This window comes from Ambystoma mexicanum, chromosome 5p (assembly GCF_040938575.1).
Source record: "Ambystoma mexicanum isolate Mex_15411 chromosome 5p, UKY_AmexF1_1, whole genome shotgun sequence".
NCBI lineage: Eukaryota > Metazoa > Chordata > Amphibia > Caudata > Ambystomatidae > Ambystoma > Ambystoma mexicanum.
This window is the reverse complement of record NC_090930.1, coordinates 499,322,756-499,394,844: the sequence shown is the minus strand read 5'-3', so window position 1 is coordinate 499,394,844 and position 72,089 is coordinate 499,322,756.

Sequence of the window (72,089 nt, the reverse complement as noted above, 5' to 3'; positions counted from 1 at the left end):
AATACGAAATTCAGTTCCCCCCCAGCAAGCTTAGAGGAAACAGGTAGGAGTTTGAAACACAGGCCCAAAATGCTTTTAAATGTGATGGCAATGGATGAGAAAATGTGCCAACTGATTTTAATTCCCTCTAGAGATTCAGGGTGAGTGGGAGATGCGTGTTGGTATTAGTTCAGGCTCACTTTAGCAATGCTCTATGAGTTATTACCAAGTTGCAAACGGATTTTAACAAAAGAAAGAATGGAGCTGCTATTTTGACAAGTGGAGAAATTGAGCCAAAATCGCAAATCGCAGTAAATTTCGCGAGTGCGTGAATCGTGATTGCGGAAAAGGATTAAAGAGTAGTAAGTCGGTGCTAAGCTTGTTGGAAAGCTTAGATTCTAAGCTTTCAGAGGAAAGTTAAATCTCGTTCCTAGCCCAAACGGTTCCAGAGATACGGACGATTAAATAAAGGTAGTTTTTCGGATTTAAAGTAAAACTCAAAATGACAGGTGACAGCTTGCAGCTTCAGAATTGACAGGTGACAGTTGTGCAGCTTTACAAATGACAGATGACACGATTTCTAGGAGGCTGTTCTACTTAGGTTAAAATAGTTTGGATTAGATTATTTTAACTAAGAGATTGATTCTGCACAGTTCTGCTAGGTACTCACAATATAAATTTGAACTAGGCCTCGTCAGGGATCTGGACAACACATCCGGCTGCGGTTCTGTCTGCTTGGCGGGTCAATCAGGCACCGGTTCTGCTCACAGCGATCTGGGTCAGCTCTGCTCTGCTGGTCTAGCCTCTCTGGATTCAGCGGCCTCTGGTTCTGGATACTGCTCTGCTTTCCGGTCCGGATCAAGTGGATTCTGGATGTAACACTGCTTTCTGGGTACTGGCAAGAGTTCTTGGCAAAAGAATTCAGACAGCTCGCCCGGCTGTGGAATAGTTTGCAAATAATTTTGAGGCCTGCTGACAAATACTTTTGCTTGCAGTGGGCCTTCTTGGTTCAAAGTTCTGTAGTCTCTGTTTAGCTTGGAAGTCTACGTGCTGGATCTCTGGATGTGAAGTCGTCGGTCAGCATGCTCCGCAGCAAATGGAATTGAATCTCTCTACCTGTCCCAGCAGTCTCTTTTTATGTGTTTTTAAAATGGGTGTGTGCCTGGGCCTAGCTAAGCCTGCCCCTCTCTACTTGTCATTGGCCCAATTCTCCCCTCTCCCATGATTGGGGGAACTGAGTTGTGAGTCAGAGTGATGAGGTAGATTTTATGGCCAGAGGGCCCTCCCCTGTCATATTTACACACAAATCTATATTTGATCCAAATACATATTTTCCCAAATACACAGTTATTTTTACATCACCTACACACATCATATATCACATGAGGAAGGCACTGTTCCGACTCTGGCGTTTCTAGGAGCTTGGTTAAAGAAATGGCAACTTATTTTCGATTTTAGTGGGTTATGCAACATTGGTTTTTCATTAAAAATTATACACATATACACGGCCTGTCCATACATACTCCAGTAAATTCTCATGTCTCTAGCTTAAACACAGAGTCTGTAGTATCAATAAATAGCTGGGTTTTGCCCCAGAACATCACACAATTGGAGTTTGGGCTTGAATTGTGGGCAAAGTTTTCATTTTAAGGATCCCCAAATTTCACATTTCTGTCATCTGGTTACCAAGATTTATCAGTGTTTCTGTAAAATATATATTTGCTTTCAATTCAAAGTACTGCAGTGTTTGAGTCCGCACCCAAAGTTTGGGGATGACAGTGATCACATGTCTCTCCTGGCTGGCAGATCTTTGTTGACAGGAAACAGTCAAAATCACCATATCCTATTCAAGGGAAAAGGTCTTTTGTGTGGGCTCCAGCAAGCTGAGGTCAACAGACCAGGGGGCCACTTTGCATTTGGTTAGCATGACCATGTGATATCCTGGGCTTTCTGAGGTGAGAAGGTTTCCCAGCCTTTTGGCCTGTTAATCAAATCAGATTGTCTCTGGGAACACTAGGTGGTTAGATTTTCAATCAACCCACAGTCTTTTGAAGTCCCAATTGTCACAAAAGGCTGATTAGCTTCTGAAGTAGCAGTTCTCCTGTCAGAGTTTAGACCGCTAGCGCCGCCTTGAGTCCAAAGCGGGTACTGCATGCATTTTTTTTTTGGATCAGTCTTGAATTAATGCATTTCAAACAAGAGATTTTACAAGGAAGTATATTATCCAGGTTCAGCACATGGCACTGGTGTGGTTCTGCAGTAAAATAATTTTGTGCCCATAATTTAGCCATATTTGACCTGAAGAAAATGAATTCCCAATAGTTATGGGTTGCTTTTGGCAATCAGCATTGCCCCTTTTGCAATGGTTTCAGGCTACTGTGTGTAGCCCAATGGTGGTTTTAGGCAGTGCCCTTCTGTGCCCACAACATAGGCAAAAATGGGTGGCAGCCTATTCCTCATGCATTTCCCTGTGCATTTTCTGGGAAGTTCTGGCCATCATGATGTTTTCAATGCCAGTAAGGCACAGTTTTTGTGGTAGGGCTCGGATGCATGGGTAAAAACATCCCACAAGCCACTGGCTGATCCAGAGCACGGCAAGTGTGTTGCTGATACAGCTCACAGTAAGCAACACGAAACACTGGATGAATCTTGGGTGTGGCTTATATAGCCAGCCACACCCAAACACTAGAGAGCTCATGAGTTATCATGCACTTCCTGTTTGGCAACAGGAAGTGGTAACCAGGAAGTTACTACAAACACTAGGAAGGAATGAAAGGAGGGATTTGTTATGGCTTCTTTGTGTGCCCATGCCAGGCAGGCCAAGCCTCCACCCAGCTTGCCCCAACTACCTGCCTGATACCCATGACAAGCAGCTTCCACTGCAGGCCCTCGAACCCTTGGGAGGGGGACAGCAGCTTCCACTGCACGTCCCCGACCCCGGCCACCTCTGCCACCTTTCCCTCTTGCGGCCTTTCCACTCATGTTCCAGGTGTGCTTGAACAATGGAAGGCACACCAAGCAATTGTCTTGGCCAATTCGAGTGAGGGGGCAGTGTACATGATGGAAAATGTACTTCTGTGGTGCAGCAATGCTCAAAAGTACCCCTAGTGACAGAAATACGGGACACGTAATGCACAGGCACCCCAAAAGAATACATAAAATGCGTAGGCGAGACCTCAATAGCTCCGTAAAAAGAAAAAGCATTATGTGATACGCAGTGGCAACCAAGCAACACAAAAATGTGTACACAAAGCACTGAAAGCTACTGTAAAGGTAAGAATGAAGGAGCACAAAACACAGGGCACCCTGAGTATGTAAAATGCATATGCGACTCACTGTTAGCCTCGGAAAAAAATAAAATAGACGCATGTATGCGCGGAGGCAAATCCCTCACCAAAATAAGGAGTTCGAACAGTCCCAGAAGTAAATGAATTGCGTGGGACCCCAAAAATCGCAGTAATCCACTTGCCCGTCTACCCACAATTGCACGTACAGTCGGATTTCTTTTAAGCATATTTCTATATCCCTGATCCTGGTGTGCTGAACGCCAGAGCACAATGCATGTCACATAAATTATGAGCTGAGAGCCTTTCCTCTGATTTTATGTGTCAGCGCTAATTTCAAACACGCAAAATAACCGGCACTCTGTGTCTGGTTGCCCATGCATTAGACACGGAAGACCCGCGCTGCTGCCTAAGAGCTTTTAAACCTGCCTCCTACTGCCCTGAGCTGCCTCCTACCGAGCCATCTGCTGCTGACTGCCCAGTGTGCGTGCCTTGTGCCCACCTGCACTGCATTTTAAGCGCCTGCTGTCCAGCCATTGCCAATGCTTCTGTCCTTGGCCCTGTGACTGCCTCAGCTGATTCACCAGACTCTCAGCATGCCATACCATCACCACCGCTCCATAGCCCTTTTCCAGGACCACCTTGCCCACCCACACCTGCCTCGGGGGTTGCCATGTCACAACCATCATATTATGACAAGTGTGGCAAACCCAGGGCAGTGAGGCAGAGGGCTGTCAATTTCACTGCCAGGGAAGTTGACATCCTGGTGGAGAAGGTCGTGGAGAATTATGATGCCCTTTCAACCCATCGATGCAAGTCAGCAAGGAAGGACATCAGCGGATTTGGGAAGGGATAAGGGATGCCATCAACACTGAGGTGGTGGCATCCCGGACTTTTAAGAACATGCACAAGCGCTGGGAGGACCTGAAGTCCAGGACCCACAGCAAGGCCTTGCGCTTCATTGATGCAGGTGCATCCATGGAGGTAGGTGAACCGGATGCACAGGTGCCTGCTGAACATCACCAACATGCGGGTCCTGGAGAAGTTTTACCTGGCACTGCACACCCAGGTCTGCGAGTTGCGCCAACATCTGGAGTCGACTGGTGAGTATCCATGTCTTGTGATGCTCACAGTGCATGTGGATGTTGCTGTATGTGGTCAGTTAGCCTCTTACGAATGCAGCAAGTATGCATCTGAGACGGATGTCTGTGTGCATGGCCTAGACAGTGCTCTCCATGTGTGCATTGTACAATGTGTGATTTGAATGAGATATCAGTTGCATTGTGTATTGTAATGCTGCCTTTCAGACTGTGCATGTGTTTTGTTTCTTTTGTCTGAGATGTGCCAGCGTGACAAGTGTGACAGTTGAGGTAGTGTTGGCCACGTCATGTCCATGCATGGTGTTCATCTGTAAGTGGCAAAGATGGGAGTATGTGACTGGCCATCATTCATGGCTGGATGCAACACGTGCATTTCGATGTCTGATGTAGTCATGTTGCGGGATTACAGTTAACGGGACTCTGATGTGATTGCTCATCACAATGCTGTGGACTCTCTGTTAATGTGTGTGCATGACATGTGTAGGAGCACATGATGCAAGTGTGTGTAGCATATGCAATTGATTGCTCATGAGAGTGGCACATAGCCTGATGTGAATGTCTGGAGTGATGGACATGCATGTATGCGCATGTATGTGGATTGCATGTCCATGTGTCTGGTGGTGTAGGATGATGGTGGTTCCCTTGACTAGAGAACTACATGTGAATGTTTGTATTGCCACTCACACATTGGTGCAGTACACTGATGTTTGTGCTCTGTGTCTCCTTTTCCACAGTTGCATTGGAAAAAGAGGGCAGAAGAAGTGCTGTGGAGCATGGCAGAAGGGATGCCTCCACCAGGCATAGGCGCAAGGCCCATCCACGCACCCATGACAGCACATCGCCGGTAAGCGAGGTGGCTGGGGCTGCGCCGGGACCATTGGATAAAGCTGCTGGGGGTACGTCCAAGAGGATGAAGGTGGTAGTGGACTCCTCAGCAGCGGGGGGACAGGTGATGCAACACAGGGGCCATCCATTGCGGAAGACGCCCTGTAGTCATCCAGGTTGGCGGGGGTAGAGGGGGAGGAGATGGCCATAGAACCAAAGCTCATAGGGTCAGGTGGGGGTGTTGAGGATGGCGTGACTACTGCAGTCCTGTCGCTGAGTCATGAGGCAGTGCAGGCCACCGTCGAGGTACCTGCGAAAATCTTGGCCCTGGGCCAGCAGATGCAGCTGTATGCGGCAGCCGGGATACCTCCACGCAGGCCCATCCCCTGGTGTCGGATGTCTATACACAGACTGACACACAAATGCCATTGGCTGTTGCCATTCAGGACTACATGACAGCCCTTCAGGCCGGGGTGGTGAGGCATACAGGTGTCATACGTGATGATGTGCAGGGTGCACTTAGACTGCTTTCACGTAATCACAATGAGGAATGCCGTCTCCTCAGCTGGCTTGCAACAATCCTGGTCCAGTTTGTGCCCGGTGGGCTGTTTAGTAATGCTAACCCCTCCTCGTCTTCCTCCTCTGTGTGCCAGTCATCCTCTGATCCTCTGGGGTGCTTTCCAGCCCAGATACCACCAGGGCCCCCTGTGCACCAGTCCTACCCAGATTGCCCAGTCTGGTGGAGCCAACATCCCTGCCAAAGACCAATCAGCTGAGGTGGTCACCGTGCCTAGCCAGACACCGACAGGGTCACCGGCAATGGAGGGACAGCAGGCACCCAGTAGCAGTGCGTGGGCCGTACGCTCCTGGGTAGCGTCATTAGCCCGCAGGACATACACACGAAGCAGGCAGCGGACGCTGTGGCAGCAGCAGGCTCTAAGGATGAATCTACCTTTCTCAGGGCGATCCATCACAAGGGGGCAGGTGCACAGTGTGAGGCAGGAGGCAAACGACATGGAGCTCAGATAGAGGATATTTTTCCTGTTCAGGTGCTAGGGGCAGTGAATAGGGGCATAGAGGCAGCGGGCTCGGGAGACAAGGGTGATGATGGCAAGGGCAGAAGTAGCACTGCATCGGGCAAGGAGGTGGGCTGCCATCCTGGAGGCAACTTGCAGGGAGGCGGAGGGGATTGAGAGACATATGCTGGAGGCCATGAAAGCCCTCCATGAAACAACAGATGCCCACCTGGGGGAAGAGGACGAAGCGCTGGACGATCTCCTGGTGGAGAGACTGAGCAACATTGGTGTTGAGGAGATGGACTAGCTCGCTGCTTGTGTATATAGTTATTTAGTTGTAGGTTTCCTTTTATTTTTTTGATTTTCACCAGACTTTTCAGATATTCCTTCCCGTTTTTTACTGTATGTAGTTATTTAGGCATAAGGATTATGTTTTGTTATGAATTTTACATGGACACCCTGTATTTTGTATTTGTAAATGTATGATGTACATATTTATTGATAATATATCTTTTTGTTTGTTCAATTACTTGCTTCTTGCGGTTCATTTGGGTGACGGCCTGTTTGCTGGTTCTATTTTCAGTCTGTGCTTCTCTTCATTGGAATTCATGTGTCTGATTGCATACATGCTTGTGTATTGTTGTTGCTGGAATGGTTGGCGATGGCAGGATGCACATGTGGCCGACAGGTTGTGGTGTGTCAACTAGATGGATGGGTGTGCACTGTCTAATTGTATTTCCTTTGGCCTGTGCTGCATCACTCTGTGTTTGGCTTCACGGTGGTTGGGGTTTAGGGAGGAGGACTGACTGTGGGAGTGTTCCATGGTCACCGTCATAGCACATGACTTTGGTATTGATGTGTCACACACATGTTGTGCATACCTCATCAGAAGCATGTTGTATCACACAATGCCTCCTCTAAGGTGTTGGTCAACCTCTACCACTGGAATACAGTAGTGGTACATTTTTGATATTCCACAGTGGCTGCACAATTTATCAGTCTATGTGAGTCATGCACTCTCTGACTGCCCTATCCATCACCCATGCATGGACCGGTCATGTGACAGTTCCCTAACAGGTTTTTTGGCCACCCAGCCCACTCATGCTGAGGCTGTGACATGCATGCCCATTGTGTGTGGATGTAGCACACATTGTTGGTATGTTTGCTTCTGTCGTGGGCACACATTCGGTCCCTGTGCTTTGATGCCATGGCACTGTGGCATGACCAGCAGGAACCCGTTTTAGCACTCACTTGTTACATGTGTTTGTTGGGGGAAGATTAAGGCCAGGAAGGGTGTGTGTGCAGATTCTCCACTCACGGATGTAGCTCCGGTGAATGCATTTCCTTTTATTTGTAGGATACATGTTGATGATGATAATCATGCTGCAGTCACACCATGGAGGTTCAGGTGAGCAACAGACGATCATTGCAGTAGTGATGTGTCACACTGTCAGGGTACTGCATGAGGGGGATGTCACAGGTGAGGGGTGCTAGGGGTGGTGTCCAGTCAGGAGTGGGCTGCCTGCAGGGGGTGTCACAGGTGAGGAGGGATGGTGGGTGGTGTCCCTTCTGGAGGGGGCTACCTGGGGGGTGTGTCACAGGTGAGGGGTGTTGGGGGGTGGCGTCCTTTCTGGAGGGGGCTGCCTGTGGGTGGTGTCCCTTCTGGAGGGGGCTGCCTGCGTGAGGTGTCACAGGTGAGGGGTGCTGGGTGGTGGTGTCCCTTCTGGAGAGGGCTGCCTGTGGGTGGTGACACAGGTGGGGGATGGTGGGGATGTGGTGTTCCTTCTGGAGGGGGCTGCCTGTGGGGGGTGTCACCAGTGAGGGGTTCTGGGCGTGGTGTCCCTTCTGGAGGGGGCTGCCTGTGGCTGGTGTCACAGGTGAGGGGTGCTGGCGGGTGGTGTCCCTTCTGGAGGGGGCTTCCTGTGGGGGGGTCACAGGTGAGGGATGCTGGGGGGTGATGTCCCTTCTGGAAGGGGCTGCCTGTGGGGGGTGTCACAGGTGAGGGGTGCTGGGGGTGGTGTCCCTTCTGGAAGGGGCTGCCTGTGGGGGGTGTCACAGGTGAAGGGTGCTTGGGAGGTGATGTCCCTTCTGGAGGGGGTTGCCTGTGGGGGGTGTCACAGGTGAGGGGTGCTGGGCGTTGATGTCCCTTCTGGAGGGGGTTGCCTGTTGGTGGTGTCCTTTCTGGAGGGGGCTGCCTGTGGGTGGTGCCACAGGTGAGGGGTTGTCATGGGTATCAGGCAGGTAGTTGGGGCAAGCTGGGTGGAGGCTTGGCAGGCCTGGCATAGGCACACAAAGAACCCATAACAAATCCCTCCTTTCAATCCTTCCTAGTGTTTGTAGTAACTTCCTGGTTACCACTTCCTGTTCCCAAACAGGAAGTGCATGATAACTCATGAGCTCTCTAGTGTTTTTGGGTGTGTCTGGCTATATAAGCCACACCCAAGATTCTTCCAGTGCTTCGTGTTGCTTACTTTGAGCTGTATAAGCAACACACTTGCCGTGCTCTGGATCAGCCAGCATCTGCTTACCTGCTCCGGATCATCCTGTTTCTGCTCACCTGCTCCGGACCATCCTGCTTCTGCTTACCTGCTCTGGATCATCCTACTTCTTCTTAACCGCTCCAGATCATTCAGCTTCAGCTTACTTGGTTCTGACTCCACGCCGCTGCTATCTCCAGTCAAGAGGGGACTTCTACACCGGCACCTGTAAGAACAAAGAAGAACAGCATTAACGCGCAAACATCAGTAACGCTGCGCATACTCACTGAATCTTCCCGTGAGGCTGGAATCCAGGTAGTTGCACGAGTGCACAAACACCTGTGAGAAAGAAGAGACATTATTCATTGCGCTCGCTCCAATAACGCGGACACTTATTTCACTGAGCTCTCTCTCTCTACGCGGTGCATACTTACCAAAAGATTCCGTGAAAACTTACCTAACCACCAAGTCTCCATTGGCGCTGAACCCGGACTCGAGGCACTAATACCACATAATTTCTCCTGCAAGGGAAAGGGAGAGACATTACTAGGCACACTCGAATTGAAGGTGCTGCTCAAACCTACCAGCAGCTAGCTTCTACACGCAGCGCTACTCACCCATAAAAATACCGGCAAACAAAGACAATACGGACAATGTTGGACACTCAACATTCTCCGCACAACGTTCACTTGTGGGAAGGACTTTCTAGCCAGTGAAGAAACTCGCGCCTTGAACTCTCGGCCTCACTGTGAAGGCATAAAACAGCGTTTGGCATCTGAACTCAGCCTACAGACATTGACACCAATCACATGGAGTGCCCACCCTACTATAGATCAAGGTAAGCCCATAGGGGGACATCACAGCACACAGTAAAGAGAAGGGAAGGGCCCAGGGGAATCGGGTGAATTCAGGTCTGAGTGTACACCTTGTATTTGACAGGTATTTCTCTGGGTGAAACAGGGGAAGTGAAGACTCTGGGTCAAGGGAGGCTCGTCCATCGCTCCTGCAAAGACAAAGGTGAGTGTGACAGACCATGAAGCCATCCTCAAAACCTCTGCCTGAGAGATGGAAACCTCTGAGGTAGACCAGCTTTCCCTATTATTAGGTGAACTACGGGCCGAGGTGCATGCAGCCCGCTCAGAGACAAATGCCTTAAGGCGCAAAATGGTAGTCAACAGGGACAAAACAGACGATTTGGCAAGACAGCTTCTACAGACCCAATATGGTCTAGCACCCCTACCAGGTGGAGTTCCACAGGGGCAGCCTACCGTGGCACCTGTAGCCACACCCATTTAGATATTGCTTCTACGCAACATCCCTTTAGCACCCCCGGAACGCTTCTCTGAGGATCCCAAGACATTTGGAGCGTTCATGAATCAATGCCGGATACATTTCATATGCAAACCAGACACCTTTCTGAACAACCAAGCTAAAGTAGCTTTTGCCCTCTCCTATTTAGGAGGGCATGCGAGGGACTGGTCTGTCCCGTTAGTGCTTAGGGACGACCCTTTACTGAGAAATTACCCAGGTTTTCAGCGTGAACTGGAAAAACTATTTGCCCATCGGACTCGAGGTCAGGCCCTGGATGATGAGCTACTCTCTCTGCAACAGGGTGGTCAGGATCTTATCTCATATGTCGCCACATTCAATCGCTTAATAGCCGAATCAGGTTGGCCAGAGGAGAAACAAATAATATTATTTTATCGAGGACTGAGAGGAGAATTAAAAGATGGGCGGAGTCGGGGCAGAGTCTGAGGAGCTGCTGGAGCGGAAAGTCTGTTTACTCTGTCCACTTCCTGTTGTGGGTGTGTCTGCCTACACCTAATCTACAAAGACTCATTCCCCCCACGGAGCGGGCGCGGAGTCGGGGCAGAGTCTGAGGAGCTGCTGGAGCGGAAAGTCTGTTTACTCTGTCCACTTCCTGTTGTGGGTGTGTCTGCCTACACCTAATCTACAAAGACTCATTCCCCCCGCGGAGCGGGCGCGGAGTCGGGGCAGAGTCTGAGGAGTCCGAGGATCGGAGGAGTGGAGGCGTGCGGCCCCCTGGTTTGACATCTGTCCTGTGGCCACATCTTTACACGACAATGCGCGAAACCCGCGCTCAATGCAAGCTGGTTTCTCCAGCAAGGATCACATCTGGCGACCCACATCGCGACAAACATCGAGATCCTGTCTCTGTCGCATGCGTAACTGCTTTGCATGCTCCATCTTCCGTCGCTCAAAGTTTAAACAACTGCACTAGTGTGGCTTGTGCGGCATCAGCCTCACCACCATCAGCCTCACCACCCCCACCACCCTTTACTTCATCCTCACCGGCAGGCGAATCACCTACCCCTCAGGTGAGTGCCTCCCGACGTAAATACTGTGATATACACAAGAACTGTTTTGGCAACTGCAACGAGGCGTTTTCAAGCTCTCTTACCTGTGTCCCTTTGTCTGCACCCGCTGCTTGGCCGAGTGTTGGGGAGACTGGCGGGTCAGGCAGGCCCGCCGTGTGCGCTTGTGTTGTAGGCGGCGGCGGCGTGGGCTGTGGCGGCGCCCTCGCTGCTTTGGACGTTCTTGTCCTCACTGGCCGCCCCGGGTCGTCTGGGGCTGGGGAAATCTCGCTGTGTGGCGGCGATTCTGCTGGGCGGGCCGAGGGGTGGAGACCGCTTGCCGCGCAGCAGTCCTGCGCGTGTGGAGCCCTCTGTGAGCCGGGCGGTCGTTGCGACGTGGGCGCTGTGTTTAACACAAGCGGTTCACAGCCACGCCTTGCCAAATCCTCAAGACTCTCAGGACACATCAGCACAGCTATTAATGGACACACAACTACAAACCCGGAGTCACCCCGATTCAGATTTTATAGTGCCTTGGCCTCACCGGGTAATCCTGACACTTCATCAGCGCGCAGCCAGAAAGAGGCATGTCCCTATGAAGATCCAGCTGTACTCTCCAGTAGTCCTACGTGTGGTATTAAGGTGCCCGTGTGCCATGCACCACGACAAAGTGAAGAGAGGGGTGCTGACCCACGTTTGGACGGTGGCCTGGGTGGCGCTTCGCCCCATCTGATACTGAACTCTTCTATTCACAAACTCACATCAGGGTCTGAGAGAAGAAATTCACTTGAGGTGGCCAATAAATTGTTACTTGACCTCACTTGTCTCAACAAAGAAAGAGCTGTTAAAAACATACCAAATGAAGATTCGGCTCTGCACGCTCATGTAAACGACCATTCTGGCTCAGACGTTTGCCTTTCTACAACGCAGCCCCCAGTGATCACCTTAAGGTCAAGCTCCCTATACAAACGCAGGATGATCGATGGGAGCATATCTCCCAGACTGAGCTGTTCTCAGAATAAAAAACAAAAAATGAGCACTATAGAGCCCAGCAACCACATGGGTACGCAGCCACCTCCTAATTTCCAAGGCAAGCCACTGAAGCTACCTCTTGTATAACGGATTCCTCTTCTGATCAAGCTTCAACGGACTCGTCCATAATGGAACGCCCTTACCCTAAGATCCGACGCCCGACACACCGTGGTAGGAGAGTGCCTCCACTCGACCCTAAAAACCCAGAAGTTCCAAGAACAGTTCAGTATACCAAAGATCTACAAGCAATTATTATCTCATCCATGGCCATTTCCACTGCACCTTTTATCAAAATGTATGAGAACCTTAACGACAACATAAAAGAGCTGTCCTCGGTGGTGATCGCCATAAACAACAAACTGGAGACCATTGAAAACAAAAACTTCCACTGTAAGGAAGTTCTTCAAGAGTTACACAAAAAAACAGATTGGGCGCTCGAAACACTGTCAGAACATGCTAAAAACGGAAATCTAGACAAAAAACTTCTAGCTGAGGTAGCTAAAGAAGCGCTGGGCATCTTTGAACAACAAAAAAAGGAACATGTCCATCAAGGGGCAGTTACCCCCAATGTTACATCCCAGGCATCACGGCCACATGTCATACTAGCTTCTTCCACCGGTCCTGGGAGGTGCGCTTCAACTAATCCACCAGAGAACGATTTCAGCAGCAGTAACATCATTGCTGCTTTTAACACAGCAAGTGAACCTGCCCTTGTGCAAAAAGATCCAGCATCAAGTAACACGGGAACCCTAGAGCCCATTGTTCCCTACCTTGCTACTACAAACCTGATTGACCTTACTTTGACACCTGGGTCTAAGGAGAAAGTTAGAAGATCCTCCACACAACCGTATGGTGTCACCATGTTGGTTTACGAATGTCAGCTTAGCATTCCGTTTGAAGCCGTATTAAAAGAGAGTCAGGCTGTTACGAACTTGGCACTACAAAATCCCCAACTGGCATCAACTTCAAAGTCGATCCCTAATCAAGAACCGCCCTGTCCCCATTCACAATTGAGATCCCCACCTGCGAGGACGAATCCTTCACCTACCATATATGACATCTTCAAGGAGACTATTGCTGCACAAAAGATCCCTTCAGCAAAACAGCAAATAAAAGGTGGCTTACCCAGAAAATCTAAAAATCAACCTGCAAGGAAAGCGAGAAGAGGTATCGACTAACATCAAAACAGTCAATGTAACTGTCAACGGCTCTATCACTAAGGATACCATCCTTGAAAAAAAGCTGGATGAAAGCACAGCAAAATCTGTACCATCAGAAACCAAGGAGACATTAAACTGTATTATCGACGGTTCCGACGACCTAATGAACCTTTCTGTGTATGATGATGATGAACTCATCGTCCGAGACTTGTCAGTGGCACCTCTGCCGGGCGGATCCAAGTCTTGCTCTGTTGTGCCAGCCCAGACTGTTTTAGATGTGCCTGACAATCCAACACAGGAAGACGATAAGAGCCCCCTTATTTCACCCTTGAAGTCCAGTCTACTATTGTGAACTTGCCTAAGGGAGTTTTCTAGAATCTGTCAACTGATCAAACCACCGTCGCTGTCGAACATAGACAATGGTTTGCAGACTCCCCGTTTCGTGACTTTGGATGATAAAAGACGGATGCTTGCTGCCAAGACCCGTATAAAGAACCCTCCATCAGGTCCGCAGGTCGTGATTGAATCATCGCCTGTGCCCACTGAGTGGCAAGCTCCAAAACGTGTGATACAGGCTGCAACTATCGGTGCCCACACGAAGAGCAAAACTGGGAATAAACCACTGTTAATTACAGATAAAACCAAAAACCAAAAACCAAACAGAGCGGGTGAACCGCTCAAATAAACAGCCTAAAAAAATAACAGCAAAGGAGAGAACACAACAAATATCGACGCGGCAAGCAGCTCATCGTCTGATATTGGAATGCATAGAATCTTCTGACGATCTGATATTAAATCGACACAACGTGCTTCGGCTGTGTCAGCTGATTCCCAGTCTACGTGCGATAACTTCTGAAGACCTCAAAATAGTGGAATTTTTGAACGAAATGAAAACTGACGCTGTGATTCTACACTTAGACTCTAAGATCATAGCTGAAGCACTACTGGATGCTGGACCAGTGTTGATGTCCCTAGGATTTGACATAACTACAGCCGAAGGAGGATCCCGGCTTGTCTACCCTAAAGAGAGGTCACGTAGCAGATCGACGAACGCAGTGAACCAAAGACTTTCTGAAGATCACGAGAACAGCACAGATATAGATCCAAAGGAAAGTCATGCGTCCAGCCCTCCCAGAAACTGGGACTTAGCGGACTTTCCCAATGGGGGTGATCTGATAAGAATAACAGTCAACGGAATGGTAAGTCCATCTACTACACGAGACATCGTGAGGACTCCTGTCACCACAACAGACAAATGCGACGATTGGTCCTGGTTGGCCAAAACTTTAAACACAGAATCGATGAAATAATGCCAGGAACCGGGAAGTACCTATATATGTACTATAGGCTCATGGAACACTACAGGCTTCATGCACCTGTTTGAAACAACATGGGCCTCAAATCTAGACATTCTGTGTTTACAAGAAACATGGCTCACACAAAGTCCATTGTTGGAAGGATTCGAAGTAGCCATTAATCCTGCTATAAAACAAACAAAGGGCAGGCCGATGGCTGGCCTTCTTTTGGCTGTGAGGAAAGGTGCTGGACTTCGGATCGTGAACTCTTATAATCCATCACCACTAATTCAGGTCTCCACCGTTGGTGTCCACCAGAAAGACACCAACGAGGAAACTCGCGTGTATATTATTAACTCATACTGGAACCATAGACACAATGAAGAGCTCCCCTTTATCGACCACGTTACAACTCTGATCGATGATTTACTCACAAAGGAGTAACCGCTAGACTTAATTGTATGTGGAGATCTGAACATTGTCTGTATCCCAGATGTGGTTCCAAATGGTGAAAACAGAGGCGATAGCAAACGCGAACAAGCTGCGTCCCAATGGTGTCTGGAACTGGATCTCAGAGGCTTGCACATGCTTAACGGACAAACGGTAGGTGACATCCCGGCCTGCCCTACGTGGAGAAGAGCTGACCAAAAATCCGTCATTGACTACATATTTGTGACTGAAAATATCCATAAGAGAACGTCGAAACTTGAAGTCATTAAAATGAAACACAGCGACCATGACATGGTAAAACTGTCAATCTACCACTCCTGTTCAGAAGGTCAGACCTGCTGGCCGTTTGTGGTGTGCACTGGGACCGGCAGGATCCGACTAAATCTTGCGGACACAGAAGTAGCAGCCATCTCTAACGCCTTCCAACACACTACAAAATCTTCAGAATATCAACACCTTTTGTCCAGTTTCGAGGAACGTAAACGCAACTTAAAACACGTTGAGTTTTGTCCAAAACACAAATTCGACGTGTCCATTCTTCAACGAAAAAGAGCGATGAGACAAGAACTAAGAAAACTCAAAGGACCATACACCGCTACTTTGAGAGAGTGCAAAAGAGCGATCAAGGCTAAATATCGAAACTGGCTTAAATCCCATGCAGCGATCATGCTACAAAACGACTCAGAAGATATGCTGCAAAAAATGGCTGGGAAAAACTCAGCGGGCTATTGGAAATTGATAAATAACACCATGGCTCCACAATACGCGCTCCAGGCCATTGCAGTCACCGAAGATGACTGGTCGAAGTTCTACACAAACCTCTTTTGCAGAGACAAACCGGTACCACCCTGGGTACCTATGACGTCAAACAAGTGGGACCTGGCGTTTGAAAGAAGTGACATCTTGGAAGCAATTAAGAATGTGCATGACTTCAGAGCGCCCGGCCCCGATGGCTTAACAAACTATACGCTAAAACAACCCCCAGATTTATGGGCAGACTTTTGCGTTATTCTGTTTGACCGAGTCATTATGAGCCGATCAACCCCAAAGTCTTGGAAAAGCGCTGTGGTGGTCCCTATTTTTAAAAAAGGAGACCGCTCAAACCCAAAAAACTATAGGCCCATAGCGCTTCTCAATGTGTTGGGGAAGATTTACGCCACCCTTTTGCAACAAAAACTGGCAAGGTGGGCTAATGACAATAATCACGTAGACCCCAGACAAGCAGGGTTTGTGAAAGGGGTTGGATGCGGTCTAAACCTGTTGGTACTGAACCTCATAAAGATGGAAGCAATCAGAACCAATCAAAAGATCTACTTGTCTCTGATAGACCTGTCTTATGCGTTCAACAGCATAGACAGAGAGTTGTTGTGGGATAAACTCATCAGATGGAACTGTCCTCCCAGCTTAGTGGAAGCAATTCGTGAATTACACACGGACACTTCGATCAGGATCCGTCTGGACACTAAAGGAACGTTATCTGCCCCTATCAGCACATATAAAGGAGTGAAACAAGGTTGCCCATTGGCAGCCATCATCTTCAATCTTTTTATATCTGATGTAAACGCAGCCTTCATTGGTACAACAATGTTTCCTCCGAAATTACATGGCTCGCCCATCAACTACCTGGCCTACGCTGATGATCTTATTTTGCTCGACCTGACTCCCATAGGTCTTCAGCGTAAACTAGACTGTCTTGACATCTATACCACAGCCAATGGTCTTCAAATCAACAAACAAAAATGTGAAATTCTAATTTTTGAGAAACTACAAGGCTGTTTCTCCCGAGGAAAGAAGTACAGATGGTGTCTTGCTAACAAGCAACTTCAGATAGTTAAACACTCCACATACCTGGGCATGAAGATCAGTGCTAGCAGAAATGACGCGCCATGGGTTGAAGTGGTGAAAAGCAAATGTCGACAGATGGCTTGCCAAGCGTTGTTAATCAATAAAAAATTTGGAAAATTTTCCTTAAAACCAACAATTGAATTTTTCCAACAAAAAGTGGTACCCGCCCTGATCTATGGTGGTGGAAACGCATTTGGTTGCACAAGTGACCCGTGGAATTCACTAGAAAATATATTTTGGATGCGAGTCCTACAGCTTCCCAAAGGTACTTCGACGGTCTGTCTCCGATACGAACTGGGCCTTATCTCGATAAACGCAAGAGTTACCTGGAACCTACTGTGTCTGTTTAGGAAAACAATGTTAAAAAACCCAGCGATCCAATTCGAAATTTTACATAAACCGGACACTGCAAAAGACTACACGGTTCTTTTTCAACGGAATCTCCTCTGCCAAGCACTTTTAAAGGAGTTTGACATTTCCATTATAACGTTAAATGAGAATCCCGAGTTGGCAAAAACAAAAATTTGGAGAGCGGATTGGATTAAAACTTACGAACTAAGAGCCAAATCGAAACTAATGCAAGAGGTCCCAGGTGAAGCTAAAGTTTATGGTCAGAGGCACACTTATCTAACCCTACTTCCGGACCAACATGCAAGATCCCTATACATGCGCTTCAGGCTAAACATGATGGAAACAAAAGAGCGAGTGAGCAGTTGGGTGAAGTGTGCTGACACTGATCTAATGTGTAGATTCTGCAGTAAGAATAAGGAGACCTTAAAACACCTAATATTGTTTTGTCAAACTCTTCAACAACAAAGAGAAACCAACTTTGGAGCCCTGATTAACGAACACCATTGTATGACGGCGAACGACTGGTGGACAGCTCTATTTGAGGGGTCCAACAGAGCAGTCCTATTTGCATTAACAAACTTTCTGCACGTAATAAAGGTACGTCTGGACGACCAAAAAGTAAAACTGGGTGTAATCAAAGACATGAAATCTATACCAGTCGTCATCGGACCTACCTCTTAACACGCCATGATGGACGTACCAATAGAGATGTCAAGATGTCAATGGTGGAGGGAGGGATGGATGGAGGGAAACAAAAAAACAAAAAAAAAACTTTCATACGTGATGTATTCCTTTCTTGTTTTGTTTGTCTCTTTTTAAAGGTTGAATAAACCAATAAAAATACAAAAAAAAAAGAATTAAAAGATGTATTGGCGCAAGTAGTTAATCCTCCCGAAGATTGCAGTGAATACAACGACCTAACTATACAACTAGACCACCGGTTACAGGATCGCAAGGCCGACAGAACTAGATCAGAGCATAGACCAGTGTATGTCCGACCAAAGGAAGGTGTCCCATCGACAGGCCTCAGAAATACTCTCAGAGCCCATGCAATTGGGTGTTCTCAGGGGACCACTCACAAAGGCGGAGAGAGAACAGAGGCATCAGGAAAAACTTAGCTTATATTGCGGCCAATCTGGTCACTTCCACCAGAACTGCGCGATTAAACCCCCATGGAAGAAGATGGGAGTACTAGATAACACAGGGTAAGACACAGGTGCAGTCGCGGAAAACTCCAACGCCCCGCAGATGTAGAGGTCGGTCTGTCGAGCCAGGAACGGAGCACTCAGATCTCACATTTCAGTATTCCTGTGGCTTTGGTAGACCCTTTACAGCCCACCCGAATGCATGCTCTCAAGGCTTTCATAGACAGTGGGGTTATTACCTGGACATAAACACTGCAAAGACCTTCGGATTAGCATTCCACCGTAAGGACACCACAGAAAGCGTGACTGCTGTGGATGGCACACAACTCCTTTCGGGACCAGTAGTACAGTGTACTTCCACCATCATCTTAATCTGCCAAGATGGCCACAGAGAAAGTATTAGATTCAACCTTATCGCTGCACCCCAATTCCAGCTGATTCTTGGGATACCGTGGCTAGAGACGCACAACCCAAAGATAGATTGGCGAGCTTGAACCTTACTCTTTTCCACAGAATGCGCCTCTTGTTACGACATCAAAGGGATCAAAGGAAGCCCATTGTAGGCTTCACAGGAAAAGATAGCAGGTTTAGGCTTGGTGGACACTTTACCAGAGGAATACCAGGAGTTCCAGGATGTGTTTGCGAAGGAGCAAGCTAATACACTACCACCACATCGAGTTTACGACTGCCAGATGGACCTGCAACCAGGGGAACAAGTACCATGTAGCCGCATTTATGCATTAACCGAGGAAGAAAACACTCATCTACAGACCTACTTGGATCAATACCTGGCCAATGGCTTCATTAGATCATCTAAGTCACCAGCCGCCTCCCCACTCTTCTTCGTACCGAAGAAAGAGGGGAACTTAAGAACGTGTATTGATTACTGGGCTCTAAATCAAGTCACCATAAAAAATAAGTACCCGTTACCTCTGATACCAGTACTCATAGAACAGGTGAGACAAGCGAAGATTTTCACCAAGCTAGACTTACGCGGTGCATATCACCTGGTACGCATGAAGAAAGGGAACCAGTGGAAGACTGCGTTCCGTACCCGCTATGGCTTGTACGAATACCAGGTCATGCCCTTTGGGCTTTGCAACGCCCTGGCTGCGTTCTAGCATTTTATGAATGATGTGTTACTCGAACTCTTCGATGTCTTCGCAGTCGTCTACATCAATGACATTCTGATCTACTCCACCACTCCCCAAGAGCAGGTAACCCACGTGCGAGCTGTACTCCGCAAACTGCGTGAAAACCAACTGTACGCAAAGCTAGAAAAATGCTCCTTCCACGTCACCGAGGTGGAGTTTCTTGGATATGTACTGACACTGCAGGGGATTAAGATGGACAATAGAAAAGTGGAGGCAATCCTCACTTGGTCCTCACCCACATCTGTAAAGGGAGTAGAGAGTTTCCTAGGGTTTGCAAACTTTTATCGACGCTCACATACGGTACATCCAATAACGTCCTTGCTGCGCAAACACAGAAAGTTCGAATGGACACCAGCGTCGGAAGAAGCTATCCGAGCTCTCAAGAAAAAATTCCCCTCAGCCCCAATTCTGAAACACCCACAGCCCAATTTACCGTACATCGTGGAAATGGATGCTTCAAGCATTGCCATGGGGGCCGTATTGTCTCAACAAAATCCTGAAACCGGATGCCTTCACCCCATTTCCTTTTTGTCAAGGAAATTTTCCCCAGCAGAATTAAACTATGCAATTTCTGAGAAAGAACTCCTAGCAATCAAATGCGCACTGTGTGAATGGCGACATTACTTACTAGGAGCAAAACACACCATCACAATGATAACAGATCATCGTAACTTGCAATACTTACGCTCAGCAAGAGCTCAGCCTTCTAGGCAGCTTCATTGGGTCCTATCGTTAATGGAATACGACTTTGTAATCACCTACCACCCCAGAGTTAAGAACGGGAAAGCGGATCCATTATCCTGCATTGGCACAGGAGAGGAAGTCGACAATGCCACTAACCCGGTGGAGATCATACCCAGCCATAGAATTCTCTGCCTCTGCATCGGCCCATCTCCGTTAAATACTCTGTAGGAAGCAATAAAAGAAAATATGTCTGAAGAATACCTACTGGCTTGGGACACAAAGGGAGATCAGTTCACCATTCAAGACAAACTACTGTACTACCAAAAACGCCTCTACATTCCAACTAAGGATCTGTAACAAGCAATCATATCAGACAACCACAACTCGCTTTTAGGAGCCCATCCGGGTATAGCCAAAACCATGAAGAAAGTAAGCAAATCTTATTGGTGGCCAACTTGGCGAGAAGGTATTGCCACCTACATAGGCACCTCTGAGGTGTGTGCACAATACAAAACATCCAGGCAAATACCAGCCGGCCTCCTTCAGCCAATCACCATTCCGCCAGCGCCCTGGCACACAGTATCAATGGACTTTGTCACTGATCTACCTCCTAACTCAGGTTGTGTGTTAGCAGGCTTAATAATGGATTTCATGTGTTTGAAATTAATATGTATGAGTCAACTAGTATATGTGGACAAGTTGAAAATAACATCTTGATTTGGAATATTGCTCATCAAAACTGTACTTTTTTGGACAAATAGGAATTCAGGAACTGTAAATAAGTTTTCAGTGGGAATGTTACTGAAAAATAAAGGAATGACAATGAAAGGAAAAAAGGGGTTCCTGGCCACCTTGCAATTCTGATTTTTGGAAAAATAGATTCTCCACGCTCTTTGCGGATTTGACAAGTGCAGGTTTATTTCTCCATTGCTCACTTTTCTTAGAGAGGCACAGCTCCACCCTACTGATGAGGTTCAACCAGATTGAAACACGTGTCTGGGGTTGCTGTTGGTACTCTTGTTTAGAGGAGAATTGCCTAGCATTTTGGTGCTGGACTGCTCCAGGGCAGGACAAAGACTGATATGTTTTGGATATTTCTCCTCTTTGAAAGATAGTGAGCTAAAGACTCTGGGTAAGGCTCTTGTAACCCAGACTAATGTCTGGCATAGGGCCTCCCAGGACCCCCCTTGTTATTTCCATTAAGTGTGGACTCATAGTCCTAGTAGTGGTCAGCCGACACGTGTTTTGACCTCATGGGTCTTTATCAAGGCAGAAGTCATTTTAAAAATTACACACATATCAAGCAGTTTGTTTTGAAATTAGTGACATGTGTGCAAGGTGACAAGTAGTGCAGTGTGTGAGACTGTGGTTTTGTGCCCAATTGAATGCATACATTGTGTATACTATAGTTTCATCATATAAATTGCGAGTATTGAGTGCAAAGTGATATTATAGTACGTGTTTTATACATAGATTGTAATAATATATACATCGGACATTGCCAGCAGTGGAAAAAGAGAGGAAAATTGAGAGGGGGAAGGAAGGGAAGAACAGGTCCATGTTAGATTATTGAAGTAGGTAAATGCTGGTATGGTATCGCCCAGTATGTGTAGGAATCGTTTTACCTAGCGGTATGGTTGGGTCTGGCCCCGGGTGGGGTCCCGGATATAGTCTGTGCGGGTCCTGTGTGTGCACAGCATTGGTCTTCGTGGTCCTAATAGTGATTAATTGGCAGTATTACTGGATTTAGACTTCAACCATGGTGGATTAACACGTGATGAAGTGTACGTGAGGTGCTAGTGCCTATTATTAAAACCGAGCATATATAGGTAGCATTTCTGCTGTCTTCACATTGGTCTACTGTTAGCGATTGTGTACATGGTAAATTAATTTGGTAGTGTGGCCCTGGAAGTTGTGCCTGATATAATAAGTTCCAGGCCTCCATCAGGGATGGGTGCCTGTTGTTGTGCATGGGGGCATGTTCGGGACGTAGCAGCCCAGCTATCATTAGTGAGCATGGGTGCGGTGCGTGTATGTGTTAATGCATTAGTTACATTAGTTACAAAGTTGATTATCGGAAAAATATGTGTAGAGAAAAGAATCTCTCTGTTAAAGCCAAAAAGTCAGAATTAATTGAAAGGTTGTTAGAGAAACAAAGTCTGGAGAGTGGGTCTGAAATAGTAACCCTCGAGCAAATGTGGAAAATAATGAGGATGATAATGTGTCAATTATTATGGATGAGTTAGATGAGGCAGATGTGTCTCACAATATAGGTCCAATTGCTCCTCTCCTTGCTCAACAACGTCAACCTTTGTCCACTGGGACCCCATCAGGTTCTACACTCAGTCCTGATTTCATTGCTCTAGAAAAGATGAGGCTTGAAATGGAATTCAAACTTATTAATGCTCAAACTGAACAAAGGCATCAAGAACCTAAGCTCAGAGAAATGGAGATGAACCATGCCTTAGAAATGAAAAGTTGTCTATTGAAAATGCTTCTCTCCCAGAGTCTTCTAGGTCTTCCAGTCCTAAGAGACCCTGTATGCCTAAAGAAATTGTCGGTATGTATGAGGCTAAGCTTGATATGTTGGATTTGTTGGCAATGTTTGAGTATAATCATGGGATTCAAGACATTACAGGGAATCAGTTTCTTCCTTGGCTCTTGTTGTGATGGAGTTGGGGGAGGTGGATAGGATGGATTATGAGTGTGTGAAGCTAGCTTTGATTGCTAGATTTGGGAAGACCCCTACCCAGTACCTTAAGAGGTTTAGGACCCTCAAAAAGCATGATGGTACCCCTCGGGCTACCTGGGTATGTGAATGTTTGAAAAACTTAGATGGTTGGGTTAAGGGTTACAGAGTGAACACTTATGAAGGTATGAGAAACATTGTTATGTTGCAGTCAATTTATGATGCCTGCTCTCCTGAGCTCAGACAGCACTTGGCTGATTCTAAGGAGATAGATCCAAAGAAGTTAGCTAAAGCTGCTGACTTGTGGGTTTCTAAGAGGGCTACTCACAAGGATTCTGGCGGCAACTCAGAAGAAGGATGAGGGAAAGCAGCCAAAGAAAGATAACAAGGGTGATTTGTATACCTCCAATCCAAAAGAGGGCCCCAAACAAAGCCATAAGAGTAAGCCACAAAGGAAACTGAATCAAGCTAGTACACCAGCTGGACCCAAACCAGATGGAGGTCAGAACAAGCCCTCATTCATCAAAACATTCTGGAAATGTTATGTTTGTGGCCCAACTGACCATGTGAGAGGGGATCCTAGATGTAAGGGTAGACATTCAGGGGTCCACAATGTCTCATTAACCTTCTCCCCAGAGGAAGAATTACCTATGACAAGTGGAAACTTTCACCTACTGGCTGATGAACCCATGAGAGTCTCAGCTAGTGTTTCTTTAATGTCCCTGGGTTTGTGGGAATAAAAGAATTTAGATGTCTATAATTCCATCCCAGATAACACTAAAGTGTATTATAAAGATAGTGTTCTTGTGAATGACCAGGAGACCCCTGCCATCAGAGACACTGGAGCCAGCATAACTGTGGTTGATGAATCCTTTTTCAAGGTAGAGGATGTTTCTTTGGCACCCAAACACCTAACCAAGTTAGCTGGAGGCCCTATGCAAATGCTTCCCCAGTTACCAGCTCTCATCCAGTGCAATGACATGACTGTCAAGATACATGTTAGTGTGTAGAGTGAAGTGCCTGACAGAGTCCTGTTGGGTAATGACCTGAATATTCTTGGAGTTGTGTCCAGTACCCCCAGGCCTCCCAGTGAGAGAAGACAGGATCTCACTAGGCCTGCAAGGGAGAGGACCTTGAGAGGCTCTCCAGGGGAATTGATAGAGGAAACTATTGTCCCCAGTCCACAGGAATTGCTCACTGCTATTTCAGGAAAGATATAGGCAAAGGGGAAACCCAATACCTCCAAGAAGAAAGCAGATAGCACCCTTGTGCTGCTAACAAGAACATCCCCAAGATTGTCCAAAGTCACACCTGTGAATCCTACACCTGCTGAGGCTGAGTGTGAGGTACAACCCTGTGTGGTTGAGCCAGCTTCTAAAGAGTCAGATCTGGAAGTAGGCATTACTCTAGTTGGAGATCTGGATCCTGTTGACTATCCTGAGCTGCAGTCTTTACTGGCAGAAGGTGGACCCAACAGGGCAGACTTCAGCAAAGAGAGTGTCCTACTTCTGAAGGTCTTCGACAACAGGTAGCTTCTCAGCTTGATGGACAAGAAGCTGGTAAGCATAGGTTGCACTGGGAAGATGGCCTCTTCTACAGTGAACCGACTGAGTCTATCCCTGGGAACTGCAAAAGACTTGTAGTGCCCCTAGAAAACAGACTCCAGTTCCAGCAGTTGGCCTATGAGATACCTTTGGCTGGTCATTTGAGTTTCAAAAAGACCAAGGAAAGGCTCTCTTTATACTTCTACTGGCCAAAGATGGGTTCAGAAGTTGACAAATTCTTGTAGGAGCTGTCACACTTGCCAAACCTCTGGCAAGAGTGGAGCCAAGAATGTGGCACCCTTGGCGCCTCTCCCAGTGGTGGGAGTTCCTTTAAGAGGGTGGGCATTGACATTGTTGGTCCCCTTGACCCTCCCACGTCTTCAGAAAACAGGTTTATCCTGGTTGTAGTAGACCATGCTACTAGATATCCTGAGACAATACCTATGAGGACTGTTACGGCTCAGGCTGTGGCTAAGGCTCTACTTGGTATTTTTACCAGAGTAGGGTTTCCTAAGGAAGTGATATCCAACTGGCAATCCATTTTTATGTCTCACTACATGCAAGCCATGTGGAAAAACTGTGGTTTCACTTAAAAGTTCCCTACAGCCTACCATCCACAGACAAATGGACTGGTAGAGAGGATTAATTGTACTATGAAGAGCATGATAGGTGCTTTAGAAGAACCCCTTAAAAGAAAGTGGGACTTTCTATGCCATGCCTTCTCTTTGCTTATAGAGAAGTCCCTCAGGATGGAGTTGGGTACGGTCCCTTTTAACTTCTCTATGGCCATCCAGTCAGAGGTCCATTGGCCCTAATTAAGGAGGGGTTGGAGAGTGCTCCTTCCCCCAAACTAGTCAGACTGACTGACTATGTGATATGTCTCCGGAGGAAATGTCACTCACACATGATGGCAGAAGCTAGTGATAACTTGAAAGCAGGTCAGGCTCTGGTCAAACATTGGCATGACCAGAAGGCCAACATGGTTGAGTTTGCTCAAGACCAGCTTGTACTAGTTATGGAGCCAACAAAGCAGAGGGCTTTGCAGGACAAATGGATAGGAACCTTCAAGGTTGTGGGCAAACCTGGAGAGGTGAACTATCTGGTGGATTTAGGCAGACTTAAGGAGGCTCCCAGCGTCTTTCACACCAACCATTTGAAGGCATATGTCTCGAGACCAGAATGGGAGCTTTGCTTCTAGATTCAGCTCAAGGGGAGGAGGAGAGGGAACGTCTACCTGACCTACTCAGAGGCCAACCTTTAGATGAGAAGATAGAAGGAGTTAATTTCTCTTCTGATCTGACATCTGAACAACAGGATGAGTGCAAGTTTCTGTTAAATCAGTTTGCCTCCCTGTTTTCACTTTCACCAGGCTTGACCCCTTGGGGCCAGCATGAAATTCTAACTGGTGACTGTTTACCTGTGAAAAGCAGAGGTTACAGAATGTCAGACCATGTAAGAACCCACATAAAGGAATAGGTCAACAAGATGTTTGATCTCGGGGTGTAGAGCTATCTACAAGTTCATGGTCTAGTCCAGTTGTTCTAGTACCAAAGGCAGGATCCAATGAGTTGAGATTCTGTGTGGACTATAGAGCTCTACATGCAGTCACTAAGACTGATGCCCATCCTTTACCAAGGGCAGATGAACCGGTGGATAAACTTGGTGCAGCCAAGTACCTGTCATGATCTCTGCTTCCAAAAGGTCAGGGTTTTCCCAACTCCCTTGGAAGCAGATCCATAACCCAGGTTCCGAGTGCCAACCAGTCCCAATTGGGACCTTTTGGACCCAGTCCTGGCGCCAGTGGCACCAGGCTCATAAATATGCCCAGTCCCAGCGCTGGAAGCGCCGGGCTCATAATGCTTGGGTGGACTTACCTGCAGCAGACCATGCTGCTTACTTGCCTGCCAGTTGAGCCTCTGATACTCTTCTGTTTGGAACTACTTTTCCTGTTGGGTGGGGCAGGAGCCACTCCCTAGATTCAGAACACTGGAACTCTTCTGGAAAGCAGGAACTCTTTTCTTACCTAGGCGTGGCTGTGGAAGGAGACACCTAAGCACTACAGGAGGCTATTTAAACCACACCCGATGGATGAATCTTGCTTTGCGTTATTCTGCATCCTCTGCAGCAGAACGCTCATCGTGTCTTCTGCATCTGATCCTGGGCCTAAGGAAAAAGGCTTACCATCCTGAATCCAGTCTTCAGCAACACCTATAAAGACAAGAAAGAACAGGTTAGCATTACGGTCTTCAGTGACAGCTCTTCACTTACCTGGTCCATCGGCTGTCACCAACGCCTCGCGCTGCATTCCGGCATCTGAAAGACATAGGCTTACCTACTCTTCGTGCGCTCCGGAGGTCTTCACACTGCATTCCGGCATCTGAAAGACAAAAGCTTACCAACTCTTCGCACGCTCCGGAGGCCTTCGGCGCTGCATCCCGCATCTGAAAGAGAAAACAAGGTGCGTTTAAAGACATTGGGGAACTTTAATACTCACGTGCCATTACTCCTTTCCACATCTAACCAAGTGGGTATTCCGGCACCCTGCAGCCGCTCCGAACTTGTACCTGCAAAATAAAAAGACAGTTAGAGCGCATCGTGAAGCAGGCAACAAGCGCTTACTTACGTGCTTCCAGGCGCTTCTATTCATCACACGGGCTCCATCTTCAACTCACTTCAGCCCGTCATCCGCCATCGCCGGAACCCTGCAAAACAAGAAACATCATTACTAAAGACTTTAAAGACATTAGAATTACTCGAAACTTACCGTTCGTGCAGTAAACGACGGGCAGCAGTCCTCTGAAGTCAAGAGGCCTGCTCCCCTTATCCAGTGAAGAAACTGGTTACAGCACCCTGCCCCGAGGCAGATGGAGAGCACGGCGTTCACTTACCTAAGGTGAGAGCGTTAACCTTTGGGGTTCTACAGGAGAAGAGAAAGGGAAGAAGAGAGAGACATTCAATAACCCAGTTCCTTAATCCCATATTTTCTATCTGCAGACATCTTACCCTTCGAGTCAGACATACAGTGCACAGAGGTCCAGCCCAAAGAGCCAGCCGTGTGTTACACATCACCTTTGAAGATACGGTATACGCCCAGTCAAGACCGGCGCCTCTACGGGAATCAGGTGAGCGTTACAGAACGCAAAGCCTACCACAAAACTCCCGTCCAGGCGCTATGGAAACCTCGGATACCGACCAGCTAGCCCAGTTACTTGGGGAACTAAGGGCAGAAGTGCATGCAGCCCGTCAGGAAACGAACGCTCTAAGAAGGGAACTGATTATTTCCAAGGAGCGAACAGATGATCTCGCTAGACAATTGCTACAGTCACAAGCCGGACAGACCCCGTTACCCGCATCTGGGGGAAATCTTCCTTCTAAATCCTCTATGAATCCAGTGCAGATCAACCTACCTGGGAATGTACCTCTGGCTCCGCCCGAACGATTTTCTGGTGACCCAAAGAGGTTTGCAGTATTTATCAATTAGTGCCGGTTGCATTTCTTATGCCGGCCAGCAGCCTTTCCAACTGATCAAGCTAAAGTAGCTTTCGTGCTTTCGTACCTTAGTGGCAATGCGGCAGACTGGTCGATCCCTCTAGTAAATCAAGATGATCCGGTCCTCCATGATTTTCAAGCTTTTCAGCTCAGTATCGAAAAACTGTTCGCAAGACATTCACAGGGGCAGGCCTTGGACAATGAGCTTCTTTCGTTGCGACAAGGTAATCAAGACCTTTTGGCTTATATTGCATCTTTCAACAGACTGATAGTGGAAACTCAATGGCCTGAGGACAAAAGGATTACGCTGTTTTATAGAGGTCTACGTGGAGAGCTCAAAGATGTGTTAGCCCAAGTAGTGAATCCCCCACAAGATTGTTCGGACTATATAGACTTAGTCGTTCAAATAGATCACAGACTGCAGAACAGGAAGGCCGATCGTTCCAAGTTTGATGCTCGAGTATTTTCCAAACCGCCAACTCCTTCCAAAGGAGTAGACTCCGGGGAACCCATGCAAATAGGGGGTCTGAAAGGTCCTCTAACACAAAAGGAGCGGGAAAGGAGAAAACAGTTGCAATTATGCCTCTATTGCGGAAACTCAGGGCACTTTCTTCGAGACTGTCCGGTGAAACCTGCCAAGAAGGCAGTAGGAGCTGCAGTTACCAAAGTTACAAACTCTGAGCAGGGAAACGACCTCGCCCGACAAGAATAGAGGTCCTCTTGCCGAGCGTGAAAACCAGTTCCGTGACCTCGCATTTTGTGATACCTATGGTCCTCATTAGCCCTGATAATCCGGATCGATTACATGCAATTGAAGCTTACGTCGACAGCGGTGCCATCGGCAATTATGTGGATCATGAAATGGTTTTGAGGATGAATCTAACTCTTTGTCCCAAGGCTGTAAAGGACGTCATTACTACGGTGGATGGTACGGAGATAGCCTCCGGGCCAGTAACGCATACCACTCAAGAGGTGACGCTAGTAAGTCAAGATGGACACCATGAGAAGATCGTGTTCGATGTGATCAAGGCCTCTCAGTTTCAGATTATTCTAGGAATACCTTGGTTAGAGAAACACAATCCTCTGATCGATTGGCGAGCAAGAACGGTCCAGTTTCCAGAATGTGTCTCTACTTGTCACCCTCCACCTAGTGTTGCACTGGCAGCAATTTCTTCAGAGACTCCCCAGTTACCTCCCGAATACCTAGAATACCAAGATGTTTTCCGGAAGGATCAGGCTAACTCTCTACCTCCTCATAGGTCTTATGACTGCCAGATAGACCTGATACCTGGATCTACTCCTCCTTGTAGTAGAATTTATGCCCTCACCGAGCCTGAGAACCTTCACCTTCCACAATACCTGGATCAATACCTGGCAAATGGGTTTATTCGTCCTTCCAAGTCCCCTGCTTCTTCAGCTTTGTTCTTCGTTCCAAAAAAGGAAGGAGACCTTAGAACTTGTATAGATTATCGCTCCCTGAACCAGATCACCGTTAAGAATAGATATCCGTTACCTTTGATCCCTGAACTCCTGGACCAAGTCAGAAAAGCATGCATATATACAAAGCTGGATCTTAGAGGAGCTTACCACTTGGTACGAGTAAAAGAGGGCGATGAATGGAAGACGGCCTTCCGCACCAAGTATGGGCTATTTGAATATCAGGTCATGCCCTTCGGATTTTGCAATGCCCCGGCCGCCTTTCAATATTTTATGAACGATGTCCTCAGAGAGCTCATAGATGTGTGTGTTGTTGTTTACATTGACGACATCCTCGTTTATTCTTCATCGGAATCTGAACATCGGAAACACGTGAAAATGGTCCTCGAAAGATTGCGTCAACACAAACTTTTCGCTAAGTTGGAAAAATGTGTTTTCAACGTGACTGAAGTTGAATTCTTGGGATTCATATTATCACCTGGCGGAGTGCGTATGGATTCAAAGAAGGTCGATGCAGTTCTCAAATGGCCATCACCATCCTCCGTAAAAGGTGTGCAAAGCATGTTAGGCTTCGCTAACTTTTACCGCAGGTTTATCCCCGAATTCTCTCGAATAGTCCAGCCCATCACTGCCTTGTTAAAGAAAAACAAGCGTTTTGAATGGTCTACCGAGGCAGAACAAGCTTTCCAGGATTTGAAGACTAAATTTATCTCTGCACCAATCTTAAAACACCCTCGCCCCGAACTCCCCTACATCGTGGAAACTGATGCTTCAAGCCTTGCCATGGGGGCAGTTCTATCACAAAAGGACCCGGTAACCAATCAGTTGCATCCCGTGGCATTTTGGTCCCGCAAATTCTCGCCTCCTGAAATCAATTACACGATTACTGACAACGAACTTCTGGCTATCAAGTCTCCCTTTAAGGCTTGGCGGCATTATCTGCTGGGGGCCCGACACACCGTTACTGTGATTACGGATCACCGAAACCTGCAATATTTGAAAACCGCAAAAGCCCAATCCTCTAGACAACTCCGTTGGGCATTATTCTTTGCCGAGTTTGACTTCATAATTACCTATCGACCTGGTACAAAGAACGGTAAAGCTGATGCCCTTTCTCGGATGGGAGTGGAAGAACAGTTGATCAACCCTAAACCTGTACCAATCATTCCCGAACAAAGAATTCTGGGTGTAATCGCCACAGAATCCATAGAGGAAGTTAAGGATAAAGCCAGGCAACTTGTAACTCCAGCAGACATACAGAATTGGCATCTGCAGGGAAAGGACTTTGCAGTAAAGGACAACTTATTGTATTTCCAAGAACGATTATACCTACCCAGCACAGATTTACAGAAAAAAGTAATCTCTTGTTATCACGATTCTTTAATGGAAGGACATCCCGGTATGGCCAAGACCTCAGAAAAGATCAAGCGCTACTTCTGGTGGCCGTCTTGGAAAAAAGATATCAGAGACTTTATAATGTCCTGTGGAGTATGCGCCCAAAACAAGAGTCAAAAGGAAAGACCAGCAGGCCTCTTACGCCCTATTGAGATCCCACCTCGCCCTTGGCATACGCTTTCTATGGACTTCATCACCGATCTACCTCCATGCTCCGGATACAATACGATTCTAGTAATCGTGGACTTATTCTCCAAGATGGCGCATTTCATTCCGCTCAAAGGCTTGCCAACAGCAGCAACTCTGGCCTGAGAATTTCTCGAAAACATCGTCCGACTGCACGGTTTTCCTTCGGTTCTAATTTCGGATCGAGGTAGTCAATTTATTTCTCATTTTTGGCGAAGTTGCTGTCGGTCGGCTCAAATTGATGTGAGACTATCGACCAGTCACCACCCTCAGACCGACGGACAAACCGAGAGGACCAATCAAACTCTGGAACAGTATTTACGCTGCATGCTGCAACAAACTGAAAAAACTTGGAAAGACATCCTTTGGATAGCCGAATATGCCTACAATAACTCTGTCCATTCGGGAACTGGGAAAACCCCGTTTTTTCTTTTGTACGGCAGTCACCCTCGAACCTCGGAGTTGGATACCCTCCAAGATCTTGAAACACCAGCAGTAGACTACCTGCATTCTACAATCACCCAAGCCTTTAAGGAAGCTGTTTCTCACCTTCAAAGGGCTAAAGAACAATACAAGAAAGGAGCAGATCAACATCGGAAGGAAGCCCCTCAATATCAAGTAGGGGATCAAGTCTGGTTATCCACCAAATATCTACCTCTAAAAGGGCCCCGCACATTCAACCCAAGATACCTTGGTCCCTATTCCATCACTACCATAGTAAACCCAGTAGCGGTCAAGTTGGACTTGCCCCCGCACATGAAGATACATCCGGTCTTCCACGTCTCTCTATTAAAACCCGTGCAACCTCAAGCCCGACTAACTAAATCTCCAAAACCTATCCTAGTTGATGGAGAACTCGAGTTTGAAGTCAAAAGCATTCTGGACTCCAAGATCTCCAAATCTAAACTTTTTTACCTAATTGACTGGAAAGGCTACGGCCCCCAAGAGAGATCCTGGGAACCTGCTGAATATGTCCACGCTCCTCGCCTAATCAAAAGATTTCACCGAACATTTCCTGACAAGCCAAAACCCCCGGAGAAGCCCGGTTTGGGAGGGGCCTTGAGGGGGGGTACTGTCATGATCTCTGCTTCCAAAAGGTCAGGGTTTTCCCAACTCCCTTGGAAGCAGATCCATAACCCAGGTTCCGAGTGCCAACCAGTCCCAATTGGGACCTTTTGGACCCAGTCCTGGCGCCAGTGGCACCAGGCTCATAAATATGCCCAGTCCCAGCGCTGGAAGCGCCGGGCTCATAATGCTTGGGTGGACTTACCTGCAGCAGACCATGCTGCTTACTTGCCTGCCAGTTGAGCCTCTGATCCTCTTCTGTTTGGAACTACTTTTCCTGTTGGGTGGGGCAGGAGCCACTCCCTAGATTCAGAGCACTGGAACTCTTCTGGAAAGCAGGAACTCTTTTCTTACCTAGGCGTGGCTGTGGAAGGAGACACCTAAGCACTACAGGAGGCTATTTAAACCACACCCGATGGATGAATCTTGCTTTGCGTTATTCTGCATCCTCTGCAGCAGAACGCTCATCGTGTCTTCTGCATCTGATCCTGGGCCTAAGGAAAAAGGCTTACCATCCTGAATCCAGTCTTCAGCAACACCTATAAAGACAAGAAAGAACAGGTTAGCATTACGGTCTTCAGTGACAGCTCTTCACTTACCTGGTCCATCGGCTGTCACCAACGCCTCGCGCTGCATTCCGGCATCTGAAAGACATAGGCTTACCTACTCTTCGTGCGCTCCGGAGGTCTTCACACTGCATTCCGGCATCTGAAAGACAAAAGCTTACCAACTCTTCGCACGCTCCGGAGGCCTTCGGCGCTGCATCCCGCATCTGAAAGACAAAACAAGGTGCGTTTAAAGACATTGGGGAACTTTAATACTCACGTGCCATTACTCCTTTTCACATCTAACCAAGTGGGTATTCCGGCACCCTGCAGCCGCTCCGAACTTGTACCTGCAAAATAAAAAGACAGTTAGAGCGCATCGTGAAGCAGGCAACAAGCGCTTACTTACGTGCTTCCAGGCGCTTCTATTCATCACACGGGCTCCATCTTCAACTCACTTCAGCCCGTCATCCGCCATCGCCGGAATCCTGCAAAACAAGAAACATCATTACTAAAGACTTTAAAGACATTAGAATTACTCGAAACTTACCGTTCGTGCAGTAAACGACGGACAGCAGTCCTCTGAAGTCAAGAGGCCTGCTCCCCTTATCCAGTGAAGAAACTGGTTACAGCACCCTGCCCCAAGGCAGATGGAGAGCACGGCGTTCACTTACCTAAGGTGAGAGCGTTAACCTTTGGGGTTCTACAGGAGAAGAGAAAGGGAAGAAGAGAGAGACATTCAATAACCCAGTTCCTTAATCCCATATTTTCTATCTGCAGACATCTTACCCTTCGAGTCAGACATACAGTGCACAGAGGTCCAGCCCAAAGAGCCAGTGTTGTGTTACACATCACCTTTGAAGATACGGTATACACCCAGTCAAGACCGGTGCCTCTACGGGAATCAGGTGAGCGTTACAGTACCTCAGTACATTTGATCTGACGTCAGGCTATTGGTAAATAGCCCTGACAGACCATGCCAAGGAGAACTGCATTTTCAACCCCAGCAGGCCTCTACCAGGTTAAGGTTATGCCTTTTGGATTAAAGAATGCACCTGCTACATTCCAAAGGATGGTCAATCAAGTTCTGAATGGGATGGAGGACTTCTGCATGGCATACTTGGATGACATTGCAGTGTTCAGCCCTACTTGGAAAGAACATGTTGATCACTTAGGATATGTTTTGCAGGCCCTTGAGAAGGCCCATCTGATCATAACGGCAAGCAAATGTCAAATTGGTCAGCGCAAAGTGGTCTACCTTGGTCGTGAGGTAGGAGGAGGTGAAATAAGGCCATTGCCTAGCAAAGTACAAGCTGGACAAAACTGGGCCACCCCTTCTACTCAAACCCAAGAGAGAGCCTTATTAGGTCTCATTGGGTACTACAGGAATTTCATAGAGAACTATGGGTCCATAGCTTCTCCTCCCTTGAATGTGCTCTCCTCTCCAAAATTCCCTAAAAAGGTTAGATGGAATGAGGAGTGCACTCAAGCCTTTGAAAACTTGAAGAAAACCCTTTGTCAAGCTCCAGTCCTAAGAGCTCCTGGTTATCACCAACCCTTCATTGTGCAGAGAGATGCATCCAATACAGGTATAGGTGCAGTCCTTAGTCAACTGGATGAGAAAGGTAGGGAGCACCCCATACATACAGTGTGAATGCTTGGCAATTGTGTGCTCTCTGAAGAAGTTTAGACCATACTTGTATGGATCTACTTTTGAGATTCCAACAGACCACCCACCCTTGAGATGGTTAATGCAAATGAAAGGGGAGAACCCAAAACTACTAAGTTGGTCAATATTCCTGAAAGGGTTTGATTTCACCACTGAGCACAGGTCAGGATTTCACCACCAAAAAGCTGATGGTCTCTCTAGGATGTTTATAACCGACTAGAGTGAAGAGATTCATCCAGGAGTGGATTCAATCCTCCTGTCCCTTAGTCTTGGGGTGGGGGGGCAAGTGTTAGGGAGAATTTCCCTTACCTACTGAGTCACTCAGCAGGTTTGCTGGATTTCCAGGATTTTTATTTTACCTGGTAAGAGTGTGAACCTTTTTTCCCATTTTTGCATGTGTTTTGCTGTGTGTTTTACATTTTTGTGTTCTTAAACTGTGGAGTCTCCCCTACTTCATAGGCATCATCTTTTTACTGTGTGTCACACAGCACCTTTAGTGCAGTGACACAGGGTTGTCATTTTCAGGCTTCCCACTTTAAACTCCATTTTTTGGGACTGACTACTGTCTCCCAGAAAATGTAAAGTTGCCATTGACTTTAGTAGTCTTTTTAAATTCACTGACCCAGTACAAACGATCTTCCATAGAATACTGGAAAGGGTTAATAGTTGTCCCTTTTTGTCTCTTTCTCATGGAACATTATTTCTTTCCCCTTTCTTAAAGATTTGGCTGGTGGCAGTGGTATCTACCATTTTGTTCCTACCGCGGACTATGAAAATAGGCTTGGTACTGTTTTAGGCTATGTTAGTAGCTTTCAAACTTGAATCCGCTGGACTCCTTTTATTTGGTTCTGGCTGGGGTTATTCGCCATTTCTTTTTGTAAAGGTCTTTCTCGTGTTTTACTCTGCGCGCCAAACCAGGTTTGGTTCCTTTGTGCACCTTCATTTGGTGGGCTTCTGCACAGAAGCCCTCCTTAGGCGCTTCAGTGTCTGGGTGGACAGGATGTAAGGGAGAGGTTTTAAGCCCCCTGACCCAAGTCACACTCTTGATTGATTGGCTAGGTGACTGTCCTGCCAGGACAGCCACCCTGCTGTGTGATTGACAGCCAGGCTGTGTGAATGGGGGAAAACTGCATAAAAAGCAGGTCTCTGGGACTAGGAAGGCCGAGTCACCACTGGATCAAGAGAACCGAAGAGAAGCTGAAGGAAGAGGACTACTGCAACTACGGAACCTCCTGGTGAAACCCTACTGCGGGTCTGAATCTCCTAAACTTCGACGACAGAGAAGATCTCTAAGGAATCTTCTTCCCTTGATATGATATGATATGATATGATATGGCATTTGTAACGCGCCTATACACAAGTGTTTCAAGGCGCGACGAGGCAGGGAGGGGGGAACAAGGGGAAGACAGACAACTATCCTACTAGGCCAGGTGTCATTCAGACCGCGCAAGTGCAGGGGTAGGGGGAAGGGAAAAAGTGCAAGGGGAAGGGGGAGGGGGGGAGTGCAGTACAAATAAGTAGAATATAAATAAAATAATAAATAAATAGGGCCAGCTGGTGGCAAGTGCAAGGTAAGTGCAGACAAGTGCTGGGGGGGGGGCTGTAGGGATACAGAGACAGTCCCGCAGTGCAGGGGTTGCCAGGGAGGCAGTGCAAGTGAAGAGTGACTGGGCCCAGGACCGAGGTGGGTGAGAGTGGCCCAGTTGCAGAATCCGTGCAGTTTAGGTGAAGAATTTAGCAGGGGAGAGGGAGAGAGAAAGCAGAAGTGAAGAGGAAGGTTTTGAGGTGCTTCCGGAACCGGAGATGGTTCTCCTCAAGTTTCAGGGAGGCAGGAAGGCTGTTCCAGAGGGAGGCCCCTGCCGCGGAGAGAGATCTACCCCCAGCTCGTTGCTTCGAGAAGCGGCTGACCCTGAGGGAGTTGGAGACGGATGAGCGTAGGGCTCGGGAAGGAAGATATTTAGGAAGAGAGAGTTGAAGGTATTTAGGCCTCAGGCCCCAGAAGGCCTTGTGGACAATGCAGAGGGTTTTGAACTTAATCCTCGCAGCCACTGGGAGCCAGTGTAGAGATTTCAGTCCTGGAGAGATACGGTCCCTGGGCTTGAGGCCAAGGACAAGTCTTGCAGTTCTGTTCTGGATGAGTTGCAGAGGGCGGAGAGTGGAGGCAGGCAGATTAAGATAGAGGCTGTTACAGTAGTCCAGCTTCGAGAGAACCAGGGCTCGGGAGACAGTGAGCTTCTGGGGGAAGGAGAGGAAGGGAAGAATACCTCTGAGGAGGTGCAGCTGGTAATGTGACTTCTTAGAGATGTCAGATATATGAGGAGAGAAGGAGAGTGTGGAGTCGAAGATGACCCCGAGGTTTTTTGCCTTGCAGGTAGGAGCAGGAAGAGGGCCAAGAGAGGCCGTCCAGAGAGCTGCAGGGAAGAAGGGAGTGGGTGTGCCGATGAGTAGGATCTCAGTCTTACTAGCATTAAGGCAGAGGTCATTGGCAGCACACCATTCCTGGATAGCAGACAGACAGTCAGAGATGAGGGAGGGAGAGGAGGAGGCCGAGGGTAGCCTGAAAATGAGCTGGGTATTGTCCGCATAGCACTGAAAGTTGGGGCAGAGGGCGGCGATGCGGTGGGCAAGGAGTGCCAGATACTGGTTGAACAGCCAGGGAGAGAGATTAGATCCCTGGGGAACGCCACAGGTGGAGAAAAAGATGTCAGAGAGGAAGGACCCAAGTTGGACCTGGGAGGGTCAATTGGAAAGGAAAGAGGTCAGCCACGCCAGAGCCTGACCAGTGATACCCAGGTTATCACGGAGACGGTTGAGCAGGATGGCATGGTTGACAGTGTCAAAGGCAGAAGAGAGATCGAGCAGAATGAGAACACACAGAGTGTTGGAGTCGAGGTTCAAGAGCAGGTCCTCACGGATGTTCAGGAGAGCAGTTTCCGTGCTTCTGGCCGCTCTGAAGCCAGATTGATGGTCATGGAGACTATCAACAGCTTCAGCATGGAGGTTAAGCTGGGAGATGGCCAGTTTCTCCAGGAGCTTGCCCAGGAAGGGAGTGATGGAGATTGGGCGATAGTTAGCCGGACAGGAGGGGTCGGCAGAGGGTTTCTTAAGGAGAGGGTGCACAAGGGAGTGCTTGAGGGGGGATGGGAAGACTCCAGAGGCAAAGGAGTGGTTGCAAAAGTCAGCCAGGGCAGGAGCCAGGGAGTCGATGTGGTCCTTGATAGTTTTGGAGGAACAGGGGTGAATCTGTTTAGACGAGACTTTCATAGATTGGACTTGTCTGGAAACCTCTTCAGCAGAAAAAAGGGGAAAGGCAGAGAAGGAGGGAGGAGGGGTGGCTGCAGAAGGGCCAGAGGAAGAGCAGGGAAGAGAGGGGGGGAGGTGATAGGAGGAGAGTGAGGACAGGATGTCCTGAATTTTAGAGATGAAGTGGGAGGCCAGTGCAGTGCAGAGGGCCTGGGAGGGGACAGGAGAGGTAGAGACTGCAGCAGGGTTGGCAAGCTCCTTGCAGATTTTAAAGAGTTCAGCCGAGTTGTTAGATGCTGCAGAGATGCGGGCTTGGATAAGGGCTCTCTTCTTGGTGAGAACAGAGAGACGGTATTGCCTTTGGAGCAGGCGGCAGGCCAGTTTGTCAGAGGATGAACATGAAGTACGCCATTTCCTCTCTGCCACCCTGCACTTGCGTTTTAGGGTGACGAGATCCGAATCATACCAGGAGTTACATTTGGCTTTGGGCTTCAGGCGGATTTTCATGACAGGGGCAAGGATATCAAGAGTATCAGATATAGCAGAGTGGAGCAAGGAGAGGGCTGTGTCAGGGTGGGAGTCAGCCGAAGGGGGAGGGGGGCGAGAAGGTGGCAGCGAAAGCCGCAACTGACACGCGCTTCATGGGTCGGATGAACGAGAAGGTGGGTGGCAATGATGAGGGTGGCTTTGCCTGTGGGGTAGGGAGAGTGAGGTGGGAGGATAGGAGAAAGTGATCACTCCAGGAGAGAGGAGTGGAGAGAGGGACAGAGAGGGGAAGGTCAGAAGAGATCAGAGCATCAAGAGTGTGCCGTGCAGAATGAGTAGGCCCAGACGGGAGAATAGAGAGTGAGAGAGAGTCGCAGAGGTCACAAAAGAGTCCAGTGGGGGGACAGGCGGCATCTAGGTGGATGTTGAAGTCCCCAAGAAAGAGGAGTTGAGCGGTAGAGGACAGGAGTGAGGAGGAGAGGTCAGCCCACTCAGAGAGGAAGGAGGAAATTTGACCAGGTGGCCGTAAGATAGTAGCCACGGTAAGGGAATGGCTAGGAGAGAGAGAGAGTCGGCAGACAAGACATTCAAAAGAGGAGTAGGTCTGCGTAGGAGTGACAGTGGCAGGAATCCACTCAGGGAAGATAAGGGCAACACCCCCCCCTGCACGGTTGGTCCTGGGCACAGAGAGGATCTTGTAACCTTCAGGTAGGAGTGTGTCAAAGCTCGTGACAGAGCTGGCTGTGAACCATGTCTCAGTGAGACCGAGGACGTCAAGGTCCAGTTCCTCAAGAAGGTGACAGATATCGGAGGAATGCTTGATGGCAGAGCGAGAGTTAAGAGTGGCAAAGTGGAGAAGGTTGCCATCCTTGAAGGACTTCCGGGGAGGGGTACAGATCAGAGGTACGCCCTGCGGAGGTGTAGAGGAAGGAGGTGAAGAGGGAGTGCGAGAGGGGGCAGGGAGGGAGGGTAGAGGCAAGGTAGCCGAAGACAGGGGGGGGACAGCAGGGGAGGAAAGGAAGTTGATGAGGCGAGGGAAGCGTCTATCAAAGAGGTGAAGGTTGGCCTGAGGGCCTTGGACCAAGACGGTCTCATTAGCGTAGACATTAATGATGGCCTTAGAGGAGCGGAAGGGGGCCAAGAGGACATCCCAACGGGTGCCACCATTAATGGGAGAAGAGGAAAAAGGAGAGAGCACAGAGACCATATGAAGGGTCCATAGGTCAGGTGAAGGCACGAAAAAGAGGATGTCAGTGAGAGTTTCCTTAGAGCAGGCACTAGTGTAGGTGTCAGCGATAGAGAGGCCTGGGTTGGAGACCAGGATGTCCTTTTTAAACTTTTTCCTACCAGATTTAGTGAGGAGAGCAGGATAGTCAATAGAGAAGCAGTTAGAGAAGATAGGCGAGATAGAGAGCACCATGGAGTGGGACCAACCAGTTCACCAAACACCAAGCAAGGCCTCCCTCCCCTGGTCAAATTTGCTGTGCACCGCTGCACTGTACCGGATAGCTAGGATGTCCGGACCCTGTTTGGGTTTTAAGGAGCGCACCTTTTATTCATTGCTTTGCTCTGCTGCTGGTTTCTTCCCTGGGAAGTGCATGACCCTCGAGTCTTCCTCCTTCTTGTCAGTCTGACAGTCGCTTCAGGAACCATGAGCCTGCAGGACCTGCCAAGAACTTCTGCCTCAGTTACAGCATTCTTCTTCTACTAAGGTACTGTTCAAATCCGGTCGTTTGTTCCGTCCGACCGTGGTGAAAGTTTGAAATCTTTCGCTAATCCAAGGGCTTGTGTCTCTACTCTTTCAAATAACTTTTCATTCGACCAACTTCGCTTCAAACTCTTGGCAAAGACGTAACCGCGAACTACTCTGAACTGTGTGAACCTTTGCAAAGACTCTGACCCATTAACACTGTCCCATGCCTATTGATTTGAATCCTAGTTGTAGAAAGCCTTTTCTAGATTGCCCTGCCTACTTACTTGTTGGTGCGGCTTGATTTCGAATAACCTTGTCTTTCCCATCCTTTTTAAATTGCTGGAGTGCCATTTTGCTCACACTTCATTTTGAGCTTAACTTGTCCAGAATTCATTGGGAGGTGTGCATTGTATTAAGATTGTGATTTTCTGCTGCTTTATATTAGTGAACTTTTTTATAACTGATGGTGTAAATAAATGTATATTCTTTTACTCAGAAACCTTGAGTTAGTGTTTGTTTGAACCATAGCAATGGCTGTCCTTTGTGTAACTTCTGATACTGCTCCTTTACTCTAGCAGATAAGTCTGGCTGCTCAGCCATCACTACCACTTTACTGTGTAGTACAGGCTTGTACCAAAGGTGAATTTGCACTTGCACTTTTATTCTTAATTGTGTGGGGTGTTCCCAAAGGGTACTGCATATGATTCTGCCTAACAGAATGCTAGCCCGTTTCTTTGAAGTTGTGAGGCTAGCGGCTCTATGCATAATTTTGGTATCTTGGCATAAGGCCTGCTGGTGTTCAGAGGGTGAAGCCGCTGTGTTACGTGGTGGTGGCCAGAGCAATTTGGCGTGATAATGTCAGGCGGGCTGAACCGTGCTTTGAGCGGTTTTCGGGTCGGTCTAAGTCCGAGTGGCGGGTGAAAATAAAATGGGAGTTTCCTGCACTACCCTCCGTACCCGAGTGCATGATGATCATGTTGGTTGGGTGAGGGGCGTGGTAGTGACTCTGTTTGTTCAGAGTTGTGAGGCATGCACCTCTATGCATAAACCATGGTTTGTTGGCATAAAGCCTGCTGGTTGTGAGAAAGGGTGAAACTGCGGTGTTACGTTGGCAGTGGCCAAGGAAGTTGGCTGTTTCTGTTAAGCGGACTGAACTGTGCTGTGAGCGGTTTCCGAGTCGGTCTTAATCCGAGTGCCTAGTGCCGTGTGAATGCTGCCAGGTGCTCGCCTGGCAGGGCATCAGTAGCTGTGCTTGTCTTACCTTGTATAAAGGAGCGCTGGAGCAGTTGCTTCTTCTGTGTATGCCGGTCGCTGCGAGAGACAACGCCAGTCCCTAATATGCAAGCGTAGCGGGTGATGCGCACATGCGCATGAAGGAGGTGTCCTCACACAATCACACAAGAAGGTGTGGGTTTCATCTCAACAAAAACCTGTGACCTTGCAGCAACACCTATAGCAGCACTAAATAGCTAGACACTAGCGCAGGAGTGTTCTAACTCTAGGGCCCAGTCTCTTTTTCTGACAATGAAAGGACTTTCTGAATTCAAATTGTTTTCAGCTACAATACAGCATAGATTTTTCAGCGAGGCAGACGTTATTACTCCAGAGTGTGGGCAAAAGATGCAGTTTCGACCCAAAATATAAATGTTTATGGATGGATGTAGAGGTGATCTAATTACAGGAGTTCCCTAAGGGTCCTGGTCTATGGAAATCCCAAAGGTTATTGAGTGTTATATTCTCATAAATAACTTTTAATATTTATAATTGTTCGAACCTGTGTCACGCAACAATGTCTTGCTTCCAAGACAAACCGGTTGTCCCTGAGCTATCCATCCTGCCCTCAGAACAGAAGGATTATAAATTCCAATACTATGGAACCTAAAGGCTCTTTCTTACGCCAACATTTCTCAACGGAAAATACAAGAGGCAAAGAGGGAGAAAAATAATATATCATTTGGACTCCTCTTTGGTGTAGTAAGTGGTTTTGCTATAAAATTCTGGAGTGCCCAGAAAACAACCATAAGTGGTAATAATGCTGGTCTACATTGTGCAAAACGTATTGTATTTTTTGTTTTAGTAAAGGTTGTCCATAAACATGAATCTTGCTAAGCAGAGCACTGTACAATAAAGAAAGGTAATGAAGTACAAAAAGATACACTACACATTTCTTCCCAAAAAAGTACTAAGGTGGAAATAAAAATCAGTTTCTGAGACAGATACGCAAGTTACTTGGAAAGGAGAATTGGCTGATTCGGTACAATAAAGAGATCTATTATCTAGTTTTCTGCTTCTTGAGTCTTCTTTGATGTCTGAAATACCATTCTTACCAAGAATAGAGGGCCAGTCTTGAATCACTACCTCTTCAGTCCCATGTGCACACCGAGAAAATTATTTTTTCAATTAAATGAATTTTTAGTTAGCATCCAAAATCCATGATTCAATCATATCCAGGCCTCCCTTCAGATTAGTAACCTCCTCAGCAGCAGAGATCTTCAAATACAACTGGGTATCATGTGCATGTTGGTCAATGCCCACTGCATGCCCAGCTACCAGACGCAGCAGAGGATCCATGTACTCATTAAATAAAATAGGCAAAGAGAAGGACCCTTAAGCTGCATAATTTGTGCAGCCAATGTTGAGGAGTGGAAATATCCCATCTGAGCAGTTTGGCCTCTATCAGAGAGAAGAGATTTAAACCAACTCAGCATTCAACCTCCCAACCCAAATTGAGCACATAGGATAGCTAGCATAGCCTCATTGTGCACTAGGTCAAGGAACACAGATAGGTCGAATAGCACGAGTAAGCAGGCACCACCAATAAATTGGAAGATGTCATCTACGACCTGAAGCATGGGGGTTTCTGTGCTATGTTGAGGGAGGAAATCCAACTGATAAGGACCGAACAATTGAACGTGATCACTATGAGCCTGTAGTTGAATCGAAACTGCATTCTATAAGATTTCACTTGCAAATGGAAGACAGGTGATTGACCTATAATTACTCTGAAAAGTGGGATCCAGTGACGCTTTTTTCAACGAGAAATAAGACCCACTTTTAGTTGCTCTGCAAAAAGCCTGTGGCCGAGGGAAAGATTTTAAACATGTAATATATGATACAGAGTTTCCGTTGGGATATCTTTTAAAAAGTAAGATGTGATAGCGTCAATACAATAAGAGGTTGAGTGAAAATCTGACCTTGAAACTAGAGTAAAATAATATTATGATTGGATATGCCTGGGTGAGAACACAAAAGACCAAGCTAATTATTTTTGCATTGAAAATGTCTTTCTGTATCAAATCAATGTTTCTGAAAAGAAATGAGCTAATAGATACCAATTTAAGATGCAAAATCTCAGCATCTTAACAGTGGATTCAAGGTTGTCGCATTACCTCAGAATATTTAGCTAAAACAATAAGAAATACATTTTTGTGTCTACTTTGTTGGGGGAATTGGGACATCAGCACTCATGTATATTGTTACTATGCAATCTTCCTACTGTTGTTTCTGGCAACAGGAAGTCTGACCTTAAGCAAGTTGTCTTCTTTGCTTTTTGTTTCTTGCTCCAAGTAGATTGCCCTCAAATCTATTTAGAACAGGAATTAATACATATGCCTTGATCAGCATGTTCTCCAATTCTGTTTGCTCACAAATAGGCTCAGTACGGCTTTTTTACACTCTCCTGTGCATTACTAGGTACAGCGGATGGATCATTTTCAATATAAGGCATAAACACTCTGTAATTCACTCTCACTATACATTGGTCAATAATTGCTATTCACCTTTTCAATGCGGGCTACTTCTTTAAGAATGGCTTGTGTTAGCCTTACGTTATCATTTTGCCAGATATACAGACATAATAGGGAAGGGGGACTTAATGTAATAGCATATGAAATGTGCTTCTGTCACAATCCTTCATACAGAGCATGGGTAGGTGCAAAGTCTGGTAATCCAAGCAGTCTTTTCATAACATTATTTCCTATTTTGTGTTCCCTAAACACATCTGCAAATCCCCAGAGATCAGTAACCCATGAATTAATGTAAAAACAATAACAATTTCCAACCCTTTGTTCATTGACGCAAACGGTGACAGAGTCAGTTTATTTCTTTACAGCTTCAGAGAACTTAGAGAATATCCCCATCCCAAAACCTAAGGCACCAACATGCCAATGAACCAACTTTTTACAGGGTATTAGACAATGTAAATCTCTTAATGTCTTTTTTCAATCACAGGTTATGTACGTAGTCTGGTCTAGCCTGGAAGTTTGGTTTAGACATATTGGCGGTAGTCATAGATCCAGATTTTAGAGCAGGCGTAAAGGGGTTGGTCCAGAACCATGGGGAAAACCCGTTTGAAATAAAACATGGAGATAAGATAGATAGAGGATTCTTGAAAAAGCAGTGTTCCAACAGTGTGAGGAAGTCATCCAAGTTGAAGAGACTGAAAGAGGGTATCAAGGCTTTGGAGAAGTATATAAAACCGTAGACATCCAAAATCTCTGGGATGATGAGAACACCCTTCTCCCAGATTTAGCATTCGCCCAGCGAAACGATCCCATGCTCGCTGAAAGGCAGACTTTTCTTCTTCCTAAAGCAAGGATCGTTATATAGAGGAGACACCACTGTCAATGGTCTGGTACATACCCAGTTGGTGATACCTAGGAGTCACAAGACAATTGTACTGGAGCTTGCCCACTCCCATCTTCCCAGTGGACATCTAGGGCAGGCCAAGATCCCCTTCTCCTGAATTGGGATGGATAGTGTGGGTCCTCTGGAAACCTCCAAGCTGGGAAATAAATGCATCCTAATGATAATGGACTATTCCACTTGATACCCAGAGGCGTCCCTGATGAGAAACAGTTAGACTCAACAGATTTTAAAACATCTAATACCCTTCTTTTCCCAAGTGGGTTTTCCCAAAGAGATCCTGACCGATCAAGGATCCAACTCCATGAGCAAGTTAATAGGAGAAGTAAAAGAGTTGTTGCACATTACCACACTAAGAACCTCTGTTTACCATCTTCAGACTGACGGATTAGTGGAAAGATTTACTAAAACCCTGAAAATGATATTGAAGAAATTAGTAGATGAAGGTGCAAAAGATTGGGACAGAATTATACCCTGGGCCCTGTTCGCCATGAGGAAAACCCTGCAAGCATCTACAGGGTTCTCCCCCTTTGAATTATTCTATTGGAGAGAACCCCAAGATGTCTTCTATATGCTTAAAGAGACCTGGGAGGAAAGGGAAGAAGCCACTGTACCTCTATCCCAAACAGCCACTCGTTTAAAAGAACATATGTATTTGGTTAGAACCCTAGTGCAAGCCCATCAAAAGCAAGCATATGATAAAAAGGTAAAGCTCTGTTCGTTCTCTGTAGGGCCGTAGGTATTAGTTCTGCTACCCACTTCAGAGAATAAACTCATCCTGAAGTGGCACGGTCCGTATGAAATCTGAGAACGTACAAGCACCTGCACATATAAAATGGCACAGCCGGATAAAAAGAAGAAGACCCAGTTATACCACATTAACCTCCTGAAGGAGTGGAAGGTGAACCCAACAACTACCTCCTCCAGAGGAAAAAGATGATAGTGATCTTATTGCCCAAGATATACCTGAATAAAGACAGGGCGATCTAATGGATCTGATAGAATCCTTCCCGGAAGTACTTAGCAAAAAACAGGTAGAGTCCAGGACACATACCATTACATTGATCGTTGGGTGGTGGGGGTGCACTCACTTCATTTGTTTTTAGCTATGTTATAGGTTTGGTTATATAAGTTTGGATCACTCACTTCTAGGTGCTCCCTGTTTGTGCTGTGCTACCAGACCCAGAAAAAGGTTGAAGAGGTGAGGTCAAACAATGAGGGACAAACAGGGGCACACTTGTAAACAATACAATTGTAAACCATCAATATTTTAGAGTCATTAAATTTCAAGTGTTCCCACTGTACTTTGAATATAGCTATATATACAATTTTAATTTCCACCAAAAATATATATGTTTCTGTGCAGTTTCAATTCACATCATATAATAAAATTCACATATAATTCACATATGTTTCACAGTATCTGTACCCATATGATACATATTCAATTTCCATATGCATCATAATTGCAGATCTTTAGCCGCTTTTTTCAGTTTTTTTTTAGGGAAATGTATCCACATATCTTGATAGGTGTCTGAGATAGATGGCACTCAGAACTGTTCTCTGAGTTGTGTCTCCTATCCTTAAACTATGCATTTCGGGCTTTCATAGCCCTTCTTCAGGTTTAGATATAAGCACCTTTAGTGCTTTTTCTAAGAAAAAATAATAAAGAAAAGTTACTTTTACATATTTTGGTGGGATTACTGGGGCTTAAAGAATGATCAAAATGGTAACTGTTGCCAGTGATATGATTTTCTATAAAGAAAGCTCTAGGGCACTAACCTACAAATTAGTATGGAACCAGGTGTTGTGGCAAATCTTAATATTCAAGGAAATGGCATAGCTGTTGAAAAAATTACATTGCATTATTGTGATACCACGCTAAACACTGGTGGGTCTCCAGAGGGACAACACTGCTGTTTTAAAGTGCTGGCTCCCTCTGTGAGACCCAAATACTTTGCTTTAAGTTACATGTTCAATATACTGTTCAACACTCACTCACCTAATAGATTTCCTGGTATGCGTGATATGAGTTGTTTCATGAACTGATTCAATCAGTTGTACTTTGCTTAATCACTGTAAGAATAATACCTGCGATGTATGTTAGTCACTGGTAGACTCTGATACTCTTGTATTTTGTATTCATGGTTTATAAAACATGCTGTTACTTGTAATCTCAGAGTACCTTTAGCTACGGGATGTATGTCCCGTTCCTTGGCTGCTTTGTAGTGTTCTCATGGAGACAGCGTCTCCTGCAGCAATGTACGTAGATTAGGTGAATCTTTGTGTGAAGCATAATCCGTTCAGCATGGATTTCCTACATATAAATAGGAAGTTCTCAGTGATGCTAGGGCTTCGGTCGTTTTGCTAATTAGATCTATTCATTGTATTGTGCTTTACATTACCTTCGATTTTCTTGAGCACTGAGAGCTCCGTCTCGCATATCCGCGAGTTGGCCTTCCTCGCACAAAGAATCGGGTCGTTGCTAAGCAACCCCATTGTTTGCATGCTCTTATAGAATGATTCAAGCTTAACTACGTGCGTCGCTGCAGGCACCATCTTGGGTGTATTTCACTTATCACAGAGGAACAGAAGTCATGACAGCTTCTGTATCTTTGTAGTATGGCGAACTGATTAGATGTTTAACAATTAAATAACTAGATGTTCTTGGATATGAGAATCTATCTTGTAATACTAAGGTAACTACAGAAAAGCACCACTCTAATCCGAAGTAGGGAAAAAAAATAAGCCTGGTAGTTAGTGTCAGAGTTCATGCAACTATCCATAACAGGAGAATTATTCCTATTTAGTACAGATGACTAGTCATATCTCAGGTGAGTAAGGACATGAGTCTCTTGACATACATAATTAAATCAAGCATTTTCAGTATAACATGTCTGTTCGGATGGCAAAAAACATGATGTACAAACTTAAATCAAGAATTTTCAGTATAACATGTCTGTTCAGATGGCAAAAGACATTGTGTATAACAAGTGGATGTGTGCATCAATAGAATCCTATGTCCCTTATGCGGATGGTATATGTAATTAACCTTGATTATATTTTTACAGCAATTGCAGTTATTGCATGGGATGGTCTGACCAAATGTTTTCTTTTTCGATGTTTTATGGCTGAAGTCTGATTTGATAAAATGGTCCCAAAGGGATTTACTCTTACTGTAGGCGAATAGAGGTGGAGTTGGAAATAGACTTGCTAGTGTAGGATCCAATGCCAACATTTTCCAATTTTTCTTCACTATTTTCTTCACTCTACTGCTTTGTTGGGAGGAGGTTGTAATGTATACCAAATAATTTTTGCTGCTTTTTTCTTTGTTTCATGGCCTCAGTTCTTGGTATATTCTTTACTGTGGTGGCATGTTGTGACACTAAGTCCTTGTCATATTCTCTCTTCAGAAATGTGTTACTGAGCTTGATGGCTTTAATCTCGTATTCATCTTCTGATATAATTTTCCTGTATCTCAGGAACTGACTGAGTGGTATACTCTCCATGGTTTTCTTAGGGTGAAAAGTTGATGCCAAGAGCAAACTGTTCCTGTAGGTAGGTTTTAGTAAAAATTGCTGTTTCCAATTTATTGGATTTGAAATAGACCGAAACGTCCAGGAATTCTATCGATGTCTTGCTCCATTTCTGTTTGAATTTGATTCTAGGTGCGAGTCCATCAATACATTGGAAACATTCTCCAAGTCCTTCTTCAGTGCCTTGCCAGACTCTGAATAGGTCATCAATATACCTTACAAGACACTTCAGTTTATTTTCCCATCTTGGATTTCTGATCATCTGAATTTCCTCTAAGTATGCCATGCAGACATTTGCATAACTTGGGGCCGTCACTGCCCCCATTGAGGTTCCAGATATTTATTTTTTTAAAATTTGATTTTATTAAGTTTCGTCAAACAAGATAAACAAGTTACACGTGTGATTGAGACACATTAATATGAGTTTGCATGTTATGTATACTTATAACAATCAACTGGGTGTAAGGTTTCAGATATTTGAATGAAGTAGCGATCTTCAAACACAAAGAAGTTTTTTTTCAGTACAATACTCAAAAGTTTTTAGGATCAGTAATCTATCAGTAATCTATCGCCTTTAACTGCTTCCTCAGTTACATCAAAACCCCTAGAGGGGAAAATAGTCAATTTTAAGCCCTATCGACTCCATGCGTCCCGGAGAAAAATAGTTATCATAGAAGTAGAAGCTATGCTACAGGCTCATTTCATAGAACCCTCCTCTAGTCCCTGGTCTTCCCCAATCATTCTAGTCACCAAGCCAGACCAATCCTGGCGGTTCTGTATTGACTTCTGCCAAGTAAATACCATCTCGGTCTTTGATGCCTTTCCCATGCCATGAATCGATGATCTGATTGACAGGCTGGGTAGAGATTCCTTCTTATCTACATTGGATTTAAAAAAAGGTTACTGGCAGGTGCCATTGCATAGACCTGACAAAGAAAAAAATGCTTTCTCTACCCCCTTGGATTGTTCCAATTTAAAATTATACCATTTGGCCTCCATGGGCTTCCAGCGACCTTTCAAAGATTCATGGATACTATACACAAACCATATTTCCATTTTTGCAGAGCCTATATCGACGATATTGTCATATATAGCCAGACCTGGGAAGAACATCTTTCACATCTCTATACAATCAGGAGGGTCCTCCGACAGGCAGGAATTACAGCCAGTCCATAATAATGCTGACTCGCCCAGTCAGCAGTAAAATATCTAGGATTTAACGTGGGTAATGGTCCAACCACAGAATGAAAAAGTAAAAGCAGTCTTGGATGCTCCAACTCCAAAAACCTAGAGAAATCTCACAGCTTTTTTAGGCCTCTTCGGGTATTATCGAAAATTCATCCTGAAATTTTCAGATAAGACGGCCCGATTAACTGACAAACTTAAGAATGTGGAACCGCTAAAGGTCTGTTGGACTGATGATGATGACATTTGTTATACCAACTTAAAACAGGCTCTGTGACAAGCTCCTACCTTAAAAGTAGCTAATTTCTCCCAAAAATGTATCCTACAAACTGACGACTCCATGGCAGGTTTAGGAGCTGTGCTATCCCAAGTTAGCGATGGCTTTGAACATCCCATCCTATTTGCCAGTAGGAAATAATTCCAAAGAGAAAAACATTATGCTTTCCTAGAACTGGAGACCCTTGCTATCAAATGGGCCATTATACATCTTTGCTACTATTTATAAGGTAGGAAATTCAGATTGATAACTGACTCCGCTAGTCTGGATCAGTCAGAGAAAAGACTCAAATCCTATGATTATGTGATGGTTCCTAGGCCTTCAACCTTACTGTTTTACCGTAGAACATCGGAAAGGAAAATGTGGATTTCCTTTCACGATTCCCCTGTGTAACAGAAATGGTCACATCGTGTAGGCAAAGGGTATGTGAGAAACCAAAGGGTGTCTCACCAACTGGTCATTTGGGATCTGTCATCCAGGTGGCCGGGGCACGGCCATCGCCCTTTGATCCAGACCTCAGGGGTAGACAAGTGCGGGAGGATCACCTGGATGGGGGGTCCTTGGGGAGTGGGAGTGGGACACCCAGAGGAGAGACACAGTATCCCTATACCCATTTCCCTGTAGAACCCCCTCATTCCATATACTATATAGGAACCTTATCCCCCCACTTTCCTACACACACTCTGCTGCATGGACAAAGAGCTTCAGAGAAAGACAGATTCACACACAACCAGTCCGTTTGACATGTTCCAATATCATGGTCAGACAGATTCAGGCACTTAATCTTGATGACTCACACCTGAATCCTGTTTCTTTTCCCCACTGGGATAAAAGGCAGAGCATGAGAGCACTGAAAGGAAAGGTAAGAAAGGTGAGCTGAACCAGCAAAGCAGCAGGAGAACTGAACCTGTGAAATTGAAGCGACTATGGAAGCAGGGCAGAAGGGGTCAAGAGGCGAAAGAAGGGCTGTGGTCCGACCAGCTGCAGAGTGGAGTGAAGGTCACACAGACTTTACAAAGGAAACCTACCTCCTAGTGCACAAGGTGAAGGCGTGCCCTCCTTTGGGTGAATGACAGAGTTTGGAGGGGGAGAGCCATGCTGTGCCGATGCCCTTGGCTTCAAGCAAACGCTGGACGTATGGTATCGAGCGCTACCAGTGTGTGAACTATGAAACCAGCTGGAGTTATCGAGTGAAAGATAGCAAAGCATTTGATGCGGCTTGCAGGGTTTCATGAAACCACAAGCGAAAGTACATTGTAACCAGAACAATGAATGCAGAAGCTGCGTGTGTCATAGGAAACTGCGAGGGAAGCCTGAAACATTGCGAATGTGTTTAAGACTGAAATATGCTGAGTATTACCTTCTTGAAAGGATCCTCATCCAAAGTGGAACTGTTACATTGAAAGTAAGATCATTGGAAAGACTGTGAATACCAGAAGTCCTACGAAGAGCCCAAAGAAAGTAAAAGAAAGTCAAAGTGGTCATACAAATGTGCAAGCAAAATCCTCATACAATCGAAAGTCTTTGACACGTGGGAAACTAAGTGAAGAATTGTAAAGTAAAGCTAAATGAACTATGTTGTAACGGCAAGTTTGAACCCGACGTAGGGATTCTAAGAAAGCTAAGGGGTGTGAATCCCGATTTGTGATAAAGTTGCAAAGGCGAGTATGAACCCGACAGAGGGATGCCAAGAGAGAGTTAAGGGAAGCGAATCCCGCATTGTGATAAAGTGACTGAACAGTGGTGTAAAAACAAAGGTGAACGCAACGAAGAAGGAGAATCTCACATTGTGAAAGCTTGGGAAAGTCTTGTGACTCCATGCAAAATACATTGATTCGAGGGATCCTGCCTCTTCTGAAGAAACTGCTTCCTGATGCGTATAGACTCAAGGGGTGCTCATGCCACTGTTTTGCCTTGTCACGTGATACAACGTGGTGAAGAGAGTACACTAGTTCAGCAGTCCTGAACTATCAAAACCCTTTCAGACATTTCAGTTTATGCTATACCGTTTTGTTATACATATCTTTGTCCCACACACTTTTGTTATATAGAGTCAGGATTTGGCAATAGGTTTTTTAGTATAGGTGATTTTGTTTTGACGCGACACCACTAGGACAGCGGTTTCTTTATTTTGATGGTTGTAGCTTGCTCCTCTCTCAGATTTAGGCTTTGATTAAGCATTGTTCTCACCCTTATACTGTTTAACAAACACCCTTGGATTATACTCCTTATGTCTGTCGTGCTTCTGATAACCATGCCTTCCTTACAATACCTACATAAAACTCCTGACCTCATATATGTTATTTTTTGTAACCAATGCAATATCCTCATTCTCATGGGGAAAATATAGGCACACACCATCTTGTTTACAGGCTAAAATGTGTATTCATCACCCGTTTATTTTTCGCTGCTTTTTTTGCAGAAATAGTTTTGCCGAAATAAATATAAAAAAATATGGTGGGGGCATATAAGGGGTTGGGTGGGGTGGTGTATAGGGATTAAATAATAGGGGAGGATTTGGTGTGACCCCTCCATACCCCGCAAATAAAAAAATGTGATTACTTTTTTCGGCAAAATATTTTCGGCAAAAAAAGGCACAAATATAAAACTGGGGATGAATGAACATAGAATCGGTTTACAGTATAAGGTACATTTCAATTTGCACAATAAATCTTATTCTAGTTAATTAACAGGAAAATATAGACTCAATATGAATGCATGTTGACCTGATATTGTGCCATGGGTAAAACAGAAAGGTGTAGTAAGAGTGTGTAATACAGGATTATTAGAAATACCCGAGCGTACACAATAGTAGTAGTAGAGAGAGGCAGACTTGTAAAATCTTTGGACTGAAGTGCTAAAGGATTTGCTCTATTATCCGCTAAGCAAGTTATGCATACAATGAATACTAACATGTTTTACATCCCTTATAAGTTTGGAAATGTAAATACTGTTTTTAAAATTATAACTCAATATTATAGATTATACCATATATTGAAGAAAACTGTATACCCTGTATAAACTATCCACTTCGACACCTGTCAGACACAGAAGAACATGTAAACAGTATCTTTTGATTTCATTTATAAACATGGAGTATGTAATTGTAATAAGTGTGTGGAAATGTTATATAACTAAATATAAACATCGTATATTGTAAAAGAAATGGCAAGCGCTCTCGAAAGGTTAGAGTCATATTTCCCAAAAGAAGATATAACTGAAGAAGAACCTAGCATTGGTAAATTATTTTATGTGTTTTACAAAATAATACAATTCCCTTACACATAGACAAATTATTCACTGAAAAAACATTGTTAAAGGGACGTTATGGTTAAGTTGCATTAATAAAAACCTATGAAATTCAGTGAAAAAACATTGTTAAATGGACGTTATGGTTACAAGTAAAACTGAAAAACCTCAGAAATTCGCCAGTTATGGTAAACTAAGCAACCTTAACTCGAGCCACCGCCGTGCACTGCTAAGACTAACACCCAAGGACATCAAAGATGACATCACTGATGACATTGCATATCTGGGCCATTTGTTTTTGTTTACTGACAGGATTAGGCTAGTTTTCTGTTTTTAATGACAATAAGAATTTCCAAAATGTAGAAGGTGCTATATATCTACACATTAACTTCTTGATATGTTCTTAAAGTACTTTCCTTTGAGTTTAATCTGAGCTCAAATTACACATACATGTGGAAATCATTACAACTGAAACACACAATTAATTTGTGTATATGATGATTAACTTTAATGTTATTGCCATTTTCTGGTGCTGTTGTTTCTTTCTTTCTTACTTTAGTTTCCCTGTATGTGCCTCTTATTTGTATGCATTGTGTGTTGTTATATATATTTTTTCTACTAACACAAGTGTGTGGTAAGTTTTCAATTGTTACCTATTCATAACATTTTTAATATTACAAACATGTTTGGAAATATTGTACTTCCATGGTGCATGCTGCAGCCATTGCCTATGTGTGTGTATGATTACGTTCATGTTTTGTTTAGATGAGTACATTCTTGAATACATTAAGTAGTTCACGATAGGTCTCCCGATCATCCCTAGCTTCTTGTTACCAACAATATTAAGATAACCCCTTATAGGGAATTTTCATCAAAATTAATTGTATATGTGATGTCGTCAATGACATTTGTGATGTCATCTTTGATGCCCTGGGTGTTAGTCCTAGCAGTGCACGGTGGTTTCATTAGTTTGACAAGTGCAATGTTGTGTTTTTTAAAATGTTTTTACCGCAATAACCGCAGACAACGGCAGCAGTCCATGAATCCAACATGGTGGGCGTTTCCAAAAATCTGATGCAACTCACACTTATCACCATACAATCAGCAGACGCGTCCTATATCTGGGGACATCACGCCACCCTCTGGGCCAAACGGAGGCCTGTCCATGGACCGAACAAGGAACTGAGTCTGCGGACTGAACCCAGATATCACTAATTTGTTTTGACCTACTTTTTGGCCATTTAAAAAAAAACTACTGGACCAATTTACACAAGCGCGCTTTTGGGACCAAGCCGCTTCTCCGGCCACAGATTTGGTGAAAATCCATCCAGCGGTTTGTGCTGTAGGCGTGAGCAACATTTTTTCTCCATTGAGTCTATGGGAAAAAACACACATTTTGGAACCCCCATATAACTTTGCCCCGCTGCACGAAACGTTTTGAGAGGATTTGTCTCAGGTGGAAGGAGGGCAATGTTATAAGACACCCAAAAAGTGTGCTTCCTATCAATTGAGCAACTTAACTGCAACTACAGGGCCGCTACTGCTGGCCCTGTAATTACACTCAATGTATTACATATGTCTCATACTTCACAATCTACAACAACAAGGCAATCATGAAGAAAAAAAGAAGACAACTTTCAAAGTATTTGGAGAAATTTGAAAATCGGATGAACAGATTATGTGTAGGTATGAATCAAATTAAAAATCAAAGTGCAGGACTGTGTAGATATGTCAAAAATCATGTGATTCAAAATATTGTCCAACCCGTGCATGTGACCCTTCCCCATCAATCACCCAAATCATTTTAAGAGGAAATTATAGATCAACATATTGACTAGATCTCTATCCCTAATTCTCCTAATCATGCAAATTTACCAGCCCAAAATTCACATATTTTCATTTTCCATAGTGATTCTCCCTTCCTATCATACTGTATTATAATTTGAATGTAATGTAAATATGTGTAATTTTCTTTTTTAAAACCACATTTGATGTTCCTGTGTGTGGTGCTGGAAAGGCATTGGAGGGACAGGGCCTCCATGTCATTGTCCTGTACTTCCTTATCATGTGTGTTCTATGTTGTTCTCTGCACAGAAGGCCATGTGGGACACCTGGAAGTGCAGCCCTTCCTCTTTTTGGGTGTGGCCCACAGAGCAGGGTATGGGCTGGTGGCAGCTCCATGCTGAATTTTACAGGTGCTCTAAGTATCCTTCATTTTGGGATACCCATGCCCTGCCATAGGAATCAGTGGATTCCTGATAGGATACAAGATAGCCTCTTGGTTCCTATTGTTTGTTTTCCCAAAGTCCCGGGAAGCCCTGACTCTGTTCCTTCCCTGTTTGTTTTCCCAAAGTCCCGAGAAGCCTTGTCTCTGTTCCTTCCCCTGACTGGCTGCTGGGTGGAAGAACCATATATGGCATTGTGAGGAATTCCAGGCCAGACTGGCTGGAGCCTTCGTTGTGACTGTATGTTGTGGGTACACCCTTGGGGTGGGACCTAGGTGAATGAAGTGTGTGACCAATATGCATTCCGTGTTACGGGTGTCTGGTATCAGTGTGTGTGACACAAAGAATAAGACAACCCTGATTGAAACTGACATGAATGCAGTGCGGTGTGCTGAAAGGCTGGAAGTGAATGGCCTGAATGCACTGTGAGCCTGATTGCCTGCCTGCCTGCCTGCATGAATGCCCTTCTGAATGATTGTCTGACTTAGCTTGGCTCAGCAGTGTGAATGACAGACAGAACTGTATATCTGGAGACCTCTCACTTACCAGAATTGTTCAGAAGCTGAAGTTGAAACTTGAAGCTGCTTATCCTTGACACCCAGATGGAAGAAGAAGTATTGCTGCTGTTTTCCTTCGACCCGATCCGAAGGCTGTCGAGTCTGTTGAGGACTGATCTGTAAAGAGGACCTGGCTACGAAACCTCTCTCCGAGTTACGAGGGAACATCGTGCAGAAGCTGATCTTCATCGAGGCACCCTGGAAGCCAATGCGAAAAGACTGTTGACCGAAGACGGGGTCCAGTGAGAAATCTGAAGTAATGCACCCGGACAACGAGGCCGTCAAAGTCCCTTGCCCTCGACCGGGGTTCGGAGGATTTCTGTAACCTCTGGAAGCCATTTGAGTTGTGTTGCCCAGGAGCGGGGACAGCTTGACGCTGTGCTGCTTGACGACCAGAGCTGTGCCGTTCCACCTTTTGCCTAAGAACATTTAAACAAAGGGCTCCCTTGCCATCACCGTCGACCGATTTGTCCCGCTGGAGAAAGTCGAGGTTGTCGACGACTGAGGAGAATCCGCCAGTGGATTTCCCACCACCCAAAGTCCACAAAGATGCAGATGAACGAAAGTCCAGCCATGGTCGAGTCCCGATTGCCGACGCCGTCATCTTTGCAGCACCAAACTCTTTTCATCGAGGACTCTCAACGCCAGAGTTCACATTTCTTCGAGGACTCTCAACGCCCTGTGGCTCCTGCTTTAAAGGGAGTCCACCCTCGAGGGATCTGTTGACGAACCTTCGAAGAAACTCTTCTAAGCTCACGTACATTGGGGTAGTAGAACATTTTAGCAGGAAACAAGACTATTTTAAACATATATGGACTGGACTAGTTGATACACTTTATTTACAGGTTGGCCATTTGGGGGGAACCTCACACAGATCTGTGTCATGGTAGTAGGACAAAGTATTTTATCATTATTTAACCTAACTTGTCTTCCTTCCCATGTCTGATGTTGGGTCACATTACTATTTCATTGTATGCCATTGAAACTGTCAGCAGTTGGAGCATTTTAAAGGAGTTAAGAGTGAACTGTGGTACCACATAGACATTGTACATATTTACCATATCAGATTTGCCACAGCACAAAGTGTGTCATTGATTGCGTATATATATTGAACCTCATTTATATAAAGAACTGTGTTATCACATAAAATAGTGTGTGGACATTCCTTTGTGGGGGCTTAGGGACTACACTGTACATAAGAACTAGCCCGCATCACTCACTGACAGCTTACACCTCGATTGCTCGGCCATAGCTACACTATAGAGAATCTTGGCTGGGGTACTCTTTGCTTCTGCCATATAGAGGGCAGGAGTACAGATACCCCCCTCCAGTCTTTACAGTGTTCATAACATCGTATTACAGTGATGTCACGCAGTGTGCTGATGTTGGTGAACAGACTGCCATGTCTGCGGCAACAATGCTGCACTTAAATTAGTTTTGCGAACATTGGAGAATGTTGCTGTTGTCGTGGAGCACCAGAACTACATCACCAGGCTGAGCAGAGGTTGGCGAACAACAATTGTGTCCTCAACGTCATGACGCACTTTTAATTAGCTTGTGAATGTTGAAAAGTGGTTGCCATAGTGGGTGGTGATGTGGTCACACACATCATGATGCGACTGCACCCGTGCAGTGTGATGACGTGTCTGCGGTCAACACCTGCTACCACCAAATGGCATTAGTCATGGCCACACCCCACCACTACTAACTCGAGGCCCTGGAGAAGAGAACAGGGGCACTGGAGCAGATGAGATGCAGGAGGAAGAGGAGAGAGATGATGTAGTGAAAGAGGTACCTTCTACATCTGGTGGTCAGAGAAAACCCCTGGTGTGGCATTTTGTTATGTTGGTGTCGTGCCGAAGGCTCAGGCTGCCCATATGTGATGCAACAAGTGTGGTGTTACTCTCAGTCATGGCAAGAAGGGGCAGTACTCCTTCAGCACCACCTTCATGTCTTGCTACACCCATACTTTCCACCTGACTGATGTAGAAGCACCTATTCTACTGTGCCAGCACCTTCCACTCATGTCCATACTCCTTCTACCTCAGTTGGGCAGAGGATTCCTCCTGCTGCATCACAGGCTATACAAGAGGCAGTTGATCTCTACTTTCAGAGGATAACTGTCCTATGTATATACTGCAATGCACTCATCTGCCGGGGGCAAATTCCACAGCACCTTTGAGGCCACCATGAAGGCGCATGAAAAGAATTGCCCCTTCCCCTAGGTACATCACCAGTGCACAACATTTTCCCTTCTCCACCCATCCATCCTTTAGCGTGGTGCCTCTCCCCTCCTCATCTTCCCTCCCTTGAGCCCTGCCTCCATCTACAAAAAACAAAAAGGCAACCCCCGCCAAACAGTAGGTTCCATGGGTAACCACCTTTCAAAGTTCAAAAATAGAATTTAAAAAAACATGTACAGTAGATTAATATGGAGTCCGCCTACTTTATGTTGATGCATAAAACAGGTGGACTTCATAAGAATCTCCAGAATCTCCAGAATTTCCATCGGCATGAAAATCCATGCTAGTGCAAATACTGGTGCATTTGTATAGCACAGAGGAAAAAACGTGACAGAAATTAAATTCTGTTCCACCCCTCTTCTATGCCATACAAACAACAGAAAGAGAGTGTGGCATGAATAGAAGGCATTGCTCAGGGCTTTTACACCTTCCATTCACATGACATCGCTGAAGTACATGAACTCCCTTTTTGTGTATTTCCACCCTTGATGTCCACAGACGCACAACATTGTAAGTGGACTATATGATATAAAAACATGGAGTGGAAGATTGAAGCTGTATGAACTTGACTTATTCTTTTTTGTTCTTTTAACAGTGTGACCTTTACATGTACACATGCAATGTGTGCTCATACACTTTATCATTACAAACTCCTCTTCTTCCAATTTAATTAATTTCACAAAGAAATGTTCAATGCATTATGAATATTGGAAAGAACATGCAAATTTCCAGCATTTGTCAGATGTATGCCATGTTTTCTAAAACATCTTTACTGCATCCTGTTGTATACTATCTTTTAAAAAAAAAAATGACATTCCAGAATCACGATTAATATGTCTGTGTAAACCAGTCTCAGATAGCACAATGCCATACATTCTGAGATCCATAATCCCTGTCCAACTAATTGTCCTGTAACCGTTATTCATTTAGTAGGAAAACACATAAACCACTGTCACCCCAAAAAATCTTTCACTAAAATTCCAACAAATAATATTACTGGATTAATTCCAAAGGTTGTCTTCATCAATCCAAAATGCACCAGTAATTAGTCAGAACCTATTGGTATAACCAACGACAACAATATGTACTTTGACTACTATGAATACTATACCCACACTCTATGCAGTCATGCCTCAAACAATCAACTCACTCGCCATTGCCTCAACAATTTGTACTGTACCTTCCACTACTACTATTCTCACACTCCAAATGTGCTACACTGCCTTTAGGCAGTGGTCACATAGTTAAAACTACATCCATATTAAAGTCAAAGTAAGCGTACTATTGTCAGCATAGCCAGTGGCCAGATTGTTCGAGTCATCGAACCCCAAGTAAGCATACTATTATGGCCTGACCAGTGGCCAGATTGTTTGGGGTCATTTAACAAAATGACCTGCCTTCTGTCAAAACTATAGCAGACCCTCATATTACACTGCATTAGACAACCTTGCTTTTCACTTCCCTTCAGCTACAACTGGTTTTCTGTGCTGCATCTATCACAAAAGTTAATTTGTGCTTTTAAAAGTCGTTCTGCTTTCATATTCACTGCTACATGTGCTACGTCTTATACCACTGCACACTTCCATAATTAAAAATATGTCAATTAGCAAGCTAGAGTATACAAAATAATGACATATTTTTAAAAAATCACCAAACTTCTGCCAAAACTATAGCACACCTTCAAATTACAATATATTTTACAATCTTCCCTTTAACTTCCCTTCAACTATAAGTGGTGTTCTGTGCTGCAAAACATGCTTCACTGCTGCACCCATCCCAACAGTTCATGAATACTTCAGATTGTATAGTGAATACCATGTTCTACTAATTACAGCATTGCACAATTTTCCAACAATGTTTCTTTTACATTTCCAGAAAAAAAGATTACCAGAGAAACCTTCTCAAGAAAGCATGATAGATTCAAGAACTACTCCTTGTATTGAACTGAGAAAGAGATAGCTATATAACACATGAAAACAAGCCAGTGCCTATTTATGCCCACAAATATTACATGAACATGTTGTGACTCATCAAACAAAAAGGATAGGCCTTTAACAAGCATTTGAAGAAATATAACTAACAATTTTGAATTCATCTGGTAAAAACCCTGCAACCAATGGACAATCATTCTCAACCAATCCCCACCCACATCGACGTGTAACATTAGTTCGAAGTTGGAAAAGTTTAACAAAATGAAAATGTTAAATATACAAAAATTGTTTTTTCCAACTCATCTTGGATTTGCTCCCCATGCTTCAATGATTACAATATGCTAATACAACAACAGTGTATGTAGAAAACATTAAGTAAAATAAGGAGTAAATATATGTATACAAAATAAGGTATGTATATCTTGTATAGCATGTGCTACACAAACTATATTTTATTTTCTTTACGGACAAAGAAACACAGATGTCCCCTTGTTCTCATGTCCACTACTTCCCAAAATCAAACAATTCCTTGTTTGTCTCATGTACTGAGGCTACTACTAAAACTATACCCACACTCCAAAACTCCCATTGTGACTGTGTCATGACCAGAGGTCACGTTCTTCAAACTATACAACTACTAAATGCAACCTAAGCACACTATTCTGGTTTTGGCCAGAAGCAACATTGTTGCAGACATTAAACACAAAGAAAACATATTGTTGTGGCCAAGGCCATATATATAAATATATATTACACAGACAGCGGTAGCGGACGTGTAGTTATGGTTAAATTATTAAACCCATAGGAAGACCACTTTTTCGACAGCTTATAACTTCGCTCCTCGTGGACGAATCTTCACCAAACTTTGCTAAAAAAAGTATATTTGGCCCGCTGATAAATAATGGAAAGTTGGGTGAGATTTCGTGGAGGGGGGGAAGTTATAGGGGTCCCAACATTTTTTTTCCATAGACTGAATGGGGAAAAACTTTGCGCACGGCTACAGGCCGAACGGATGGATGGATTTTAACCAAATTTGCAGCAGGAGTGGTGGCTTGGTTCAGAAAGCGTGCTTTTGAGTGTTTTGGTGGAAATCTGACCAGTACTTTTATTGCAAAGAACTGAAATGTACGTCTCAAAACAGATCAATATCTGGCGCCGCTCCGTGGACCCATTTCCCTGTTTGCTCCGCTGACAAAAGTCTCATTGGCTTGCAGTATACTGTGATGTTGGTGAACATTGGACGCGGCCGGTGGTTGGCTGGAGGAACACGCGTTGTGCGTCAACATTTTTGGGAAATGCCGCCATGGTGTATCGGAGTATGGTGTTGTGGTGTGTGTGTCAAGCCCCTAAGACATTTTGTGTGAATGGCTGGGGCTCTTGTATGTAACATTGTGCTCACTAAAATGTGTCTTATCTGGCTCCGCTCCGGCATCCCATTTCCCTGTTTGTTGCACGGTCAAAAGTTTGATTGCACTGCAGTGTGCTTTGACGTGACCTGCCTCATACATTTTTGATAACGCTGGCATGTTGTATCCAAGGACAATGCAGTGATGAAAGGGTCTAGAAAACATACTTTACGGCATCCGGTGGTGGGAAGAAGGGATGGAAAGGATGGGGGAGTGAGAAGTGGTTCATCTGATATTTCTCATTAGAAGAAGACAGTGGTGTGCCAGCGGTATCCGTGCCTACTACACCAATTCACGGTTACCTCAACAGAAAACAACTTTGTGTGGTGATTGCAGTCAGCCTTCGTTATGGCATGACAGCTCCAGCAGCAAACTCTTTCTGTGATGAGTGGTAGAAGGCTGAATTGAAGAACGGGAGTGCTTTCCATATGACATGAACATTTAAACATAGTGTGTACTATGGTGTGTTGTATGTGGCAAGTCTGTTGCCCCTTCAATGCATGGCTGGAGCCCTTGCACAGAAAAGTATGTCCACTGGTTGAAAAGGTATGTCCACTGGTTGCAAGTAGGTTTCACATTGTTACTTTGTGTGTGTGGTTTCCTTGCATTGCATACATTAATGGTTCCATGGGTGTGGTGACTGTTAGAACATCCTACAGTTGCTGGTGTATGGGTGGAGATGCTGCAGTGAGCAGTTCTGCAGTGAGCAGTCCTGCAGTGTGTCCACTGGGTGCAGTGTTGAAATAGTGTCCATATAGAAGAGGTTACGGTTGAACTGGTTCTTATATGTGCTTGGATAGTCTGCATTGGGCAGATCAGTAAGTGTTGTACTGCACTATGCTGTATTGGTTCTATGCACTTACCGGAGTGTTGGGAGCAGGACCGATGTTGTGAAGATTTTGTGGTTTGGTAGCCAGTAATACAATGCTTTGTGAATGGAAGTGGGTAGCAGTGCCAAATACTCTGATATGTTTGTGGATTATGGTAACTGGAATATGTTTGCATGCATCACTGTGGTATGGTGCGGCAGTTGGGTTGAAGTGGCAGTACCTATGTTGCCTTTGTGGATTATGGTACATGGGTACATGTTCGCCTGCATGGCTCTGTTATGTTGTGGTGGGTGTGGGCAAGCCTTACACTGTTGGGTGCATGGGCAAAGACCGTAGGCCTAAGGCCATGCACCCAAGAGCCTAGGCCTTCACCACAGCCACCACAACATAATGTAGCCATGCAGTTGTAAGTCTGCATGTCTTCGAAGGTGGGGACGTTTACACAATGGTTGTGGAGGACATTGTATACTTGGTAGAAGAGCAGAAGTGAGCTGCTATGCGTACATTAGCATACATTGTATGTCATTGCACGTGTTGCACATTAGGGAGTCCCATGTGACCATTTGTGTTTGCTAGGGTTTCCCCTTTTAAGACCCTTCCTATGTTGCGTTGGGTGGTCTGCATTGCGCAGATTAGTAAGTGTTGTATGGCACACTGCAGTATTGCTTGTATGCAGTTACTAGAGTGTTGGGAGCAGGACCAATGTTGTGAAGATTTTGTGGTTTGGTTGGCAGTAATATAATGCTATGTGAATGGCAGTGGGTAGGTGTGCCAAACAGTGTGCTATGTTTGTGGATTAATGTAACTGGAACATGTTTGCATGCATCGCTGTATTATGGGGTGGCAGTTGGGTAGAAGTGCTCGTGCTATGTGCCTTTGTGAATTCTGGAATCTGGCTACATGTTCGCCTGCATGGCTCTGTTATGTTGCGGTGGGTGTGGGCAAGGCCTAGACTGTTGGAGGCATGAACAAAGGCCATAGGACGTAGACCATGCACCCAAAAGCCTAGGCCTTCACCACAGCCACCACAACATAATGCAGGCATGCAGTTGTAACTCTGCATGTATTTGAAGTTGGTGACTTTTACACAATGGTTGTAGAGGACATTGTAGACTTGGTAGAACAGCAGAAGTGAGCTGCTATGCTTACATTAGCATATGGTGTAGATCATTGCATTTGTTGCACATTAGGGAGCCACATGTGACCATTTGTGTTTGCTATGGTTAGGCCCTTATAAGACCCTTGCTTTAGGAAGTGCTTTAAGATATTGCATCATGAAAGGAAGTGCTCAGCATCACACAGGTAAAATATGGACAATGTACACAGCCACCTATATACCGTTCAGCACACCCAATGCAACGCTTTGCAGCCATGTATGCAAATATGTGGCCAGGATGAAAGCTGACAGGTTCAATTGCAGAAGGGGAGTGCATTGCGCATGACATGAGCATTTAAACATAGAGTGTACTATGGTGTGTTGTGTGTGTTGAGGACTTAGCGCATTGGATGCATGGCTGGAGTAGAAAGGGAAGAAGGACTGCCATGCTTTACTGGGGTGCGGCCCTCGCTGTAGCTGGGAAAGCGCACATGCCACATCCTGCCCTTTTAAGCATGGTGGCCATGGAAATGGAACTGTGGGAATTAGCCAATCAGGTGTCAAGGGTGTGCCTCACAGGAGGGGCTGCTACTATTTTTCCCCATTAGTCTGTGTAGTGAGGGTGGCAGGCAAAGATGGAGAGATGCAGAGAGCTAATAGTGGGGGATACCTTTGTGCACAATCTGTAAAGGTATGCCGCGCAAAGAGGCATGGCTGCTAATTTTGCATTGGAAGGAGCGGTGGCTTTCTGGGGCACTCTCTATGAGGGCAATATCGGTGGTATGGGTGACCTTTGCAGATGTGTGGCCTCTGTCTGTATTGTTGAAGGTGTCATGCTGCATTATGGAGCTCTACATTTGGGGTACATGTTGTGTGGACGTTTGCTCTGTCGCCTCAAGAAATTGATGAAGAAGTGATGCAGATTTTTCCCACTGCCAAGGTGGTTTTCTCATGCATGCCACCAAGATGAGCATGGGAGCATGCCGGTGTAATTTGTCCCCAGCAAGAGGTCAGGCGATGTTTCATTAACAGAATCATGTGTCAATTTATGTCCACTGCTGGGAATCTTCTCCACCAACTATATGGAACAATATGGCTTGTTGCATTCTGGTTCCTGACCACTAGCACACACGCTCATTGATTCCACAACTGGCACCTCATGAGCCTCTTTGAATGTTCATGGGCCCGTGAGCCCGGTCCACCTTTTTTCTATTGACAGCCACTCCAGGATACAAATGCTCCCGGTGATCACTTAGCTGGGACGTGCCCGCTTGATTCGAGCCCCCCTCTGGGGCCCTCCGTACTGATCATTGGGTCCCGCCTGATGGCAATCTACACGGCCCAGTTGCTAGCAATTGGCTAACTAGCTCCACACTTACCAGAAGTGCCTCATTTCAGAGCGACATCCATAGGTCCAGATTAAGGTAGCCTTCACTTCCCTCCAAAACGTCCTTGTACCAGCATTCTCCTAGCAGTCCGCTCTAAAGCACCAGGAAACCATTGTCTGACGTTGACCTGGGCTTGGTCTCTACAAACCCACAGCAACCACATATTGGTCCTCTATACAGCCAGGACATAATTCCTCTCGAACTTGTCCAGAGCCCTAAAAAACAACTCCTGGGTTACAGGATGACACTTTCCCCTCACCTGACAACATCGGGCTGTAGATCATTCTTTTAGAACACACCCATTGCTTTATATTTGATGTTTCTGTACTGTTGTGTCAGATTTTGTTCACTATTGTATTTTACACTTGATTTATGCATTCAATTTGTCATGCTTTATAATTTATTCATGACTGTATGAACTCTGTTGTTCGTTTTTTGTATGGAATTTGTCTTCCTTAAAAAAGAAACACTTAATCGCTTTAATAAATAACAATTACCAAGTCAAACAGTAGCCGAGTATAAATGTATCCCTTTGTTGATGCTTGTTACGCTAATTTAGTTCACCATGCTTAATTAATTTATACACCCAGGGCACTTATAGGGTTCAACGTTATTTTTCCTTTCAGGCTAATCTGAGGAATGCCTCTCCAGTGTTTTCATGAAATTGCACCACAATTAGAAGTGTGCCTCTAAATATGTATGGGAAGGCCAGACCCCTCTTTTTTACTATTTCTCCACCGGCTATGACATCATTAATGAGCGTAATTTGCACTGGTTCCATGCATATGACCTTTTTTTTACCAACATTGGCAATGCTGTTTTGTTTCACACTGTGCAAAAAGTGTTGAAGACAATTCTGTAACAATGTAAGGAGGCAAACAAAAGAGAAAATCAGATAAAGAGCAAAAACCAAAAAGGTTCTTTGTAAGCACGAAAAAAAGAAAATCACAAAAAAAATCTTTTCCGAGGGACCACTAAAGACCCAATCCCCTAACCTGTTTCACACTCCTGCCCCTTCCTAGCACGATAACTCAGCAGATTCTGCAGTAGTTTCAGGATTAAAAGTGCCATATCCAGCCCTTTTCAGGATGGTAGCCATGGAAATGGGACTGTGCAGGCTTAGGAATTGTGCAATAAGGTTTCTGGTTGTGGTGTGTGCAGAAAAATTGTGACAGAAGGTCTCTTTGTACAGAGAAATGCAGAAGGCTATGGTGGAAGTGTGCAAGGTAAGGGGCAGGCAATCCTGTTTGTTTTCATGCACTGTATGTACTTGTTTGAAGACGCTAACATACACTTAGTGTTGCTTTTGTGCAGTAACTTTTCATAGGTTTGTAGTAAGTGGGGTGCTGCGGAAAACATTTTGCCTGCCACTGCACTGCACAAGGTAAGTGGCAGGCATCCTGTTATAATTAATGCAATGTGTGTATGATATGATATGATGTGATATTGTATGATATTTCAATATTAGAAACGTAGAAGGAAAATGTATCAACAGCTAGGCTCTCACAAGTAAATTACATTCACATTATTTTATTAAAGTACATAAATCAAAATTAAAATATCTCAACAATTGAGAACACAATTTATAATCCTTTTTTTCAAACGACCACAAGAAACATATACAAATATAATTGACACCACGCTAATTATCTAACAAAAATCAATAATAGAAAAGATGTTAAAGTGCATCCAAATCTTAAAAAACTAAAAAATGCATGAAGAGATTCCTCCTTCTGTTTTGTTCTATGGATTTAAATAAAATCCCTAGTGTTATTTAAATGACTGCGCTATTATGCAATGGCGTTAGCTCAACATGTTTTAGTCCTCTCACTAAGTATGGGAATTTCTTCAGGACTATAAGTGTCCAGCGTCTAAGGTTGTTAAACACAACAGGCAGTCTTCTTTCAATGGAGAAAAGTTCTCAATATTGAGGGTGTAACTGTTGATAAATTTAAAAACAAAAGGAGAGGATTAGCAACTAATGCTAAAATTACTCCAGGAGAGTCACTGCCCCAAAATGAACTAGTATCTCGGTTTCAATGGAGAAGGCCAGTTTTCTTCAATAGTCCTGTAAATAAATTACAACACCTCGTGAAACCTCATTTAGTGTTTCAAAACTGAAAAATCAAGAACGTGCTAGATCTGATTGACACTCTCTTGCTTCTAAAAGATAGTCCATTCATAATTAGCAAAATTATCAAAGATTATAATGTAATTGGTGGATGACAGTAGTCTAGAGATTTTAGATATTTGAAGTTAAAAGAGCAAAAAAGGCACTAGTAGAGCACTATCATCCCCTGAAGTCGGGCTCAGTTAATTAATAAAACGTCTTTTATGCTGCATATCACCTCTTACCTGTCACTATCCTGGAAGAGGAGACCAGGCTGTTATTCATCTAACATGAACATTTGTGAAGTTTCCATGTGTATCCATCAGGTTCTCCCCATGGCATAGTACAGTTCGGTGCCTGTTCTGAATGTGTTGCTGTGAAACAGTTACCGGGACTAGTTTAGAACGTCTACATCTACTTTGTTTTTTTGAGAATTCTCTTTCAGACATTCCATTTGGTCCTGCTGTGTGTTATTTCTTTTCGAGTGGTGAGGTTTATTAGATACCTTACATTCGTATCCCCCTCTCCACTTCGTAAAGCCACATTGTACCTAGTGTCAAGACTTCAGCAAAACAAACTAACCCAGGTAAATGAGGCAGATACCCATTCTAAGCTGACTGCTCTATTAGCGGGAGAGGGGTGCCAATATCTGTGGCTGTATGTACGCCATGTCAGGACGTTAACATCATTTACCTGTAGTTGTATTCAGTCAGCAATGCCCCCGCGTCTTGTGCTGATTACAAGAGCTGCCACCGGTTGTATGCTGTGCTTCCTTCTGCACAGTCTTGTGCACACTATTAATACTAGCCACCCGGACGACTGCCGTCCAACCCGGAAATGGATTGCGGCTCTTGGAACTATCCTTTAGTGGTTCCAAAGCGGAGGCAGCCATTCCCCACCATCTTGGGTGATTAAATCCTCGTCCTTCTTTTGTTTAAATTGACCTCGTTCAATCCCGCTTCGGGAACCCAAGTCTCTTACAGCAAAAAACAACTATGCACGAGCTATCCTATCGCAGACACTAATTTCACCTATATTATAGTGCTAGTTTTACTGGTAAACTGAATATTCTTAGAACTAGTAAAGAACATAACCTATGCCTCAGATACTGTAATACATACATTCATCAACAAACTTTTCAGTTTTTGTTCAAACCAAGAGCGCAGATTATCATCTATTTCATATTTTTTGCCAATCAATTGCCTCATTGAGGCCTCTTGTGTCGCTTTTTGTGAGGAAAATGAGCCTCTGTTCTTTTTCAAGAAGCATCTTGCTTTTCAAGTGTGAGCTGCTCCCCTTAACTGTCAATTAAACAGTCCATTGAAAATGTTCATGGCTGTGATTTTCTGTGATGAAATGTTTCACCAGCGGAGCCAGTTACACTTTATTCTTTAAACAGCTTTTATGTTCTATAATACGTGTTTTCAACTTGCGATTTGTTTTGCCTATGTAATGTAAATTACATGGACAGGTGATCATATACACACAAAATTCTGAATTGCAATTAGAAAAGCCTTTTTGCTGCCCAAGATTAGGTAGACCTATGTCAACCTCTTTAGTTTCTGAAGTCAGTTTACAACTAGTACACGTACCACATGGGAAATGACCCCTCAGAGGTTCCAAACCCCAAGTTTCAGTCAGGCTCATGATTTTAGGAATCTTATTTCTCAATTTGCTGCTGCTTACCTTGTTACCAGTTGTGGTAGATTTTGTGTATGCAAACAGCGGACTCGGTATAGCTGTGTTGGAATCGGCAAAGACTTTCCAATGCTTCTGAATAATCTGTCTGATTTTTAAGGTCAGATTGGTGAAAGTATTCACAGAAATCAACTGGTCGTGTGTTAGATGTTTAGGTTTGTCTTCCAACAGAGCTTCACAATTATTATTAAAAGCCCTCTTCATGAATTTTTTGATACATTTTTTGGGGTACCCCTGTTGTTTCAATTTCTGAGTCAGATTTCGTGCTTCATCCTCAAATGCAGAGCGATGGCTACTATTTCTTTTAAGGCGTAGAAATTGCCCATATAGTAAGTTGTCTCTGAGATGTTTTATATGGTGACTTTCATAGTACAAAAGGGAATTCTTTCCAGTTGGTTTGTGGAAGGGTTTGACCAGAAGCTGTCCTGCTTCATGCAAGATTGATAAGTCCAGAAAATCTATTGTCTCCTTTTGTATGTTCATTGTAAATTTTAGGTGGCGATTAAGTTGATTCAACCATCCTACAAAGGTATTGTCTTCCTCAAGAGTTCCAGTCCAGAACAGTTTCACATCATCGACTATAATGTTCCTTTAATGTACTTGTTGCACTGAATTTGATAGGTTTTCCTTAGGGAAACGGGACCATAATGTCCCTGTAACAACGTTTTTGTCAGTGAATTTGATAGGTTTTTAGTAGGGCACTGTAACCAGAACCTTCCTTTAGCATAGTTTTTTCAGTAAAGGGCATAGGTTTTTAGAAGGGCAACTTAAGCATAATGTCCCTTTAACATTGTTTTTTGTTAGTGATATATATGCAAACAAAAACTTCAGAGATGAAAGGGGCGCTACTCTGGGTCCCAGCTGCAGTAAGCTCGAACAGTCCAAAGATGTTCTCCTCATAGCAAGCTTTCATGCCTCAGCAATCTTCAGGGAGGCTGATTGGATGGATGTGTGCAGGGTTGAATCCCTCTGGTGTGTACTAGGCAGTGGCAGGTGGGAATTCTGGTAACTGTAGTGTAGAGCCAGCCAGGATCCAACTCACCCAATTTTCAATGTTAGCCATCAGTGGGGAGGGGGATGAAGTTACCATCAGTATGGCACTCCAAGGTTAGGCAAGAGTAGCCCAGGTGTAGCCCCCTTGGAGCCCTAGTCTCCAGTTAGATGTGCAAACAAAAACTTGAGGGGTGGCAGGGGCGCTACTCTGGGTCCAAGCTGCAGTAAGCTCAAACAGTCCAAAGATGTTCTCCTCCTAGTGTGCTTTCTTGCCTCAGCAATCTTCTGGGAGGTTGATTGGATGCATGTGTGCAGGGTTGAATTTCTCTGGTATGTACCAGACAGTGGCAGCAGAGAATTCTGGTAACTGTAGTGTAGAGCCAGTCAGGATCCGACTCTCCCCCATTTTCAATGTTAGCCCTCAGTGGGCAGGGGGAGGGAGTTATCATCAGTATGGCACTCCAAAGTTAGGTTAGAGGGGGAGAGTTGGATCCTGGCTGGCTCTACACTAGAGATAACAGAATTACATGCTGCTATAGAATTGTACTTCCCAGAGGGATTCAACCCTGAACACCTGAAACCAATCAGCCTCCCTGATGATTGCTGAGGCATGATAGCGTGCTAGGAGGAGAAGATCTTTGGACTGTTGGGCAGATTACCGCTGGGACCCAGAGTTGCGCCCCTTCAACCCCTCTTTTTGCTTGCACATGTAACTGGAGACTGGGGCTCCAGAGAGGCTGCGCCCAGGCTACACATGCCTGACTTTGGAGTGCCACATTGTTGGTTAAACCCCCCCCCCTATTGAGGGCTGACATTGAAAATTGGGGAGAGTTGGATCCTGGCTGGTTCTACACTACAGATACCAGTATTCCTTGCTGGTACAGACTGGTTGTTCCCAGAGGGATTCAACCCTCAACACCTGAAACCAATCACCTTCCCTGATGATTGCTGAGGCATGAAAGCGTGCTAGAGGAGAAGATCTTTGGACTGATGAGCAGATTGAAGCTGGGACCCAGATTTGCAACCCTACCACCCCTGTTTTTGCTTGCACATGTAATTGGAGACTATGGCTCCAGAGGGGCTTCTCCCGAGCTACACATGCCTGAATTTGGAGTGCCATATTGTTGGTAACTCTCCCCTCCGCTCCCTATTGAGTACTGATATTGAACATTGGGGGAGAGTTGGATCCTTGTTCGCTCTAAACTACAGATAGCAGAATTCCTTGCTGCTACAGACTGGTACTTCATTCGATGAATCGTTACAACATTTTTCTAATAAAATATATAGCTATCTCTGAATTATTTTATGAAGTTTTGTGTGATTTTGTCAAGGGGGAAAGTTTTAGAGGGGGGTCCCAAAACCTTTGAAATCTGGATAAAAATTAATGGAAATCTGTTATGCTCTTGGATACAACCCAAACCACTGGATGGATTTGTACCAAAAGTGTGCAATGAGAGGCGGCCTGGTCCTCAAAGCATGCTTTTGCAAAATGGTGGTTAATATGTCCAGTAGATTTTTTTTTAAATTGCCGAAAAGTAGAACACAAATTAGTGATATCTGCATCCGGTCCGCGGACCCACTTCCTGATTCAGTGACCGTGGATGCCTCTGAGCCAATCAGGGAGTCGTGTAAGACTTACGAACATTTGTACATGGCCACTGATTGGTCAATTCAAAATGTGAGATGCGTCAAAACATTTGAAGCAGATGCCATGTTGGGTTTGAAAACTGCCCTCCTAGTCTGCAGTCATTGCAGTACAAAAAGCTCTGAAAAATATATTTTGGGTTATTTGGAGTATTACAGAGTGTCTGGAGGCGGTGGGGCAGAGAAGAAAAGTAAAATGTATGTGTTATTGTGTGTAGAAATAGCCGTGAGGTTGTCGCCATGTTTGCGCTAATTTTTACTGTCCACATCCAACACGGACATCAATAGTTGTTCGCAGGCATCCATTGGGAATGGTGGCTATGTTATATGCTACAACACTGCTTTCTTTGGTTTTTATACTTATGTAATGAAACTACTGAGTGTGACTATTAGTTGTCTATATGTATGGTTATTTTGAGGATGAAAGAATGTCTGTGGAGGGTGAAGGAAAGGAAAAAGGGAAAATGTATGCGTTATTGAGTATACAAATGGCTGTGGGGCAGTTGCCGAATGTGGATATAGTAGTGGTACTAACAACAATACATTTTGTTGTGGCTATGTCCAGTGGCCCGATTGTTCGGGGGATGACCATAGCCAAAACCATATTTTTACATCGAACAATATGGCCACTGACCATGGGCACAACAATATGTTTACTTTGGGTTGAATGTGTGCAGCAATGTGGCTATGGTCACAATAGTTGTTGCAGAGTATGATTATAGTAGTAGTAGTACTAACAATACATACTTTTTTGGCAATGGCCATTATCAAGATTATTTGGGTCATGGTTTTTCACCATGCCATGAACAATCTGTTTACTTTGAACAATATAGCCACTGGTATGGGAACAACAATACGTTTACTTTGGTTTGAATGTGGCTATTGGCAATGGTTACAATAGTATGTTTACTTGCTTTGAATGCTTGCAACAATGGGTTCAATGCCTGGAAGAATGTGGCAGTGGCTATAGGCATAATGATATGTTTACTTTTGGTTGAATGCCTGCAACAATGTGGCTACTGGCGTTAGGTACAACAATGCGCTTAGTTGGATAGGTAACATGGGAATTTTGTTCGGCATGGATACCTGGAGTATGGATATAGTAGTAGTAATAAAAATACATATTGTTGTGGCCATGACCTGTGGCTAGATTGTTTGGGACATGGTCTAAACAATGTGGCGATTATTATTATTATTATTATTATTATTAATTTATTATGCACAACCAAAGAAATCAGGCCCGGAGGCATACGGGTGCAGAACAGTAAGAGAAAAGAATCAGGAAAGAAACCTGACAAGGAGGGCACTAACTATCTAAACAGGTGGGTTTTAAGTTTCTTTTTGAATTCTTTAGCCAATGTACTGTTTTTATGGCAGAAGGTAGAGCGTTCCATATGATGGGGGCACTTGACCAAAAGGCGCCCTTTGTTACAAGTTCCAGAGAGGTTTTTTGGACCTCAAGATTTCGATCTCCATTTGATCGAAGTGAGCGTTTTATAGGTTTAAATGTAAGCCTATTAGTGA